At 42.5% G+C, this 71014-nt stretch overlaps 4 protein-coding genes across 12 annotated transcripts in view; 1 reads left to right on the forward strand and 3 right to left on the reverse strand.

Moving 5' to 3' along the window:
• Positions 1-9781: 9781 nt before the first annotated feature.
• Positions 9782-18745, reverse strand: REPIN1 (replication initiator 1). 4 transcript variants are annotated; one of them, XM_072652314.1, is made up of 4 exons: positions 17898-18745; positions 16274-16379; positions 15884-15961; positions 9782-15168 (listed from the first exon to the last, which is right to left on the reverse strand). In XM_072652314.1, the coding sequence occupies exons 1-4, from the start codon at positions 18000-18002 to the stop codon at positions 13358-13360; spliced, it is 2100 nt and encodes a 699-aa protein (XP_072508415.1). In that variant the 5' UTR covers positions 18003-18745; the 3' UTR covers positions 9782-13357. The 4 variants fall into 4 exon arrangements, with proteins under 4 accessions (XP_072508415.1, XP_072508414.1, XP_072508417.1 ...); XM_072652313.1 differs by having other exon boundaries at positions 9782-15171; XM_072652316.1 differs by lacking the exon at positions 17898-18745 and adding an exon at positions 17482-17771 and having other exon boundaries at positions 9782-15171.
• A 15023-nt stretch (positions 18746-33768) lies between these two features.
• RARRES2 (retinoic acid receptor responder 2) lies at positions 33769-39483 on the forward strand. The gene is made up of 6 exons (XM_072652329.1): positions 33769-33866; positions 35559-35784; positions 36925-37029; positions 38564-38662; positions 38951-39078; positions 39302-39483. The coding sequence occupies exons 2-5, from the start codon at positions 35587-35589 to the stop codon at positions 39065-39067; spliced, it is 519 nt and encodes a 172-aa protein (XP_072508430.1). The 5' UTR covers positions 33769-33866; positions 35559-35586; the 3' UTR covers positions 39068-39078; positions 39302-39483.
• Positions 39484-41429: 1946 nt separating this feature from the next.
• Positions 41430-56955, reverse strand: LRRC61 (leucine rich repeat containing 61). 5 transcript variants are annotated; one of them, XM_072652322.1, is made up of 3 exons: positions 56643-56955; positions 55235-55312; positions 41430-42883 (listed from the first exon to the last, which is right to left on the reverse strand). In XM_072652322.1, exon 3 carries the CDS (start codon positions 42664-42666, stop codon positions 41878-41880), a length of 789 nt encoding a protein of 262 aa, XP_072508423.1. In that variant the 5' UTR covers positions 42667-42883; positions 55235-55312; positions 56643-56955; the 3' UTR covers positions 41430-41877. The 5 variants fall into 5 exon arrangements, with proteins under 5 accessions (XP_072508423.1, XP_072508424.1, XP_072508427.1 ...); XM_072652323.1 differs by lacking the exon at positions 55235-55312 and having other exon boundaries at positions 56643-56933; XM_072652326.1 differs by lacking the exons at positions 55235-55312; positions 56643-56955 and adding an exon at positions 43543-45464.
• A 6170-nt stretch (positions 56956-63125) lies between these two features.
• Positions 63126-71014, reverse strand: part of LOC140533030 (stonustoxin subunit alpha-like) — a 19029-nt gene continuing 11140 nt past the window's right edge. For both annotated transcript variants that reach the window (XM_072652311.1, XM_072652310.1), the window contains one exon: positions 63126-64471. In XM_072652311.1, the coding sequence (XP_072508412.1) occupies positions 63654-64471 (818 nt within the window). In that variant the 3' untranslated portion in view covers positions 63126-63653. The remainder of the gene's footprint in view (positions 64472-71014) is intronic.

Genomic DNA, 71014 nt, shown 5'->3' on the forward strand with positions numbered 1-71014 from the left:
ACACACACACACACACACACACACACACGCACACGCACACACGCGCACACGCATACACACACGTGCACACGCATACACACACATACACACACACCCCCCACCATGACTTGTACTTCCAACATCTGCTATTACTCACCTAAGAGACAGGCTGAGGACTAAATAGTTTCTTCATTTAACAGATAAGGAAACTGAGGCCCAGAGAGATTAAGTAATTTGCATAGGATCATATAGAATTTTAAAACACAGGTCTCCTAACAGCCAGAGCTGACTGGGCCCCAAGAGTCTTCTGAATCTTTGACCCAAATCCTCACCTGGATAAACAAAGGTAGAATTCCTCCCACTCCCATATTAACAAGAAGCTTACAATCTAATGACAGAATATAACTTACATAAATACAATATATAGTAGAATATGGTTGGAGCATACAACAGTCTCTGACACATGCTACAAGAAATTTGAGGTGAGACAGATTACCTTCAACTTGGGGGCATCAGAATGTAGATGTCAGGAACATCAAAGATTTAAGCTTAGATCAGTTATTAACAGCCTACTAATATCCCTTCCACCTCTAAATCTAAGATCCTATGGCCTCTCTGACAATTGTCTGTCAGACAGCTCTGCCTCATTGTACTCCTTCCAGTGGTTGCTCACATTTGTCCCTTCCTCTCAGTTCCCAAAGGCACCCCCTAACTCGTCTTTACCAACTCATATCTGGTTTTCTATAATTGTTTCCTGGCCTTTCAACTCTTCTCCCTCAAATCCATTCAGCACACTATGCTCAGCATTTTCTTCCTCAAATATCATTCTCATCACCTTCAAAAAGCTCCTGTTTGCTGACAGTTTAAAATCCAAATTCAGCCATGCTTTCAAGGCCCTGTACAATCTGGAATTAGCACACCATTCCACCCTTTTCTCATTCCTCTTCTTCAAGTACAGTACAATCTAATGATATTGGTCTTCCTTGCCATGCCCCAAAACACAAGTGGAGTTTTTCCTGCCTCCAAGACCTTATTCCCCTAAACCGGAATACCACCCAAGCCTTAGCCATCTTTCAAGGTCTGTAGCGTCAAGCACCCGGGCATACGCTGGAGGGCCTGATGTACAGTTTCTTAGATCTGCTTTTCTGAAAGGAAAGCAACTTTTGAGGGGTCAACAATCTACTTTAATTACATTCACCAACAGAGAAAATACAAGCAGAGAAAAACACCAAGAGACAGGGATTCTGTCTGACTATAAGCAATACATACATCATAGATCAACAGACAGTCTGGCCATTACACACATACGTACCAGAGAGAAAAGCACCAGTGTCTGGGTTTTCAAAGCTGGGGGGCTTCTTAACAGCTACCCAGAGTCTCATCTGGCACACAAACATTGTTCCAAAGAGTAAGACCCAAAGTAAAACTTCACCTCAGAGTATATATACACTTTTCAGAGCAGGAGGGCACCACTCTCAAGACTCTTGATTAACAAAAGGTGTGGGCCTACCCACAAAACAAGCCTCCCCTAATCAAGCTCCCCTTAATGGGCTCCATATGAGGCCTATTAATGGGGGGTTAGGAAGATTTTTAACTCTCGTTAACATTACAAGGTGCAGCACAAAAGCCATGTCACTTCTGTAGCCTTTTGCTTCAGCCAATACCAAGTTCTTCCTCTAACACTGATTGTTTCTACCACTCATTCAACAAGTGCTTCTGTTCTACTGCCTTCAGTTTTTCTTATATTTCCATCTTCTCTTCCAACTTCTTAGGTCCTCACAGCCAGGTATGTCTTACTCCTCTTCATAAAACGCATAGGCCCCAAATTCTCAAGAACTATTTTTATTTGAGGGTTTCTAGGAACTCTACCCAGAACACCCAGATTCATCTGCCAGGCATGAAGATCTAGCTTACTGTCCTGTCAGTGACTAAAGAGAATAGTGTTCATAGGATCTTAAATTTTAGAGCTGGAAAGGACTGAAGCTATTGCACTCATTTTAAAGAAGGCAAAAACTACGGTCTTTGGGATTATTTTTTTTTTTAAAGACCTGTTATTTTTAGCAGGGGAGGGAGTTAGTTACTGGGACTTAGTCTAGTCTTAGACAATTGCCAAGGGCAGAAGAGATAATATAACTTGCCCAGGGTTACACAAGAAGGCGTGTGCCAGAAGCAGCACTGGAAGTCATCCTGCCTTCCAGTATATATGGTGTCTCTCCCCAGGGATTCTTTTAATCAACCTGAGTACAGAGGCAGGGGACAAGCTAGACCCCAGTATCTTAATCCACATAACCACATCCTATCCCCTGGGAGTTTGCACAAAAATATTTTTACTTTCATAAAGAATTATGGCCCCCAACCCTTTCCAAAGATAAGAATGTGGTGCCAGAAGCATCGCATTCCTTCTAAGAAGACCTGAGTTTCGCTCCTGCTGTGGGGGTAAATCACTGAACACTAGAAAGACAGGAATTTCAGAATACATCAAAGGACTACACTGCACCAATTGATGCAATGCATTTTTTTTTTTATATTCAAGGCAAAGAAAAGAGATAGGATGAAAACTTTTATTTCAAAGCAAAGTTACAATAAATTTTTTGCATCAACTGCCATTTGGTTTTTCTAAAGGCTCTCCAAGTCTCTGTTTCCTCATCTGTAAGATAGAAATCAGATTGTCAGAATTGGAAGGGTCCTCAGAAATCACCTCTACCTAGAGGTGATGATGAAGGGTGCAGAATGAGACATATTTTTTGAACTAGGCAATGTTAGAATTTGTTTTGATCGACTGAGTACTTGTTAGAAAGGTTTTGTGTGTTTTCCTTTTTTTTTCCAATGGGGAAGAGGAAGTGGGAGGAAAAGAAATTATATTTTTCCTAATTAAAAAAAATTAAAATTTGATTTTTAAAAGTCTGGTCCAGCCTCAACTTTACCAGATAATAAATCTAAGTTCTGAGGTAGCTTGCTCCAAGTCATACAGGTTTTTGAGGACAAAGCCAGAAGGCAGGGAAGATCTAGAAGGGACATCAGACTCATCTACTCATCTCGGCCTACCACCTCCTCCTTACAGTGGAGAAATGACTTGTTCAAGGTCTCACAGGCAGTGAGAAGCAGAACTGAGAATCAAACTGATCCTCTTACTCCAAGTAACCTCTTTCCACTCTCCCAGTTCCTAAGCCCTGGGGTCGTAAACACCCTAAGGTCCTGATAGATTCAGATGTACAAAACGTACCCCTCCCAAATAAAGCCAGGAGAGTGCAGCCTCCAGAAATCAGCTCCCCGGCCGTTCTCCTCCCCATAGTCTCTAGGTCTATCTCCCCTGCTGCTGCTCCAGCCCGCCCTTCCCCCGGGTCCCTGCGGAGCCCGAGTCTCCTCCAGCCCGATCATTTCCCCGGGCCGGCTCCTCCTCCAGGGAGGCCCTCCAGAACCACTCCCACCACCCCATCCCCAAAGCCCTCCAAGGGGCTCCTGGGTCTTCCCCATCCCGCGAGCCCCAAAGGAGAGGGGCCCCAGGGCGGAGGGAGGAAGCGCAGGGAGCTGGCACTGCCGGTCACCTGCCCTCGTACTACCGTGGGCAGGAAGGGCAGGGCGCCCGGCCCCCCGACAGCCTCCCGCGGGTCCTTGCTGGTGTCCCCCACAGAAGTGTCATTGGCGGTGGAAGCACCGACTGAGAAACAAGGAAACAAAACACCTTTCCCTCGGTAGCTAACATTAATCCTGAAGGAACTGCTGATTGGCTGGGGGCGGGGCGGCCCTAGGCTCCCGCGCTGCTATTGGTGATCCCTCTCAGGTGGCCAGAACAGCCCTATGGGAGGAGACCAGAGAGGCGGGCCCTCTTTGTTCTCACACACCAATGGCCCGTGGTGAGCTGGAGGGGCGGGGTGCGAACAGGCGGCCCAGGCATTAACCCCCTAGATGCCGCGGGAAAAGAGAAAACCAAGTCACTGTAAAAGATGGAGTGACGGAAGTGAAGGTGAGCGGAAAGGAAGTCCCCGGAGCCCGCAGAGGCCTTCAGCCAGACGTTCTCACCCCTCACTGCCGGCTCCATTCCTGCCGTCTCTGCCTGACCAGCACGCGGTCACCCCCAGACTAGACTCTTGTCCCAGACCCGCACCACTGTCAGGTGCACCGTCTCACTTCATCTCTCGGCTCGGGCAGACCCCGCCCCGGCCCTCCGGCCACGCACCTTCCTACAGGCGCCCTCCCGCCTCCAGAGCACCACAGCAAAGGCTCGCCTGGGACCCGAGGTCCCCGGAGGAGGCCTCCGACCCAGCGTGGCCCGCCAGTCTCCGACGGCTGCCCCGCGCACCCACCCCCTCTTCAGGTGCCGCCTCTAGTTTACTTTTATAGTAAGTAGGTGGTTCGGGCCACCAGTCCTTTCCAACTCTGAGCACCTCCTAATCCCCCAACACCTCCCCTCCCCCACCCGTGAAGAGGCGAAGGTATTTGCACCTTTTCACTGGTCAGCACAGTAGACAACCAATACAGGTGTCAACAAAACATCCCCAGAATTCCAAATGTCTCTGCGGTTAGGGTTGTTCAGGTAGGATCAGGGAGCTTTGGGCTAACAGAGGAGCTATGGGTCCATAAAAAATCAGGAGAAAATGGCAGCAGGAATAGTGAGGGTAGAGCGACAGCAAGGGGCCTTACTCATCCAGTCAGCCCTGTGGTCATTTTATAAATGAGAAAACTGAGCCATATCTGCCTTCTGATCCTCTCAAGCAGCAGCATAAAGATTTACAGCAGATCTGTTGGCTCCTGGGAAGAAATATGGCATAGCAGTCTACTAGACTTTGCCATTAACTAGTTCTGTCACTTGGGGTGGATCATTCCCCTTATGCCTGTTTCCTTATCTGCAATCTGAGGGTTGGATCTCCTATTCAGTTCTAACATTCTAGAATCTTTAAGACTCCATCCTAACTCCACCCAGCCCTTCCACTGTGCCCTCTGGAATGCCCATTCCATAGGCCACACACTTCTCTTCATCTACAATCTTTTCCTCTCTCACTCCTTCCATCTACTAGCTCTTACAGAAACCTGGCTTTCCTCTGATGGCAGCTTCCCTGGCCACTCTTTCCAGTACTAGTTGCACTTTCAATTATTCTTGGCTCACTAATTGAGGCAGGGGAGTTGGAATATTCCCTTGCTTCTCACTGATACTTTTAGATTCTCCTTCCTTCATCAGTCAGCAACCTCTCTTCCTCTGAGCTTCATGCTATTCATATCTACTATCCAATCAAAATGCTGGTAGCTTATGTCTATAGACCCTGTCATTCTCCTTCCTTCTTCAGTAAGATACCTTACAATTTTTCTTATCTTCCTCAACTCCTGTCCTCATACTAGAGGGTTTCAATATATATATTATCCCTTAAATATCCTAACCACTAAACTTCTCAACCTACTCACTTCCTACGAGCTACTCCTCTACCTTAGGGGCCATCTCCAGTAGTCCTGATCTATATCTTGCCATTGGACCCAACTGGCTCTAGAAGTGAAATTGAGTCTGGTGACTTTGCACATCTCTCCCTCACTTAAATCCAATTCACTTGCAAGTCATGGCATCACCTTCTTGATGCAATGGTCCAAGAACCAAGGACAAACAGCAACCACCTCTACCCTACTCAGCCATACACAAAGATTATTTATACCCTTGTTCTTGCCATCACTTAAAAAAAGGACTGCCTCCACATTCACGATTTCAGAAATCCCCTTTTCCAACCTTAATCTATTGGCTTTTTATCTCTCCCTCTGCATTCCCTTACATGACCCTACCTACCCTTCATCCACTTTGTGACTTCCAATCCCTTGACCTCTTACTTTTCTCCCAGGCCATCTCTCTTGACTTGCCACTGTCTCCTCTTCTCCTCTTCTTGACTTCTTGGTGAAGCAATTCATTTTTACATTGAATCCTGAACCCCTTATCATATCACTGATTACAACCCACCCAGCCTCAGTTTTGGTTCATTCCCACCATTTGCTGCTCTTGCTTCTAAACGTGTTGCTAAATGAAGGTGGGGAAAATCATGCAACCATTCTGACTGGGTCCACTACAAATTTATGTAAAATAACTTCAACTGGATCCTCACTGCTGCTAGGCAATCTTACTTAATGATTCCCTTATCAACTCACTACTCTATTCTCCACAACAGCTCTTCCACAATTTTTCATCCCTCTTCAAACCTCTCATGGGTCCCCCTCCCCTTAACTCTCTCAACTGAGAATCTTGTCTCATATTTTACCAAAAAAGTTGAGGCCATTTACTACCTCATCTCTTGAGACTGAGATATATTCTGACTCTCTCTCCTCCTTCACCCCTCTCACATGATAAAGTGGGTTTACCCCTTATCAAGGCTAACCTTTCTACTTGTTCAGGTGATGCCATTCCATATCATCTCCTCTTAACAGATTTCCCCCTCTGTCACCCTCACTCTTCCACTTATTTTAAATCTGTCTCTACTGGCTTATTTCCTACGGCCTACAAGTATGCCCATATCTCCCCTAACCTAACAATCCCTTACTTGACCCTTCCACCCCTGATTAACTATTGTCCTATATCTTTTCTGCCCTTTGTAGCTAAACACTATTAAAAGTTTGCCTACATTATTTGCCTCCACTTTGCTCTCATTATCTTAACCCCTTACAATCTGGCTTCCAACTTTTATTATTCCATAAAACTGCTCTCTTCAAAATTATCAATGATCTCTTAATTGTCTATTCTCAATCTTCTTTCTCCCTGACCTCTGCAGCTTTTGACACAGCTGACTCCTCTCCTCTCCCAGAGGTTCTTTTCTCTTGATAATATTTAATGTAAATTTTGAAATAATCTCTTTGTTCTCTCTGAAGCAAACTCAGAAAATGCCTCTTCCTATGTCAACAAAAGCCAGGTAGGGCTGACTTAACATTCCTTAAGAGACCTTTAACCTGACAGTTTTTCTGAATAATGTTTTACATATCTTAATATTTTGTGGACATATACTATGTTATGTCATGTTAATGGTGGAAAAAACATAGACATCTTGGGTTGTAATTTCTATTTGAAACTTTGTCAAACTGTTATCTTATTGTATTTACAACCTATGCAATTAAGAAATTTCTTTCTAATGATCTAGTTAATCACTCATGGAGACCATTAACTATGAAGGACACGGAACACCCTGGATTGTCCTAAAACAGATTTAAGCCCGGCCAATTTTTGTATCAGCAGTCAGATAATATCTGGCTCTGTAGTACTTTGTAACTGTTACTTTAAGCGGAAATAATAATAAAGGTATGCATTTAGCCTGTTGCCTTTTCTTTAACCAGACTTTCAGGTCAACATTCTCCATGTTTCCTAGATATCACTCCCTCCAGGCTTTCCCCATGTGACTACCCCCTTTGTCTCCTTTGAAGGATCCTCCTTTAGTGCAAGCCCTTTAGCCATACCCTCAGGGTTCTATCCTGAGTCCTCCTCTTCTACTTCCTTTATACTACCTCAAATGATGATCTCAACAACTCCCAAGGATTTAATTACCATTTCTATATTGATAATTATCAAATTTACCTTTCCTGCCCCAATCTCTTTACTGACTTCAAACTGCACATCTCCAACTTCCTTTCAAACATCTCAAAATGGATGTCCAGCAGAAATCTTAAACTCAGTACATCCAAAATGGAACTCAGTATCTTTCACCCTAAATTCACTCCCACTTTCCCTATTATTGTATAGAGCAATGCCATCTATCCAGTTCATCCCTCAGGGTTACAGCCTAGGAGTCACCCTAGATCCCTATCTCTTAGCCCCTACATCCAAGCTGTGGCCAACACCTGTTGATTTCATCTTTGTGCTCTCTCCTCTGATAACTGCCACCATTCTGGTGCAGGCCCTCATAGCCTCACCCTCACAGCCTCACCTTGATTATTGCAAACAGACTACTGGTGGGTCAGCTTGCCTCAAGTCTCTACTCACTCCAATCCAGTCTCCATCAGGCCACTAAAATGATCTTTCTAAAGGACAGGTCCTATCATGCCACAGGCATTCATCCCCGGCCCCCCACCCCCTCCTCTCCCACACAATAAACCCCAGAGGCCTTCTATTGCCTCTAGGAGCAAATATAAAATGCTCTGTTTGGCATTCAAAGTCCTTCCAAACCCAGTCCACTCCTACCTTTCCAGTCTTCTTACACCCTACTGCCCAGTACATTTTTCTTCAATCTGGCAACACTGGCCTCCTGGCTGTTTCCTTAACCCCCTTTATTTCTAATGGCTTCTCTCTTTATTTCTTATTTATCCTGTCTATAGCATGCTTTGTGTTTGTCTGCTGTTTCCTCTATTAGATTATAAGCTCCTACGAGACAGAAGTATCTTTTGCTTCTTTTTGTACTCCTGGGGCTTAGCACAGTGCCTGGCACATAGTTGGTGTTTAAAAAATGTTAACCGAGGGAATAAGAGTGGGTACCCTGCATAATCTCACAAGTCATACTATTATGCCTGATTCCTCCTCTATACACATACAGGTAAGAGTAGTCTCCAATCTTTCTATGAATCTCTGAAACTTCCTTATCCATCCCTGGCCTGCTTTCCTCCCTCATGCCCCCTGGCACACGGTAAACACTTAAGTGTTTGTTGACTGACTCCAAGTATATGCTTCACAAAACCATTGGAGGTCATTCTGAGACTATTCTCAAAGCTCTATTTCAGATAAAAAGAATCTATAGGACAGAATAAGACCACAACCCAGGGACCTAAAAAAACTGAGTCACCCTACTCATGGTGTTCCCACCAAGAACATAATGCTTCCATGCAAAATCTGGCTGCCCAAAATACAGCACTGCATCACCCACTAGATTTTGCCTCCACCAAGCAGACCCTTATTCCCTACTGCTCTGATTAAAATCTATGCCCCTTTTCTTCCAGCCCTTCAGGGCCCTATTCTCTGTTTAGACCATATGCTATTCTAATTAATTCATTGTCACAGAGTCAGGCAGTGTTCAGGTAGCAGTGGGAGTTCTCCCCACAGCATTGTCAATGGACCAAACAGGTTTCCTTGACCTTCTTACAAATGTATAAACGAATACAAGTTTATTGTTAAGAATGCACCTGTTACTCAACTTCTACCTGAATGTAATATTTCCCAAACCTTTGGTGTACTTTGTGCCTAAGTCTTCAGAAAATTTAAACACAGATTCCAACCAAACGCAGTACATGAAGCATGGGGAACACAAAACAAAGACACCCAGGAAAAACCACTCACCCTTTAGTTTACCAAGATGAGGTCATACTTCTTGTTCTCCCACTGAGCAATACATTGAGCCTTGTAACCCCAGTATAAAGGCCAGTGTAATATCATCAGAGAGCTTCAGATTCATCCTTTCATATTCTGTCCATAGGCAGCTTCATTGGGAGAAAGGTTGGTACCCTGTGTTTGACCATTAGCAACAGCTGCCAATTTTAGACAATTGATCTACTCTTCACGACTGTGGTAACATCATGGGGGAAGCACTGGAAAACAGCTGGAGGGTAGACAGGATATGGGACTTCAGATGTATGTCATCATCTTAGGAAATAGTATGATATAGTCAAAAGAACACAGAACTGAGAATAACAGAACTGGGGGCTAGTACACACTATTAGCTGTGCGTACCACAGGCAAGTCACTTCATTGTCTATTTCCTCTTTTGCAAAATAGGTATGATAAAATTCCCACTATCTACCTCACAAGGTTGTAGAAAAAAGTCTAAAACTTGAAAAGCTACAGAACTGAGCTGTCAATACCAATTCTCAAAGGAAACATTTCCATTTGAACAGGATGTCTTAACTCAAAGAAGTCACTTCATTCATTGATCCAACACATTTATTATGTTTTACTTGCTGAGGGGGGATACAGTTATCAGACAGTCTCTGCCCTTCAGGACTTCACAATCTAGCAGATAAGTGGTAGTGCGGGGAAGCAGAACTAGCTTTAATCTGGGTCCTAGTCCAGGCTGTGCCACAAACTAGCTGTGTAATGCTGGACAAGACCTCCCACTTCTCTGAACCTCAGCATCCTCATCTGCAAAATGAGGGGGTTGAACTAGTTAATTCAATTGAACAAACATTTATTAAACACCTCCTATGTGAACTATTCTAGGTTTCAGGAATACAAAGAGACACAACACAGACCCTGCTCTTAAGGAGCATACAATCTAATGGGAATAGACAGGTACAGAAACAACAATGATACAAGGGGAAAGTGAGATTAAATGTAAAGTCCTGAAAAAATGGAAGGAAAAGTCACATTCACTGAGGGGGTGGTGGGAGAGAGTGGTTAGGGAAGTTTTGTGGACATGAAACCTGATTGAGTGTTGAAGGAATGGACTCTGCAACAGACAGAGACAGGGAGTGGATGGGAAGCATAAGGTCTAATACAAAAATGGAAAACAGCAATGAGGAACAGAGATGGGTGGGGGCAAGGTGAAAATGAGGATAGCAAAACTTAGCTTAGTTCAAAAAAAGGAATATAAAGGGAAATATAATGCTAGGAAGATAAGGTAGAAATAGATTAAGGAAAACCTTGAATGCCAGGATCAAGAGTTTACACTTTCCTTGGTAAGTAATAGGGAACAAATGATGAATTTTCATTAGTGACATGGTCAAAGCAGTGCATTAAAAAATTTGCTCAACTAGCAAGGAGGAGATAGCTTGGAAGCATGAAGATCAGTTAGATGAATATTATAATAGCCTAGATAAAGACAGATGAGGCCCTAAACTACAAAGGGGGACAACATGCAGGTAGAATTGTTAGGACTAGATAACTGAGTAGATATGGGGGTGGAAGGTAGAAAGAGAAATTTAAGAAAAAAAGATAAGTTATATGCATCCATAACTGAAAGGATGGTGGTCACATCATGGAGGATGTGAGAAAAGCAGATTTTGTAGATTACAGAATGAACTCAGTTTTGGGCAGAACAATTCTGATGTACCAGTGTAACACAGAGGAGATTCACAGTGGGCAGTTTTGAGTTATGATACTGGAGCTCGAGGGAAGAGTCTATTTCCCATGAAGAAAGGAAAGGAAAGGCTATGAACAGGAGAGAACAGGATATTAATAGGGAGAAGTTAGCCAATTTGACCAGAAAAGATGTGGGCAGTTACCTGCATAGCCATGATAAATGAAGCCATGGGACCAGAAAATATTGTCAAAACAAAGTAGAGAGAAGAGGGCTAATCAAATGCACAGGAGAACTACAGTATCAAATACTAGTTATCTAAAATCCCTTCTTCCAGTTCTAATATTCTCTAAGTTCATGAATCTGAAACATATACACAAATAACTAAATACAAAGTAGTATGATTTGTAATAATGGAAGTTAAAGGTTCCCTGGAAGGCAAGAAGAAACATTTATAGAGGTCCTGTCCACCTGGCCCAACCTCATTTACATATATATGTGTGTATTTAAGTGTAATATGAATTGACACCAAAGTAAAATTAGCCCAGTCCTGCCAAGTGTGCAATAACTGATATTACCCTAGAACCACTTTACCTACTAAAATCACATCTTGATTACCCACTAGGCGGGCACAGGCTTCAACAGAGCAAAATCTGAGTCTAACAAAAGCCTACAAAACCTTAATATCTTAATCACATTGTTCATGCTGGTAGTGTTTAGACAAAACTGAATTTAGAGAACTCAAATTTAGGTTGTCACTTTTCACCTATGTAATGGGTCTCAGGGGCCTCATTTTCTTACATATACAATTCTAGGATTAGACTAGATAACCTCTATTCTGTTCTCTCTTCCAGCTCTAAATCTTTGATCCTACAATAATGGTAAAGTCAAGCATGGTTCTGCCTCCCCTAGTTAAGCTTATTGTTTGTCCTTTGTTCTCAAAGAGAACCATGACATTAGGGAGGCGATGCCATGACTTGCATATGAACTGGATTTAAGTGAGAAAGGGCTGTGCAGTCACCAGTCTCACCTTCTCCTCTGGAGCCATCTGGGTCCAGTGGCAAGATATAGATCAGGACTACTGGAAATCACCCACAGCCAAAGAATAGGAAAATAAAGCTCCCTGGACACCTGGGTTTCCATCCCAGTTCTACCTGCTTGCCAGAGAGCCCTGGAATGTCTTCATTTTGCTCTCCTAGAAAATTATCACACCCCTCAGGGCTGAAGTCACTCTTGAGATTTCCAGCTGTAAGAAACTTGTCTATGGCACTCTGGAATCTCTACAGTAAGGGACCTAACTTAATCTTTAAAACCATTCTCCTTCATCCACCACCCCAAGTCCCACAGAAGTTTATTTTATTGTCTGAGTTTCTACCTCTGCACACGTTTCCCTTGGAAAACAGCTTTCTCAGGCCTCATACCTTTGCAACTCAACACAAGGAGAGAACACATTTCAGCTATAGCTGGAAATCAGTTTTATTCACTGGGACTTGAAGGAAATAGATTTGCTATGTATGGCTTGGCTCCACAAGACAGAACTAGAACCAACAGGTAGAAAGTACAGGAAAATACACTTTCACTTAATGTATAAAGAAAAATCTAACTAGATATTTAGTAAGAGAATGAACTACCTTCAAAGGTTTCTCAATTCCCACTGTTGGAAGTATTCAAGCAGAGGCTGGTCTGTTAAGAGATGAGGTAAGAAATTCCTGAATTAGCTGACAACTAGTTGAACTCTAATGTCCACTCCAACAGGCTCTTGAGATGCCTGTCCCATACCTGGCCTAATCCCCAGGGCTTTTCCACTTGCCCTTTTGAGATTCATTATTAGAAACCAAGCATCTCCCTTTCTATCCAGTATAGTAATGAGAGCTAAAGGAACTAAATGAAAAAGGGACTCTACTTCAGGGATTTAGTCTTGATCTGGGAAATGAAGGAGGAGGAAAGGGAGAAAACATGTTGAGACAATCCAAAGCTGAAATCAGTTGTGAGCAGAGAGAAGGCTACATAAACATAAAGGAAAGATGAAGACAGCGGGGATAGGATGGGGGTGGGGTGAAGCAACTAGGAGAGAAGAACATGAAGGGGATGGGTGAAGTCAGGTGCTACCAAAAACTAACACCATTAGGACATTTCCTTTCCTGGAGATAGCTGAATAAATCTAGATGTTGCCTAACATATTAGACATCTTTGCAAGTGTCCAGACGTTTTCCTCATTCTCTCCAGACACTGATACATCTTCTTTTCTAATACTTCTTCCCCAGGAGTGAAGAAGGACTTCCAGTGAGGTGGGAAGAGCTTGCAGCACCTGGAAACCTCTAACAGGCCTGCTGGGGTAGAGGTACCCAGTCCTCTCTCCAGGGTCCTGGCCAGCTTCCACTAGCAGCCTCCCATCCCTTATCTTATCACTACAGCTTCCATCCCTTCTTTGCCTACCCCCCCAAAGTTTATCTCCCTCCCTCTGCTCATCCACTCCCACCAGCTCAGGCCACATGCTTCCTCTGATGGGTCAGGAGCTTTTGCTCATGACTGAAGCTCTCGCCACAGGTGGCACAGATGAATGGCCCCTCTCGACCATGGCTCTTGCGGTGTGTGATGAGGTTGGATTTCTGACTGAAACGCCTTTCACAATCAGGGCAAGCATAAGGCCGCTCACCCGTATGGATGCGCCGATGGGACACAAGGTTGGATTTCTGGCTGAAGGCCTTGCCACAGTCAGGACAGGCATAGGGCCTCTCACCTGTGTGGATACGGCGGTGGGCCGCTAGGTAGGGCTTGTGTCTAAAGGACTTGCCACAGTCGGGGCAAATGAAGGGTCGCTCTGGAGCATGATCACGACGGTGGGCTGCCAGGTGACTTCCTTGTGAGAAACGGCGCCCACATTCCAGGCAGGCAAAGGGCCGCTCACCTGAGTGGATACGGATGTGGGCTACCAAGTGGGTCTTCTTACTGAAGTTCTTTCCACACTCACTGCAAATGAAAGGACGTTCCCCAGGATGTAGTTGCTGCTGACCCCGCAAAGACCTTCGGTTCCGGAAGGTGCGGCCATGCTCATCATAACGATAAGAGACAGCAGGATCTACTTCCCGATCTTGCTGAGGATCCAAGACCTGATCCTGCTGAGAGTCCACCAGATCTTGCCGAAGATCTGTGGACTGATCCTGCTGGGAGCCTATGGCCTGGTCCTGCTGAAGGTTCATGAGCTGGTCCTGTTGAGGATCCATGGCCTGATCCTGCTGTGGGTCTGGGGCTTGGTCTTGCTGAGTTTCCAACAGGTGAGATGGAAGCTGGAAACTCCCTTGGCTACTAGTGGCTTCTGCAGAGCCCTGAGGGCGCCGGTGAATCTTGCCATGGGACAAAAGGTTAGGTTTGTGACGGAAGCGGCGCCCACATTCAGTGCATGGATAAGGCTTCTCACCAGTATGAATTCGCCGGTGGGAGGTCAGGTAGGGCTTATTAGTGAACCGTTTCCCACACTCAGGGCACTGGTGAGGACGTTCACCAGTATGCACACGGCGATGAGCAATTAGGTTGGGCTTGTGACGGAAACATTTGCCACACCAGGCACACTGGAAGGGTCGGTCAGCAGCATCACCACCTGGCTGTGCAGCAGTAAGTGCTGGACGGCCCCGGGGCCGAGGTGCAAGGACTTTTTCTGATGCTTGTGCTTCAGCCACATGAATCTGTTTGTGGGCAACTAGCTCAGCCCATTGTGCAAAGCTCTGACCACAGCCACTGCAGATGAAACGGCGAGGTGGTGGGGCAGGTGGGTGGTTCTGTTGCAGGTGAGCCCGCAACTGGGAGGCCCGGCTGAAGTGTTTCTCACACTTGGGACAGGCTACTGCCCGGGCAGATGAGGCATGAGCCTGGCCATGCAGCGCAAGAGCTGCCCAACTCCTGAAATTCTGCCCACAGACTTGGCAGAGGAAACCTGTGGCAGGCGGTATGGCTGTGGCAGCAGAGTGGGCCAGGCGGTGTAAGGCCAAGAAAGGAGCATGGTGAAATCGACGCCCACACTCAGGGCAGGGCAAAGGTGGACGGCTATGGTGCCGACGAGTATGATGACGTAAGGCTGCCCATCCAGGGAAGTGCCTCCCACAGCGGGCACAGCGGTAGGCACCACCCTGGAAGAGGCCCCCCTGACTAGCTGCTATAGTCCCTTCTAATTTAATCCCATGAGTATCCTGCTCTGACCCTTGGAGAGACTCCTGAAGGGGTCCAGAGAAGAGCCGAGTCCGGGATGGACCCATAGCAGGGGGTCTCCGGCAGCGACGCTCCAACAGAGGTCCTTGCCCTGCTGGGGATAAAGAATCAGAGTCATTTTAGAAGGGCTACTATGTGACCTGGAGAAACTCTTAAATGACCTCTCTGCAACTCCATTTCGTTATCTATAAATTGAGAGGGTTGGACCACTCTTAGGATGCTATCTAGCTCTAAATATCCAGCCTCAGAGTTAGGAAAACCTGGGTTCAGTTCCAGCCTCTGACATAAAGGTGGTTTGACCCTGGACAAGGCACTTAAATCTTTCAGTTCCCCTGCCAACTCACAAAAACCATAAGCAGGAGATGATGAATTCCCTGCACCAACATAACCGCAGGTCCAGTCTAAAAACAAATTAAATCATTTCATGCCTCCCCTATTCCATGAAGTCTGTCCTGAACACTCCAAGTTACAATGCTCTCCCCAAGACTTTAACCTCAGTCAGCAATGACTGTCTACTCTGATCCTCTAAGTAGCACAAGGAAAAAGTCAACATCCCTACTGCCCTACAGAACAATGATCCAATTGCACAACTAGGCACCCTTGAAGGTAGTCCTTGAAGTCCTGGGCAAGGAATAAGTCATCCTTCAGGGAGGCTCAGGCCTATGAGGCCTACTACTCCCATTTCTTCTTTAACCTGAAGGAGGAACAGGACAGCAGTCTTCACCTTCAAGGCCACAGCAGGGTAGAATAGAAGGAGGCTGTTCAAGACTTGGAGGACCAAGAGGACTGAGCAAAGGGATGCTTACCTGTAGTGTTTCGGAGCACCCTGCCCCCACCAGAAGGGAGCTGCCCCCCACTGCCACATGGCTCCTCCCCAGGAGACCCTATAAGAAGAAACAGCCATATTGAGCAGGGAAGAGGAGGTGGCAGGGACCCTTGATTCTCCACAAAGCTTTCCTCCCTAGGGTTCCTCCAGCTTCCTGCCTTGCCACATACTCAAGAGACCTCCCCGTCTCCCACTGCTCCCACAATTTTCTTCTATCTAGAGAGTCGGAGAATCAGCTCTTTCCCATGGGCTAAGCAGTTGAGTACAAGATCAAATTCAGCCCAACTGTAGCCCTCACTTGAAATGCGATCCCCTACATATTTAACCCTCACCAAACCTAGAAGGGATCAAGAAGAAGCCCAGCTCCTACCCTGGGAACGCAGGAACAGGCGATTCTCCTTCCAGCCTCGTTTACGAATGAACCTACTTCTCCCAGGAGACAGATATCTCCGATCCTTTCCAGAATGTAGGGATGCCTGCAACAATAAAGACTTTACCTACACCACTCTGGACAAGACTTACTTTAACCACAGTGGGGTCAGTCCTCCCAGAGACAGACAGGAAGAAACCAGTATTTGAGGTGAAACCGCTAGTTTCCTCATCAGTGTTTTACAGCAGTGTAATTTTCACAAGTATAAGATGGGGAGGCACCTGGGGGTTTTCCTGGACTCCACCTCAATATGAATTCAGTTTGACATAGCAGCCAAAACAAGTTATAGCGATCTTAAGTGGAATTATGGGAGACACACAGCATCTGGTAGCAAGGAAGAGATAGCCCCTTTTCCCCTGGTCAAACCACACCTGGAGAACTGTGTACAGGTCTGAGCACTTTCTTTTTTGAAGGATACCAACAAGCTTCAGAGCATACATTCACAAGTACAACCAGGATGGTTCTAGGATTCAAGACCATGTCTTTACAAGGACTAGGGATGTTTAAAGCCTGAAGAAGACTTAGGGAGAGGCTAGATACATCAACTCTTTTAACACATGACAGGATATAGAAACTATATATACATATATATTACACATATAAATGTATAATATACATATATATACATGACATATGCACACATATTTCATTCCACTTTTTAATGACTCAAATTGTTAGTTATTTTTCCACATCCATCTGAAATCTGCCTCCCTGCAGTTTTCAGTCCTTTCTGGCTCTGACGACTCTTGGGTCAATCAAAATAAGTCTATTCCTTCCTTCATATCATACGTGGCCCACAGGTTAATTAAGACTTGTTCTGCTTGTCCCAAAAGGTCAGCAGTCACATGGGCTAAAAGTTGCAGGGAGGCAGATTTCAGATGATACAAATGAAGAAACTCCCTATACTCTGAGTGCTGCATGAGAGGGAAAGCCTGGATATCACTTTCTGGGCGGGGATCTCGGTCAGGTGGAGGCTGGCTTCGATGGCCTCAGGGGTCCTACAGTTCTGCCTTCACTCCCGGAGGAGGTGCCGCCCCTGCTCCGATCCAGGGATCCTTTACCCCCTGAAGGGCTTCTCCCTTCCGGGCCCTGCCATTACTTGGTCCCATCTCCCTAGAAGGCCGGAAGGCCTGGAGGGCCACACTCACCCCGAAGCGGGCGGGGGTGGAGAACAAAGGCAGGGCGGAGAAGCCCGCAGCGCACCCAAGCCTGCGCCGACAAGCACACCTCTCCCACGCAGGGCCGTGCATTCACCTTCAGGTGTACGTGCGCAGCCACACATCCTCCCTCGGCACATGCGCACAGAGACGTGCACATACACCCTGGCACCCAGGCGCATCCGGGCCTCCGAGAGGCGCAGGAGTCCTCCCGGCCCCCCCAACACCCACACCCCAGCCTCCAGTGCGAAACACCCCGCTCCGCAGCGCCCCAGGCAGGCGCTCTCCCGCCCCTCCCCCTCCTCCCGCGCATGCGTCCTCCGCGGCCTCGCACCCGCAGGCGTCGGTAGGCGCCATTCCCCCCCTTCAAATCCCTCCCCGCTCACTCTGTCCCGGCAGGGTCGTACCTCCCGGTCCGTGTGTTTGTACGCACGCCTCCCATCCATGTACGGGGAAACTGGTGCCGCTTCCCCGCCCAGCAGCAGGCCCAGCCTCACCGCCGCCAGGCCCATCCCCTCCCCGCCACCTCCTGGCCTCCCTGGAGCTCTCCTTCCTCCCCCTGTCCGCGCTCCGACCCTCTGTGCCTCCCTCCTTCCCTGGCAGAGCCCAGCACCATGTGACTACCGGAGCTGCCGAGGGTCAGTCCCCGCGCTCGGGCGCAGGGCGGGGAGGGGCGGGGCTGCCAAGGCCGCGGCGGGGGGGCGGGCGCGGGGCGGGGGCGGTGTCCTCTGGAGCCCTGGACCGCGGGCCTCGGCCCGGCCTCGGGGCCGTCGGACTCCGATGGAGTCGGGGTGAGGAGCCGACATTCCACCCGGGGGATTACGAGGACCCCGCCTCCGTCTTATACCCCGGAAAACTGAGGGGCTTCTCCGAGGTCACGCGGTTGGCCGTAACGTGGGCATCCTCCAGGGATGCAGACGTGCCCCCAGGAGCCGTAGATCAGTCGTGTGGCTGGCAAAAGGCGCCCCGCGCTCAGCCAGCTGGGGGAGGGGAGCGACTACCCGGACAAGCCCCTTTCTGGGCCTCGGCTTTCCCCGAGCCGATCCTCCTCTCTGCCCCACCCCCACCCCGTACCCCGTATTTAACGACTTCGTGGCTGTTTATCGGGGCGCCCCACGCCCCGTCGGGGCAGCCTCCTGCGACTCTTCGTGACCCATTTGGGGGTTGGTTGGCAAGGGTTCTAGCATGATCTGCCGTTTCCTTCTCCAGATTATTTTACTGATGAGGAACCGAATGGGATCGGTAGATAAAGCTAGATAGATCTCCTATTAGCACGCAAGCTCCTTTTGTTTAGGGGAAGGTAGTAGGCACTTAATAAATACTTATTGATTAATGGAGTGATTGGTTAAGGCTAATAAAAAACAGAAAACTACAGACGTAAGGGACTACATCCTCTTCATCGAACAGGAATCAATACTTGGGTTGCTGTCGTGGAATCAGGGAAACTTGACCAAATGACTTCTTAACGCCCTCTTAGGTCCTAGGATCTGTTTTTTCATCTACCTCTGAACCCTCCTCAGATCTATCTTTCTGCCTGTACCCCTTGCTCAGCCTGTAACCCTAAAGAGGTCCCCGCTTTTTAAAAGCCCATCTTTGTGGATCAAGTTCCTCCATTCCCTTGGGAAAGGATCATGGTGCTCTGAGCTGACTGAGGGGATAGTATCCTGGCTAAGGATATGTGTGCACTATTAAGAGGAAGAGGAAGAGGAGGAGGAGGAGGAGGAAGGGCATTGGTGACCTGACTGGCATTAGAAGGGACTTTGGAGAGCATCTGGTCTAAGGCCTTTGTTTTCCAGATGAAACCAGGACCCAGAGAAATGTGCTCAGGGTTATAAAGCTACTTAATGACAGAACTGAGACTTAGGTGGAGTAGAAGGTATATATGTGGTGTGATTGAAGACATTTCAAGGCCCTGCCTCTCCTTCAAAGAGCTACCTCCCCTGCCTGCTTATCGTGGACTCCTTTTCTCATTCCTCACCTGAAAGTCATACTTTCAAATTCGCTCCATTAAAATCAGTCTTCACAGGAGGATTGAAGTAGGAACAACTGCTTGACTTACTCAACAATTCACCCCAAGCCATAAATACCTCTAGACAACCCCATCTAACTGACCAGAACCTCTTACCTTTCTCAAGACAGGACAATGTCATCTACCTAGACTTGTCCCTGAGCCCCAGAGCTTTACCATTATCTTATTTATCCTCTTACCTCTAGGTAACATAGTGTGTGAGATGGCTACATAAATCAATTACTCAGAGGCCTCTCAAAGTGATGACAGAAAGTTTATTTGCTAGGTTCTCGAGAATTGGGACAGTCCTACAACCAGTTCATCTGGAGTAGGAAAGACAAAGACAAAGAAAAGGCAATGATTTATATAGACCCTAACGCAAGTCCCTCCTCCCCTACTGACCATTATCCTCATTAGCTGAGAATATGATCTTACATTCTAGACATGAAATCTAACCAATCCCTTTTGAAATGAAGACATCGAGGAATTATGTTTTATCCAATCATTGAGACCCTAATACACTACACAGTTTTATATCCTTATATGGAACTATTCTATTCTAAAAATATTGTAACCTTGAGCCTCTAGGTCTTACCTCACCCCTGGGAGAAGAATTACAATCTGAGAAGTCTTCACTAAACCTATCCCACTCAATCCCTCCTCTTATTTATTAACCTGAAGACTTCTCACGGATATTTCAACCACAGTTCTGTAACATGATCTCACACTGTCTATTAATCTCCTCATCCCAATCAGGATCATTCCTGTCTTTTGTCTCCACAGGTGCCCATCCTTCCTTCTTTAGTATCATCAACTGAATGGCTCCTTCGGTCCTCTCTTCTACTCTAGCAAGTTTTAGTAGAGAATTTCTAACTATTTTAGTAATAAGTGAAATCAAACAAGGTAAACAAATAGGAAGTAATATAATACCACTAATTGCTATGATGCCAAACCACAGTAATCTCTTCCACCAGCTCCCTTCAAAACAGGACCACCAAGATGTATTGAAAAGGGAGTTCCAAATTTGTATAGGAACATGAGCAACCTTCCTGATATTTTTGGTGATCTCTTTCACTATTCTCCCATTATCATCAAGTTTTCAAGCAACATGTGGATAAATTGAGCTTTCCACAAACTCCCCCTTCCTCTGCAAGTAAAGATCAACCTACGTTGCAGTACTGCTTCCCTAGTTTGTGTGGCTTGATTGGCCAATAAGTCCAAAGCCTTTGCTGTTTGGTTATAATTTCAACTACTGCTTGGAGTCTGATTAGTCTATTTAATAGATATATAGGGGTTCTATAACCCCAACTCCCATCTTGAGCCCAAGTTGCAGGCCCATACTCTCTGATTATCCTCTCAGGAGGCCAAGTGTCACCCCACCCATTTGCATTTCCAAGCTGAGTGAGGGAGGTGTCAATGTTCCTCTTCCTTTTGGCTAGATCATCATATAGAGGGACCCCTAGATGCTGTCTCCCTGATTCAGGCAAGAAAAATAATTTAGGTCTCACCAATCCAATGTAACAAACACCTCTTCAGTTTAGCGGAAGGTGAGTATAAGCTGTCTGTCCACATATCCAATAATGTCCTCTCAAAGCAGGATTTTCCTCTAGAAACAGTCTTACTCTGTAATCCACAGCCAGAAAGTACTTCACATCGTCCGGGCCTAATGGTCCCCCTTTCAGGATCTCTGACTTGTACTTCCATAGTTGTTGTTTCCTCTTCCATATATAATGTTGATAATTCTCCCCAGTTCTATTGATTACACTCCAGAAAGTATCAAACATCATCCTATGTGTTCCATTCTCCCACTTCCATACCCATTCTTTATATTCTGTGTTATTCTTAGTACTATTCATATATATGCAATTCCACAAATAGTCATAGCTGTGACCCCCTTCACATGGTTTTCTGGGATCAGAGGGGTTGTAAAACTTATACCCGAAACTCCTGTGATATTCCCCTTTTGTTCTCTCCTCATATGAAGAGGATGGGGAAAATAAATGGGTACAGGGAATCACCCTACCATCTGAGCAGGTAATACTGTTCTGATCCCATCTGTTTGCATACTGGGCACAATCAATACAAGCCAGGGTTTCTGGTCTTCGTGTGAATGTCCACTTACAATTACTTTCTCCCAACCATGTCTCCTGCAATTCGGGTCCTGTTTAATTTAAACAATGTTCTCCTGGAACTGATTCAGACAAAGACCATTGGTGTTTCTCTTGGCTTGTCCAGAATCTTGTTCCGTCATGTACTACAGATCTATTACTTAAAATCCAGACTGAACTCAGTGGTACTGCTACCCATGGCCATTGACTTAACCGCTGAGGTCCCCCACAAATCCAATAATCGGATTCCTCAAAGGTATCCGCAATGGTCTGAATTAGGTCCAGGAAACTATTTTCAAGAGGTGGGGTTGATAACTGGGGCCTGGTGTCCCAGCAGTGGGAGCAGGATCATGCCTTAAAGGGACATTCCCAAGGTATTACATTTTGGTTGCATTGTTCACAAGGTTTGTCAAGTCCACACAATCTTAATAGAAGAGTCCTGCTTAGATATTGTGGTAAATGGCTTAGGACAATTGCTGAACAGAGAATCTTGTTAAGAACAAACAATAATAATCCTAGTATACTTCCCCAAATAACAAAACTTATAATGAATTTGTATATATGCCTCATTGGCTATCCCTTTCCAATTTCTGTATGTTCTCACACACGCTTCAAACGGAGCTTTTAATACTGACAAAGTGTGTCTCCCAAGCACGAAGCTTGAGAGTTTAATAACTAATAGTAATAATTATAAATGACAGTAAACAACTTTAAAATTTTTAAATGCAATAACCTTCCATAACTTTGTCTACTGGTTTCCCAATCATGCTAAACATTTTCTGAATTGGGATGGGGGAATAGATAGTTCAAGGTTCAGTCTTACCCATATTCCTCCCCTCCTCTTATTTATTCCTGTTTCCACACCTAAATCTAATCAATAAATACCTCTTCACATTCTTTCCCTTATGAATCCTTCCCTTCATCTATCTCCCTTTTATATGAATATGGGAAGGAAACAAAGTTGAATGACACATTAGCAAATTACAGGGGGCAGTCCCCTTGTTATAAGTACAGATACAGAGATTTAAATTAATGAACTGTCCATTTAGAGGTTCCATCTCATACAGCAGTCTGGGGAGAAATATCATCTTATGCAATTTTCTGATCTGGATGCTCCTTCAAACAGTCGTCAGCATAGCATCTCAGCATCTTCTTTTCTTTATCTTCTTGCAGAGATCCAGATGTCCACTCTCCTACAGAACTGAACTTAATACCATCTTAGATTACCATTCCTATCATTCTTACAAAAATCAAAATTGAAACTTTGACAAATTGTCATTTAAAAAAAAAAAGAAAGAAAATTCACATTAAAATGCAGCGTCTACATTTCACAGTAAGTCATTATTCATTCCCTCATTAGGAAGATGAGATTTCACTAAGGAGTCAATACCAGGCTCCAGTACTTATATAAATACAATAACCATTTTAACACAGTGCATATCACATCATAAAACAATTCCAACTTCTGATCATGTGATGCTTCTTTTAAAGCATTTACAATATAGTCCACAAACCATTTTTCATTTAGCATTAACCAACTAGGACAAAATAATAACTATGCATGCTAGCCTCACAAGCCCTTGACCTGATTGTCTTCACACTATTACTAAGAATTAGAGGACCCTAACTTATTGTTGTTGGTCTAAAGTCCTAAACCTGTTAGCTCAGTTTTAGACTTAACCTCAGATGTTCCCCTACCAACAATCTATTATTCAACAGATCTGGTATTATTACTTACAAAACTTCTGATTTTAGGAATTTGCCACTAAGAGTAGGGACATTGCAGGGAAACAACATCTCCCTCACTTCATGTCAATTCTAGGCAGGAGTAGATTGTCAACTGGCGTTCAGCCAGGCTTCAAGTCTGCCAGGTGTCAGTGGGGAAATTGAGTCAGGAGAATCCTACCTCAGCTCAGGCTGAACAGCCGCTCTCCTGACCTTCCCATGAGATCACCCTTTTGCAGTTCATACCAGCCATCTCACAGGCTTACTGGCATCATGGATCAGTGGCTCAGACCGCCTCTCTTGCTATCCACACCTGGAGTTAGACTCAGAAGAACAGTCAGTTAATAGTCCCACAAAAATCTTAAAATAGCAAGCTCCAATAATCAGTTTCAAACATGACTAATTTCACATTGGCCAAGGAACATCTTTTGAAGCAAGTCTTAAGTAGCTTACATGCCTTTCTGTACATGTTCTAGCTCCTGATTGAATAACAATCATAAGTCATTGCTCTAATGGATTTATATCTGTTTCCCAAACTACGTTATCCCTTTCTCACCCTGCTCAATCTAAAAGAATGAGCTACACATGTGATAAGTTCAAACACTAACTTGAATTTTTATGTTCGTGTAATGAATTCAAATCAAAACTATCATTTAACTTTCAATGCCAAATATTACCAGAGGCTACCTACCTCTAAGAAAATTAGACTGAAATTCTTTTCCCCAAACTGAGGATGTCTCTGATTTAGTCTCAGTAATTAATTCAGTTAATTGTTTTAATACTAATTGCTTTTACATCATTTTGTAACATGTAAAGATCTCATTCCAGGTTGGGACCTTTGTCCATTACCCCAAAAGAGTTTTAGTCTCATTTGTCTAAAGGCCCTGGAAAACCTCACCTTGAAAACTCCTTGGTTTTTTCCATGTGAACCGGCTCTCCTAAGGTCCACTCTATCACTATGCCCAAGTCTATTCTACTTCCCACTCTTAATTCTATCAGTCCAAATCTCCAGTTTATTGGCCACTCCCATCAAGGCCATTCCTGGAGCTCCCAGACCACCTGGGCTCCCCCCCCCTTTTTTTGTAAGGGATTCCTTTCCCTGAATCCCCCTGTAAATAAAATACAATTACAGTTAACTTTAAATCCCAATTTTGTTCTATGTACCAATGATACAACACCTATTTATTCCCATTAAATTTTAGAAAGAATGTTCCCAGGGATTTTATTTACATCTTAGATCTTAAATTTGCCCAAAAAAGCCAATCACTGAAGATCATTTCTTATACATTTTCAAATTCTCACCAAAGCAAGTTCTATATACAATCTCCTCAGCTGTTGGGGCTGTACTTGTTACTAGCCTGAGGACTGCTTCTTTCCCCCACATGTACACACAGTGTACCAGCTTTAGGTTTTAGCATTAGAATTACAAATGGCAAACATAATTTCCATAAGTGATAACAAATTGTTTTACCTATGAACCCGAACAATAAATTTCAGATGACATCAATTGCATTTTCATATCCTATTAGAGAAACTAAATTCTTTCCACTTTTGTAACTTACAAATACAAACTGGATAGGTAGGCCTTCCAAAAACCCATACAAAAGATTTTACAAAGTATTTCTTAATACAACAAATATTTCCTCTCACGAACAGTTTACAATTTATCACAATCCCCTTGAAACTAATTGACAGAAATCACAAGAAAAGACCTAAACCCAAAGCCTTTTCACATTTGCCCATAAACTTTCTTTTACAAACATAACTTTAGAGTAAATGCTTGATTCATGGCAAAAACAATTTTAGCTAAAATTTCCTTTTCAACAGCAGAAAAAAACTTTTAACATAATACATCCTCAGATGGAACAGGCTTGAAAATCACACACATGTATATATACATGCACATTTTTAAAGCGTTCTCCTTTTCTTAATAAGAATGCTACAACAAGGAAACTGTTGCAAAAAAATTCATAACAGCTCTTTTTAACGAATTCATTAATTAACTGAACAATGCAATTTCTAATACAATATTTAGATGAATTACCTAAAAGTTTAAACTTATTTAAGTTTACTTAAAACTTAAAATAAGCCATTAACCTATTCAACTCCTTTTTTGTATAACAAATATAAGTTTCAAATTATCAAATTTCTGTCACATCTTTTTAAAACCCCAATCTATATGTAATAAATTACAAAATTTAAACTCATGTAACAGTTACATTAGATTAATGTTGCATATAACAAATACCTATCCTTTTGTTACTGATCTAACATTTTTGGCAGAAATGCTACTGGGTGTCTCTGCCCTCCTCTTATTTGTGCCAGGATTCCCAAGGTCACCCCTTTCTGGCCTTCCCACTCTGCAAAGAAAAAGAAAAACCTAAACTTATTATCTTTTTACTTTAAATACATTGTCTGGCATCAAATATGTTGATCTAATTAAACCTCAATTCAAAACTCTCAGCTCTAAGTGCTTACTTGAGATTTTCTTTTACTTTCTAATCTTCTGCTTACTTCCACCAAACTTTAATAAATTCTAACCTATCTGAAACATTATATTAAGAATGACACATTTCACCTATTCACAATTCCAAATACAATGAGAATGAATTCAATTAACTTTCTGTTATTTCCCATCACACTAAAATTTCTTTGGGTGAGGCAGGAAATGGTTAAATGCCTGTTAGCATGCCTCTTTGGTCTGGGGGACAAAGATAAATTCCCTCCCTCCCTTTTGTATTTCTTTCAAGTCTTCTGATTACACAGTACCCGTGCTCCTCTCATCATCTCTACCTGCTTAAATTCTCTTTCCTTTCCCTCAAGCCACTTTGAAACTGCACATAATTTATTTCTTTCTACTCCTAACCTGACACTTCTCCTACATTCTTTTACTTGCTGTTACCAACCATATAAGCTGAACAGTAAAAATTTGTTTTTTTTTTTCCTTTCTCTCCCTCCTTTTCCCTCTGCCCCTCTGAAACTAGTGTGGAGGGGTTGAAGAAAGGGAGTAACAGGAATTTCAAGGACAGTTCAGCTCAGCCTTTCTGCTCCTGCTGGCTGGCTGGCTAAATTTACAACCTTATCAGATAAAAAACAGAGACACACAGACTTTCATTCAGACAGAAATACCAACACAACATATACAGACAAAACATTTAACAGAATAGAATAGTACATATAGGTTTAAATTTTTGGCAAACCCAGTCCTCGGAGGAACCATATTTGGGCCAAATTGTGCCTCCTCCTCTGATGTCTTTTCACCCCATATGAAACAACAATACTTAATCATCTTCTTCTACATTCTTTTCTCTATAATTTGGTAATTCATGCCAATTTTGTAATCAGTTTCCCAAGGGACTGTTTACCAGTATTTCTTCCTGACTCCACTCCGAAGCTTGATTCTTGGACTGCTTCTGTCTCATTTTGGATGAGGGTTGTCACCAACACCTCTGAGTCTAAGACTCAGTGAATTATGCTAGCTCCCCTGCTAGCTCTCCTGCTAGCTCCCTTGCCAGCTCTCAGGTGGGGGTCACTCCCCACCAGCAGTCACCCGGCAAGCGTTTTTGGGGGGGGCCCTTCACCCTGGGGTCCCACAGTCCACTAATTTGGTTGGGAGATGTCACCTTCTCCCCGAGTCTATCTAAGACTCAACGAATTGACCCCCAGACCCCCCCCCCTCCGCCCCCCGCGCTTACTGCCGGGTCGTATATGCGTACAAGTTGCCTGACTGCAAACTTCAACACCAACTGGTTGGCATTTTTACACACTTCACAGCTTCAGAGTCTTTGGAGTCCTTATCTCTATTCTTTTCTGTCCTCACCAAGTTCCTCTGCTTCTGGTTGTTACTTTGCAGAGAGGGAGGCCCAGAAGCCCTTTTCAAGGACCATGGGGGAAATCTCCCCACGGGCACCCAGTCTTTGAACTGAGCTGCCAGCCGTCTCTCAGAAAGGTCACAGATCCCAGGTGAATGCCCCCAAACTGTGTGGGATGGCTCAGGTCCCTACATAAATCAATTACTCAGAGGCCTCTCAAAGTGATGACAGAAAGTTTATTTACTAGATTCTCGAGAATTGGGACAGTCCTACACCAGTTCATCTGGAATAGGAAAGACAAAGACAAAGAAAAGGCAGTGATTTATATAGACCCTAACGCAAGTCCCTCCTCCCCTACTGACCATTATCCTCATTAGCTGAGAATATGATCTTACATTCTAGACATGAAATCTAACCAATCCCTTTTGAAATGAAGACATCGAGGAATTATGTAAGTTTTATCCAGACATTGAGACCCTAATACACTACACAGTTTTATATCCTTATATGGAACTATTCTATTCTAAAAATATTGTAACCTTGAGCCTCTAGGTCTTACCTCACCCCTGGGAGAAGAATTACAATCTGAGAAGTCTTTACTAAACCTATCCCACTCAATAGCTTCTTATCCCCAAGAGGAATCTTCTTTTGGTTTTCATCCCAGTCCCAGCCAGGGTCTCCCTGCCCTTGGGAAGTGATGACCTACAACAAAGGCATGATTAAGTTTCAGAAGAAGAGGTCAGTGTGACCTGTGATTCTCAAGTCCAAAAAACTTTAATTTTCAACTCTTCCCCTCAAGACTGCTTGAAAATACAGATAACCATTGTGAATCAACAGTACCCAAGTCAGGAAGGAGACCTTCATTTACTCCTTCATTTAACAAATATTCACTATATGCTAACTAAATATTAGGAACTATACTAGGTGCTAGAGATAAAAGGAGGCATAGAATACAGAACAGGGATCTTTTTTGGGTCATGGAACCCTTTGGCAATCTGGTGAAGCCCATGGAAACCTTCTCAGAATAAGAGTTTTAAATGCCTAAAATATGTAGAATTACAAAGGAAACCACTTCGTGAAAATAAAGATAGATGTGTGTGTGTGTGTGTGTATACATATTTTTCCCTATCCACATTTACATACATCCTGAAATCCCTCAATCCTTTGGGAGTCAGTGGATCCCAGATTAAGAACCACTGACGTAAACCCTGCCTTTACAGAGGTCAGGGAAAACAGGTACACAAAGAAATATGACACACAAGTGTGAAGTAAATGCAAAGGAGAAGTCCAAGAAGTTATGAAAAATATAATTAGCAAGAGATCACTCATCTTCAGTCTGAAGGAGTGGGAAATCAAAGAGAGTGAGACTTCATGAGAAGGTAGTACCCCAGTGAAGAGGAAGTCAACAGATGAAAGTAGAAGGTAAAGGAATTCTTTCTTGGTACTGGGGACAGAGATAATACATGAGGACAGGGGAAGGAGAAGTGTCCAACTTAACTGAAGAAAAGGATTATGTCATAAAACTAAAGTAGGCCACAGTCAGATAATGTCTGACTATACTTTCTGGGGTAGGTAATGTGGAAGAACTGAAATTTTTTGAGTAGAGGTGTGATGACATGACGAGAACAGTGCATTAGGACTATTACAAGTCAAGTGAATGATGAACACTTGGAAAGCAAATAAGCCAGGTGGATTCAATCCCATCTGGAGTTTTCTTCCTTTTCTCTGCTGGTCAGTGCTGGTGGCCAGCATCCTTGAGCTACTGGGATAGAATCCCTTTCTGTATTTCTCATTTCTATTGCTACCAGTCCAGGAAGTTTCAATTCCCCTAAATTCTTCTGCCCTAAAGTATGAATACTCCATCTCCCCATTTCCTTTCTCTCCATCACCTAGAACAGAGAATGGTTCTTTAAAAAAAAAAAAAACTGCTTTAATAACTTGCCTGCTAGAAGGAACCTTAGATCTAGTCTATCTAATCCAACCTCATTATTTTACAGATGAAGAATTTAAGGCCCAGAAAAAGTATGAGTAACTTGCCCAAAATCACAGAGGTAGTTTTTATCAGAGCTGAGATTTGAACTCAGGTCTTCAGATTCCATGGCATGTGTTCTTTCCATGATGAGAATCTGCCCCTAATGGAAAAAGGATACAATAAAAACAAACATCAGAATCATCAAGCTACAGGCAATGAAGAGCTATTCTAGCCATGGGGAATGATTAAAAAAAGAGATCTGTGAGGCCAGCTACTCACTGCTCTGCCTCAGAAGAAAGGCCCTGAGCTCACCTAATTCCCTATCACATATAATATAAAACCCCATCCTCATCTCTGCAGCTTTGGGTTTTGCTGATTACTCTCATTTCTTGCACATTCTTTCCCCTGGGCTTTCATGACATAGTTCTTTCCTTGTTCTCCCCTTGCCTGTCTCCCTGGTCTCCTTAGCTATCATCATCCAGATCTCACTCAGTAATTGTGGGTTTTCTCGAGGCTTCACCTTGGAGCCACCTTCTCTATATACTCTTTTGATGATCTCATCCATTCTCAAGGATTCAATTATCATTGCTATGCAAGTGACTACCAAATCTATACCAACAAGAAGGAAAACTAGGGTAAGGTTTGCCGGAACTTTGCCGCAGGGCACTGAATTTCAAGGTCACTGATAATGTTGACATTTCTTCCACTTTGGGGTGAGTTCCTTCCTTATCCTACCCTGCTTCCTACTCCCTTTCTATCTTGGGCATTCCACTTGTCACTTCTTCGATCTCTGTTCCCTTCCCACTCTAGCCCCAAAATGAGAGTGTTTTTCCTGCTACTTGTTGTAAGCATGTACTAGATACAGCTCTAACTCCTGCCTTTATCTCTCTTCTGAGTTCTGGTCCTGCCCAGTTTCCTGCTGACTGGAAGTCAACTTACTGTTGACTGGACTTGTCTTGAAAGCATCTCAAGCTGAATATATCTAGAACAAAATTTATTTTCTCCCTTCCTTAAACTTCCTTATTTCTGCTGAGGGTGTCACAATTCTAGTTAACCAGATGCACAATCTCAAAGTCATATTTTACTTTTTCTTGTCCTTGACCTCTCATATCCAAACAGCCACCAACTTTTGTGAATCATACTTCCGCAGCATCTTTTGCATCCATAACCTTCTCCCTCACACTATTCCCTACCTTAATTCAGGCCTCATCACTTCTCCCATTGGTCTCCAAGTTTCTGTTCTGTCTCTATCCAATCTACTCCCCCATAATTTTTAAAATAACCTTTCTAAATAAAACATACATCTGTTGTTCAACAACCTTCAGTCTCAAAGATTAAATATTAATTTTGAAGCTTAGTATTAAAGTCTTTCACATCCTGACTCAAGCCTACCTTTTCAGACTCATTCATATGACTCCCTTACTAGAAGCCATCTCACAAGTGTTCTGCATGTTCAGAATGCGTTTGTCCTCACATCCATGTCTTAAATGTCTTAGTTACTTCAGGACTCATGGCCTATGGAACTTCCAGAACACCCTGGTTATTAATGCATTGCCATCCTCCAAATTACACTATATTTACTGTCACCACTAGGTTGTACTATTGGAGTGTACAACTGCCTGGCCAGTCCTTTAAATTTTAGTCTACAGTCATCAGCAGGAGCCAATGCCATTCTTGTCAGTTACTCAAAAGCTCTGCCTCCTGGACTCTTAAACCATCTAAAGCAGGGTTCTTAACTCTTTTATGAGTGTCATGGACCCTTTTGCCAAGTTGGATAAATCCATGGACCACTTCTCAGAACAATGTTTTTAAATGCATAGAATAAAACACATAGGATTACGAAGGAAACCAATATATTAAAATACATTCTGTAGACAGCAAAACTGCAATCACCTGCCATGTAATGGTGGGGCTAATAACTATAGTCATTTCAAAGCAGTGATGAGCATAAATGATATTTCAAGATATCTGCAACAACTGTAATATGATGTGAAAATGTCTGTGATTTTTATTGGTATTAGTACTTTGTCACAATACTATCATGGTCATTTGCCTATATTCATAACTGGAGGAAAAGATTTCACTTAGAAGTTAGTGAAATTTAAAAATACAAATTTTCCTCATCCAAGTTCATGGGAGCCCTCAGGTCTACGTGTACATGGACCCTAGGTTTAAAAACCCTGATCAAGAGATATGTATGCAAATTACTCTGTTAGCTTGTACACCCACTAGATTCTTTCACAAGTCAATCAAAAGCTTCTGCCCTGTTAAAGATCATTCTCTTAGTAAGCAGTTTATTTATATTAAATAAATGGGTGGCAAAATGGTGCTTGAATGTAACACAGATAACCAGTTTCATTCACTGCCAGATTCAATTCTCCTGGCATTTCTTTCCACTCCCCACCCCTACCCCCCCACCAAAGGAAAATATTCACTTGGGGCAGCCTTTCTTTTCCCATCTATGGCAGCATCCCTAGTCAGGGAGGGTCTAGATCATAGGACCATAGGAAGTGAGTATCAGATCACAAACACTCCAGCTCTCATGCTACAGCTTGGGACACAACGAAAAACAGTCTAATCTCAAAATCAGGGCAGCAGCTTGAAGTCTGGTAATCCCCTTTCAACTCTGTGATTTCATCTGCTGCTTCCTTCCCAGGGGCAACCTGAAATATCTTTTCACTCTTTCTGTGGTCGTTTTAGTTACTGCCCTCTACTGCCAGACAACTTGTCCATTCTAGAAACCTAGCCCTCCTTGGGAAGTGTAAATGTTTATATTTTCCTGAGGCAGCGTGGTGGCAGGGAGGCCAATGTGGCTGCTGCCTTTTGTCCCCCACTTCCACCCTCAAAAATTTTAGGGCAGTCCTTTGTCTGACCTCTCACCACCCCTTATTCTATCTGTTATCCACATCAACCTCTGAATCCAGAGGGCCAATGAAACTATATCTGTGTCAGAGAGGCTGACACAGCCTTCTGCCTTTCTTTGTATCCCCAAAGTTTAGCACAGTACTTGGCACAAAGGAGGAGCTTAATAAATGCTTACTGACTATTGAATAATTATTGTGGTTGTTCAGTGGAGTCCAATTCTTTGTGACCCCATTTGGTGTTTTCTTGGCAAAGACCCTGGAGTTGTCTGCCATTTCCTTCTCCAGATCATTTTACAGATGAGGAAACTGAAATAAACATGGTTAAGTGATTTGTCCATGATCACACAGCTAGTAAGTGTCTGAGGTCAGTTTTGAACTCAGGTCTTCTTGACTCCAGGCCCAGCTCTCTGTCAGCCTTGCCATCTAGCTGCCCATAAACCAATTAGGACATAAGTAAACTAGTCAACAACCTGTGCTCAGAAAAGGGAATAGGAAGGCAGAAGTCATCTAGAATTGAGACTCTCAGTTTGCCATGGTGCTTCTACCAATAATTTCCATTGCTGCTCCTGGTGGGATTGAGAGGGAAAGAAAAATCCCCTTTCCCACTCCCCTTCTTTGCTGCATTCTTCCTTCACCGTGTGCTGGGGAATCAAAAGAGAGAGCTTGCTCTTACTAACTACACTATTCTCTGTCAAGAATCTGTCCTTCTCCCTTTCTCCTTCCCTCTCTGCAAGTGGCATAGAAGTGCCCCCTTCTGACAAGAGTCCAGTCTAGGAGAGTGATGGTAAATGCTTAGCACAGGGCCCTTCAAAAGTATACTTGACACATTTTAAAGTTTAATCAGCATCATTTTCTTAAGTCTAGAGAAGACAATCAATTAAACAATAAAACAAGTCCTGATTTGTAGTGCTTGCCAGTTTCTGAAGTGTGAATACTCACTAAAAATTTAGCAGCTCCTTTTCATAAACTGGTAAGAGTTGGCTTCAGTACACTCCTGGTGTAGGCCCTATAATCTCATCAAGTTGATTGAGGGGTTCATGAGCGGAAGTTCTTCTGATCAATCTCCCATTATAGCAAGATGTCACTGTATTAGCAAGGAGACTAATGTGTCTCTTCTATATCCTTTATTTGTATAAATGTATCCTTATTACCCACATAGAATGTAAGTTGTTTGACGGCAGGGATTGTTTTCTATCCCCAGTGCTAGCACAGAGCACATAATAAGGGTTCAGTAAATGTTTATTTTATTGTCAAATCAAGGGATCCATGGCTCTAGAATGAACTTTCTGACTAGATATGTGTGAGACCCAGCACTGGCAATTGAAAGAGGCAAGAGATGTTTAAAGGCAGCCCTGTCTAGAAGCAAGGGGAGAGACCATATGGTCTTTGGAGGGTCAAGGTCTGGACTACGCAAGGCTGAGGGGTGGCAGCATTTACCCCAAAGGTAGGTCCTTTGGACAGGATACCCTACTTTGATGGCTCAGTCTGGTGGAAGAGCTCAGCTAACTGCCTTGACTGAGGTCAGGCCAGCTGGCCAACTTCCCTGGACTTGGATGGGGGAGGGTGTCAGGGAGAATGGAAGAAGAGGAGGTTTGAGGGGTGGGGTAGAGGCCTGGGACTGCTGCATGGGAGACCATTCTGGATCCTTCAGGGTTAGGGCAGAAAGGCACCCTAGAAATTGTGGGAGTAGGGACCTAGAAGGATTGGATGGTGGTAATGGGGGGGGGGGGGAGAGTCATGGAGCCAGAGGTGGGAGGAGATGGGGGCAGAGACCAGATGCAGGGGAGGAGCTGGGGAGGCGGAGGTTGGGGGGGGTAAGGGGGAGGAGAGGCAGACTGCTACCGGGAGCTTAAGAGGAGAGGTCCAGAATTCCCAGCTAAGAAGAAGGTGAAATGGGAGAGCGGTGGAGGGGAGGGAAATGGGAGATGGACAGGAGGGTGAGGAGATAGAGGTGGGTCAGAGGTAAAGGGAAAAGCAGATGCCAAAGTTCAGTTTTCTGTTCCTCTTAGCCTGGGGGTTATACCAAGCTTTGGAACTGTTAAAGGGTTTGCCACAGTGGAGCTAGTAGGTGACCAGAGAGCAGGGGAAGTCTGACTCCCAAAGGTCAGAAACTGGGAGGAAGAAGAAAGAAACAGAAGTGATTTGGCCTCAGAAAAAAGAGGGGGAAAAGGAGGCCTTTAGGGGAAGGAGTTAAACTAGAAAAGAGCCAGTGTCGGTTAGGAACCAGGAGGCTCTGCAAGGGGAAGACGAGCTGGAATCTTGAGATCCAGATTTCTTGGGTTGGACAGCCCAGCAACAGGCCCCAGCATGCTGAGGGTTAAGCTCCAGCTCAGCCCCTCTTCAGGATGTTTACGTCCTCCTCAAAATATTCATCTTCGGTGTGAGCCTCACCTCCGGTCCCTCGATTCTCCTCCCTCCCCCACAGGCCTTTTCAGTGCCAGGGGCCAGGGGGGTGGAGCAAGGACCTCCCGAGCGCTGGGAAAGTCCAGGGCACTGACCTGACCCCAGAGGAGGGAGGGAGAGAAGGGGAAGGGGGAGGATACTGGGTGGAAGGGGTTGGGGAGGGAGACTGAGCTGAGAAGAGGGGAGGCATGGGAGGAGCACAGAAGGCAGAATGGGAGAGTGGGTGGAGGGAAGATGGAGTCTGCTTCCCGGCCTCAGGAACTTGGCCCTGGCTCTGACGTCATTTCCAATTTCTGGGAAACTTCAGAGAGTAGCTCTTCCCAATATGTTCTGCTGGGGAAGGGAGCTACAAAAGAGAAAACTAGGAAGGGAAGGAAAGAGAGCCAGCTAGACAGCACCCACTGCAATGACACTTTCAGGAAGGACTCATAGGAGGTAGCTCTCCCTTTTCAGTTCCCACCCTAACCCTACCCCCAGGCTTTGATGGACCCAGAACTGGGAGAGGCTGCAGTTAACCTAGAGAAGCAAGCTGATGAGGAGGGACATCCCAGGCTGGTGCTAAACAAATCTAACTAAATGTCCTATACTATCTGCCCCTCTCTTCTTCTATAAACCACTCCCATTACCCTGATGTGGCTCAGGTGGTCCTAGGAAATGAGCTACAAAAGGGCTCGGAGATCAATCACCCCTCTTCATTTTATTAATTAGGAATCTAAGATCCAAGTGAAAGGACTGGCCAAGCTTATCCAATTAGCGGTGCTGAGCTTCAAACCCAAGTCCTCTGCCTACAAATCCAGGACTCTTCCCACTGTGCCACATTTCTCTTTGTTCTGTTAAAGGTTCCCTGGTTGTTCATTTTATTCTGATTTCACTTTCTTTTTCATTTAGGGTAGAGTATATTTGTCTCCTGCTCCCCAATTCCCTAGGGATGGCCCCATCTAAGGCCACATCGACCCCTACCCTCCCAATCCAGTTATTCCTTCACTTCCTGAGCCCTGCTTCTCCCATACAACTAAAGGATGAGCCCAAGGGCAAACCAGGACCAGCAGTAAACCATGACATTGAGTCTGAGTGACAGAAGAGACAAAGATGGAGTAGGGGGTGGAGGGAGGGTAGAGAGTATGGGATTTGGCTGGTGGAATCTAGCTCTCACGGACACAACTTCATTCCATGCAGGTGCCTGTCCTGAGTCCAGTTGACTGTGATGTGCAGAAAAGAAATGAGGCAGTTGCTGTTGCCCTTGGCCCTGTGGCTTAGTGCCCTGGGGCCCACTGGAACCAGGGCAGATGAGCTCTCAGTGCCACAACAACGGGGCTTGCAGGTGGCTTTGGAGAAGTTCCACAATCACCCACCTGTGCAGTGGGCATTCAAGGAGATTGGTGTGAACAATGCCAGTGACATGGTGGGTGGGAGGGACCCCTTTGACTGCAATGAGGGTGGGGGGATATATTGCAAGAATTCTCTACTTTGCTCTAGGAGGGGTGCATCTGGGGTTCCACCCCAGAGATGTCAGTATTTCTCTAATAGGCAAGGATTTCTTTTGGTTTGGTTTGGTTTTTATTCAAAGGCATTTAATGAAATAACATAGTAAAAAAATAGTCACAACAGAACCTTATCTCACCCAAAGCTGGAGCACACTTTCTCATAGAGACACAGACTCTCCATGGAAATAGTGAGCACACATGTGGAGGACATATGGCCAGGGCACATGTATGGAGAAACAGCTCATATCTGCTATTGCTGTAGGACCACTGACAGCTGGTGATAGCATCAGATGCTCAGGAGGCAAGTTGGGAAGTTATTTGGAATTTATAAGCCTCCAGATGTCAAGAAAAGATTATAGGATCACAGATTAAAGCTTAAGGAGCCTTAGAAGTAATTTAGTCCAGTGGCCTCATTTTATAGATGAGAAAATCAAAGCCTACAGAGATATTGTGTTGTCCAAAATCATAGATAATATGTGGCAGAGCCAGGATTTGAACCCAGGTTCTCTGGTTACAAATCCAATATTCTTTCCATTGTACCATACTTGGATGTCATCTTCTTATAGCCAGCTCACTTGAGGGATAGCAATGCAATATAGTTGGGTAGGAAGGTGGTGTAGTGGACAAAATACCAGGCTGGAGTTAGAAGACCTAAGTTCAGATCTGGCCTCAGATACTTCCTAGCTGTGTGACCCTGAGCAAATCACTTAACCCTGTTTGCCTCAGTTTCCTCATTTGTTAAATGAACTGGAGAAGGAAATGGCAAACCACTCCAGCATCTTTGCCAAGAAAACCCCCAAAAAGGTCACGAAGAGTTGGACATAACTGAAAAACAGCAAAACAACACTGATGATTCAATGTAGTGCCATATAAAGCAGTACAATGCAACCAGCATTTATTAAATGCCTACTGTTTACAGAACAATGTGCTAGGCATGGGGAGGTGGGGGAAAGAATTGGGTGGAAGTAAGATAATGCCCTTAACCTCAATGAAGCCTACAAGGTACAAGATAAAGGAGGGGAGCTGGTCACTGGTTCACCTTTGTGTCTTATCCTTAGTCATTCCCTGGAGGAACATTTGTTCGACTGGAGTTTGGACTCCAGCAGACCAGCTGCCGAAAGAAGGACTGGAAGAATGCTGAGTGCAAGGTTAAGCCTAATGGGGTGAGTGAAAATCATTTCCCCTCTGCTGTGTGTGTGTATTTGTGTGGTTTTGGGAACATAGATCTGAGTCTCCATGTCCTTATAATGAAACATGTCTGGGACAGAGGGATGAATGAATGCCTGCATATATAATGGATCCCTATGTCAAAATGTGAGTACATATGATATGAATCTGTGTCTGTATATTGGTATATGCCTTTAGTGTATTGTGTATACACAGTGGAACATATGTCTTTTGTGTATACCTAGAAGGGTAACAGGACTTGCACTGTATGTGTATGAGAAATGTATGAGAAATGGAGGGGGGTGGTCTGGATAATAGAACAGGTGCCTCTTTTGTGTGTCAGAGAGACAGAGCATGAGATGGGGAGCTATGGGAACATGTGAATCTTTGTGTGGCTCAAGGGAGAGGAAAAATAATGAGAAGGTTTGAGAACAGAGATGTCATCTGGGAAGGCAGGGCATTGGGAGTCAGTGGGGAGGGGTACACAGACAGCTTTCTGGAGCTTGAGTCAATTTCACATGAGTCCCTTGGATGAGTGTGGGTAGGAATGAGCTTAATCTTCAAGAGTAAAGGTGAGGAAATAGGAAGGGAGCAGATTGGGTAGTATCAAACAGGTCCTGGGTAAAGTCTTGCTTTGAGGTCCCCAGATATCAAGGTTGATTCTACCTCCTGCTTCTAGAATTCAAGACATTAGAGAGACCCAAAGGAGAGGATTTGGTTTGGGATCTCCCAGGACTACGGAATATCCTAGGATTCCCTTATTTTTTAAAATGACGGTGCCCCAGATCTAGCCCACTGGATGAATCCAAGACCGAACTAATACAGACCTAAATACCAGAGCTTAATCAGAACCAATCCAGTTTAGGGGAAACTATGTGATGTAGTGGAAGGAACATTGGATCAGACATCTATAGACTTCAATTCTAGGTCTAGTCTGCTACTGACTCACTCAGTAATCACAGGCAAATCACTTAACCTGTCTAGGCCTCAATTTCTTCCTCTAAAATGAAGGAGTTGGATTAAATGATTTCTAAGATCCCAAAGTCCTAGATGGAGGAGTTTCTGGGCACCAGCTTCTGCATTCCACTTATTCTAGACCAACCTGTCATTAGTAACCCCACCTTCCCCTCAATCTCTGGTCCCCTTTAGCCAAGAAATGAGCCTGTTGCCTCTAGTGCTTTCCATTTCAGTACAGCTGACCCCATATCCCCTACCCCACCCCATAGTCAACTGTCTCTTCCCACAACAGCTCTAACCTTCCATGTCCCCAGTGTATCCCATTCCCTGATACAAATTCATCTATTATATGACCAATGTGGCATAGGACAAAGAGTGCTGGATTGGAAGTCAGAGGACTTGGGTTTGTCACCCACCTCTGCCACTTATTACTTGAGTGACCTTGAGCAAGTCATTTCTTTTTTGGGCCTCAGTTTCCTCATCTGTAAAATGAAGAGGTGGGACTAGCTGACCCCTAAGATGCTTTCCAGCTCTAGATCTATCATCCTTTGACCTATGCCCCTATGATCTCAGCGGAAGAGGAGCTGTTTGGCTTGCATCAAGTTTGATTCCAAGGACCGGATCCTGAAACAGATGATTCACTGCCCCATTGGGCCCCCGGGGAGTCAAAGGGTAAACCTTGATGCTTTGTTTCTAAGGTAGAGGGAAGGGGGAGAGTGGAGGAAGAAAGAACAGAGAAGGGAACCATGGTGTCTGAATAGCCCAGAAGAAGGTAACTGGGTGAAGAGGGATCTTGGACAGGAACCATCTGTTCCCTGAGATGAAATGGTTCAGGTATGTGGAAGGGGAGAAGGGAGGAGGGAGAGTGAGACAAGGTCAAGTCAAGGACTTGGCAGAGTAGAAGAAAGTGGTTTCCTTTTTTGACCCTGTGGCCAAGACCAAGCCTAAATGTATCTCTAGGATCCTGATGGGCAGCAGGAAAGCCAATGCACTCAAGTGGAAAAAGCTGGTGAGGAGCCCCATAGCTATTACTTCCCTGGCACATATGCCTTTTCTAGGAGTCACAACTCTGGCTGAATCCTAAGCAGGTAAGAATCTCTGGGAGGAAAGGAAAAAAAAAACTGCACATGGGTAGGAATAGCCTGGGAGGATGGGTTTAAGAACTGAGAATAAGGCTAGGATTTAGATCCAGGACTGAGTGAGGTCAAGATAGAGAACAGAGTTAGGCATTGGGAAAGTCAGTAGAAGAGATGGGAATGGAGTTAAGAATTTCTTTTTCATCCTTAACTCAACAATTTCTCTTCTCTTCAGGGTGCAACCTTGCTTTCAATCCCTTTGAAAACCAGTGAATAGTGTGAAGGCTTTCAACATCCCTCCTACCCATCAGGGCAAACACCCCCTATCCCACCTTACCTGGGAGAAGAGGCCAGACCCTGCCAACCCTGTACACAGCACTCTTGTTTCTTCCTGTCTCAAATAAAACGTGCTTCCGACTTCATGCGTTCACTTCCTTACACAGTGCCTTAGAACTAAATGGGCATCATGAGAAGGGGTCAAGGCTTAGATGAATGGCAATGACCAATCTCCATTCCTTGGGACAGATGATAAAACGTACCTTCTTTTTCTCACTAGTGAGATGGTGGACTATGGGGGGAGGAATGTGGCAGATGCTGTCAGATGGCTTAATTTGTCAGTTGGTTTTGATGAATTGTCTTTCTTTGTTACAAGGGAAGATTCTCAAGGGGGTGGGAATAATATACTGGGAAGTAACTGCACTTAAAAAAAGCATCAGTAAACTTTTAAAAGGGGCTCAAGCCTGGTTGCTGCCACTATGGTTACTTCCTTGATTTACCCCTATCCCTACCCCAATCCCACCCACAAATAGAGCAAAGATCAGACCAGAGCTCAAGGAAAGAGCACTGGAATTTCCAGCACAAGGGTGGTGATAATATTGTGGTCACACCACATCTGGAGTTGTGTCTTCAGATTTGAGCATTCTGTCTTAAGAGGGACACTGACAAGATGGAGTGTGCTCTAAGGAAGACAACCAGGATGGTGAAGAGGCACAGAATTATTCCATATGAAAGTGTTTAGCCTACAAAAGTGAAGCCCTGAGATAGAACATAACTGTCTTCAAACACTTCAAGGGTTGTCATGTGGAATGAATAGTAGATTCTGCTCTCCCATAGAAGCAAAGTCAGGGAGTTCCAGGGAGATAGATTTAAGTTCAATGTGAGGAAAAATTTTCTCAGAGTTGTTCGACTTTTAGCCAAGATTCAGGTACCTATCCCTACAACTCTACCATAGCTACTCCAAAAAAGTCTGAAATTTACACCAGATTGAATGATCATGAAATTCAATAATTCAATAAGAAACTATAGTAAGTGAATTCTTCCACTTGACTCTGAGGGAAAAAATTCATCAGAAACCTGAAGTCAATAGGAAAGAAGGCAGATAGGAAAGTGAGTGGAGAGCTCTTCCCTAGAAAACCCCAAGGTGGTTAGAAAGTCCCAGAGTAGGGACCTTGGAATCCCTGGAGAATGGCAGGGAACAGAACACAGCAGCTGCACTTGGACCTGGATACCCTAGGTGCAGGGTATCTGTGATGCCTAACACTGTCCTGAGATGTCAGAAAGGGAAGATTCAGTGATCTGAGCCTCAAATATATAAGGTCGGGGGAGGGAAGCTAACTCCAGATTGTAGAGGTCAGCACAGGAACACTAGGGATGCAAGGGTGAGACCAAGTAGGGCCAACCACTCCACCTAAATGTGTAGCAGGGGCCACAGCCTGGCTCTAGCTTAAAACCTCAATTCAGGAACTAAAGCTGGAGATGAGTAAATATAAGAAAACATACACCAGTATCAAAAATCATTATAGATATAGAGATCTCCCAAAAGAAGGAGTAATTCCAAAAAACAACAAGTAGTAATTTAAAGACAGAACTATACAAAATAGTAGATAATTATGCTCTCTGCTCTCCAGGTTACCTAAGTTTTAGCAGAATTTCAGAGAAGGTGAGCAGTAAGAGATTTCACTGGTTTCAGAAGAGTTCGAGGAGCTGTGGCTTAAGCTGAGCTTTAAAGGATGACTTTGGATAGGTAATTCTAAGGGGCAGCTAGGTGGTGCAGTGGATAGAGCACCAACCCTGGAGTCACAATTCAAATCCAGCCTCAGACATTAGCTATGCGACCCTGAGCAAATCACTTAACCCCAACTGCCTAAAAAAAGAAAAAAAATAAAGATAGGTAATTCTTCGAAAATCTTGGAAACTGAAGGCTCTCTCCATCACCTCCATCCCTTAACCTCTCTCTCCCAAGATGTGTAACCCTCTGTCTCAGAAACTTTAGAAGGTACAGTCAACTCCCTTCTTCCCCTCAGGTCTGTGTTATAAGCAGGCAAGCAGATAGGTATAAGGTACCAAGAAGACAGAGGAACTTCTTACCAGGACAGCATATTTTATTTTTCAAGAAGCCTTTACATATGCAGCCAGTACCCCATCACAACCCTCTATCTGGGGCCATGGGAGTGGGGAGGACAGAGAATCAGCTTAGGTGCAAGCACTTGCTCTTTTGGTATCAGTCTTGTGAGAGTGGGGTTGGGGAGGGGAGGCATAGGACACTCAGGAAGAGGCCTGGAATGCTTGGTTTCTCTATATAAACAGAAAGCAAGAGGATTCAAGTATAACATCTCCATAAGAATGAGGATCTAGATTTAATTTACCTTGAGAGAGTGTAGGAAACATAAATAAGGGGGACAAAACTAACTGGATATGATCCTGGGGGGCCAGTAATGAGGTTTGTGATCATATACATTCTTCAAAGCCTGGTGCACCTGGGAGACTCTCTTCTCCAGCCACTCCCCTCCCAACATAGGGGAATGGCTGGGCTTAGAAGACAAAGGAAGTTGTGTCCCCACTGGCAGGTCTAAGGGCCTCCTCTGCTTGGGCCAGACTATCATCGGCTTTCTGGCTCAGCTCCTGGCATTCTTGTACCGTGTCCTGGAACTGGCGGCATGCATCTTCCAGGATTGAGCTGCCCTGGACCTGTGGTGGCTTCCAGTAGCTGGGTTCCACCCATGGCTTGGCCTCACAGTGAGGAAGCAGAGAGACAGGCTCTGGGCTCCGGTGCAAGGATTTGTCAAGGTCTCGACACAGCTGGTAGAATTCACTGCCCTGACCCGATACTCGCTCCCCATCAATGACCTTTAGTCCAGGCAACAGCTCCCCCACTGCAGCCCTGTAGGAAGGGCTGTTGCAGAGTGGGTTGCTAAGCCGAGCCAAGGGGTCCTGAAGTCTCAGGTATTCCAGCCGCTGCAGTCCAGCCAGGCATTGCAGTTGGTCCACTCCAGCCAATAAGTTCCCAGCTACATTGAGACTCTGCAGGCTCTCACAAGAAGCCAGGGGTTCTAGCCCTGTCAGACGGTTGGCAGAGACATTAAGTACAGCTAGCTGCCGAAGGGAGGCCAGGGGTCCCAGGTGGGTGAGGGTATTACCGGATAAGTCCAACCACTCCAGCCCCAAACATTCACCTAGGCAGCCCAGGTCCACCAGCCCTAAACCACAAAGTTTCAGCAACAAGATGGACTCCAGAGAAAATTCACCTGACCAGGCTTTAAGCATCTGGGCTGTAATACGCACCCTATCACCTTCTCCAGCTCTCTCCCCATGGGGCTCCATGAGGGGTAGGTAGCAATGACCTGAAGCCTAAGAAGACTTCAGTTGTCTGGGGTCTGGTTATCCAGCGATGGGTGGGTGAACGGGGGAAAGTGTTAGTCAGTGGAGATCTGGCTTCATCCAAGGGTCAGCTCAGATAGTCGCTCCTCATGTACACTGTCCCTTGCATCAATAATCAACTTGATGTAGGCCAACTCCCAGGTAGTCTGTTTCCGGGTCCCTGGGGTAAGAAGACAATCAACATGTTATTGAAACCTACTACGGAAGCAACTTGGTGCGACAGAAAGAGCATTAGATGTGGTCAGAAGTTTCAAAACTCAACTCTGATGCTCGCTTGGACAAACCACATCCTCTCTGGGCTTTGGTTCTTATCTGCAAAATGGGAAAGAAAACTCTGCCACCTCACAGTTAGGATATGTTATGCAGGCTCTAAGTGCTACATGTGATTTTAGAAAATGGAGATCAATATGGGCTGAAATAGCTGATGTCTTGGGGGGAAGGGTACCTGGGGAAGAATATTTCAGGCTGGGAATAGAAAGAGCTAAAGGCAGGAGGAAAGAATAAATCATAGTATGAAAGGGAGAGATAAAAAAGAAGCTGACCTGGCTGGAGGGAAAAATATTCACTAAGGGTTGGATAAATTCAAATAGCTCTACTAAAAGAGACAAGTCCCAAACTGTTCCTTCAGTGCTGACTTATGGGCCACATTCCCTGCACATTGGGCCACACTCGGACTGAGCCCAAATAGGAATCCTCGGTTCAGCAGCGACCCCCTTATCCTGGTGACTTCATTAACCTTGGCAAGCCAGATGGGCCTCAAAGGCAGGTCAAAGAATCAGGAATGTCTTCAGAGGATGCTGGCTGGGAAGAGCCACTCACCCCAGGCGTTTTGGAATCTGCTGATCTTCAACTGCAGCCGCTTTGCAAGATGTGCTGCTATTAATTACAACAGTCACCACCTTGTGAGCCATACCAATCTCCATGGAAACCAGGCCCTCTGTCAAGGCAACCAGCTCCTCCCATACCAGCAAGGAACACATAAAGGGCTAGACACACCCAAATAACAGTATAGAATCTCAGAGGCAAAGGGCTGATAGGGATGTTAATGAAGATCTATAACTCTCTTTCCCTCACTGACAACACCACTGGCCTTAGTACACATGCTTACTCTATGAGTTCTTCAGCAAGACTCCACTAGCTGACCTACTCCCCTTACTTAAATCACCTTATAGCCCATGACAACAACACAACTCATACTAAACAGATTTAATCACTCTCTTGTGCACATGTTTCTCTCTCCATTCCTACATCTAATCTAAACAAACATTTGAGTTTGGTCTTTCTAAAGGGTCACCTCTTCCATGGAGTCTTTCCAGATTCATTCTACTAGCTCTCAATATCCTTAAAGGTAGTCTAATATTATTCGCCAACACTGTGAGGAAAAAGTCAGTTATACTTTAAAAGAAAGCTAAAACATAAAATAAGTGATTTCTTTTAACTGAAGACACAAGCCATACGAAACCATGTTACCACTCTTCAGTTTTTCCCTCACTCTCTATACATTTTTGGTTTATTGTGCCCTTGGAGTCATAAAAGTATTCGCCCTGGAAGGGATTTGAGAGATCACCCATCTCTATCTTTCATTTTACAGATGAGGAAGCTGAGGCACAGGGAGATGAGGTGATACATCCATGGTAATACAGCAAGTTAGTGTCAGGGGCAGACCTAGTCCAAAGCTCACTTCTCCTCCTTCAGGTCTGACCTGGCTAGTAGTTTATTTTCCTGAAAAAAATAATTGCTTCTCAGGAGGGTTTAACTAAGGAGCTTCAAGTCCTGTTGAAGGAGGTAAACTCCGTTACTGTCTTTAGGCCAGAAATGGAGTAGCTAAATTTGAATCTTAAGTAACTCCATCTTGGTTTTAAGTAAGTACAAAGTAAAAGGTTACAGTTTGCCAAGGAAGTACAAATACTGAACAGCGTTACAATAGGAGCAATATGCTCTCACTCCATGAAAGGCAAGACAGTTTTTTTTTTCTTAAAAGATATTGAGTTTGGATTGGCTCAGGATGTTGACATCACTGCATGGTCAGCTAAATACAAAGTCCGGAGGCTCTCCAGGGGCATTCTGCTGCTTAACTGGCAGATCCAGATGGGCAGCCTAGACAAGAGTTTCATTCATATGAGTCAACTTGAGGTTGCCTACCTTTGTTGAATATCTTTCTTTTGCAATGGCTAAATAAATCTCCTTTTTTAACTGCTGAATGACCAATGAGAGCTCGATTTTGCTCCAGATTTAAACCTAAAGTACCTGGGGACTGTCCTGAGTCCAGAACAGATGTGCATCTGCTAAAACATCCTGAACCTTTTATCTTGTTTTACTATTTCTTTGATATTTCTTTGTAGCAGTTAATTCTCTGAACTATATGTCACCTATATTGTTTATGCAGATATCTTGTGAGCTGCAGTTGTCTCTACCATATATTATTTATTTTAAAGTAGATGTTTCTTAACTGAGTTTGCTTTTTCTGCATTCTCATATATACCTATAGCTTGTTAGAGTAGTCCATCAGAAAAAAACAATGCTCAAAATGTGGTTGACTCTTGGGAATCCCTGATACCCTTTCAGGGAGTTCATAAGATCAAGAGTATTTTCATAATAATACTAAGATGTTTAAATTTCTGAATATTAATAGATGTAATTCACATAAACAAAAGCTCTTGGGGGTGTCCTCAATAATTTTAAGGAGTATAGTGGAGTACTAAGACAAAAAAGTTGAAAACCACCACAACAAACATTTCCTTTGATTGTTGTTTTTCCATACAAAAGAAGTCATATAGTAAAAATGTGTTTAAAAAATTTTTGCATACAAATTCATAAATATTGTTGTTATTACTGTTATTGTATTATTATTAAACATAATAATATAAAATATTATCATTACTATATTAATATTATTGTAACAGAGGGTTTCAGCAATCAACAAACCCTGGTTATTATTCCCATATTAGCTAAATGGTTAGTTCATGGTGCTATTAGGGCAGACAGAGCCATAGACTCAATTCTTGAATGGGCAAATTAGTTTTTGCACAGTCAAAGACTGGTAGCCCCAATTGTACCTAGATAGATTGGTACAAACCCATCTACCCCTAAAAAGCAACTTAAAAATACACATGCATTGATGGTTAAACAATAGTGCATCTCTGTATACAAAGAACAGTATTCTAGAAGGATCTAGGTAGCTGTATGACAAGGGGTAGAAGACTTTCCTTTTTGGAGCCTGTTTTATTTTCTGTAACAACTAAATAGTAATTGTTTCTCTTTTACCCAGGAACCCTGAGGGTCTTCCCCTCCCAGTTTGATTTTTTTTTTTTATTAAAGGGGCCATCCCTTTAGAAACTACCTAAAGAAACCTATTCATGGAATGGCACTCAAAGTGCGAATGTGATAAGACATTAGCCTGAAAGGGCCATCTTCAGTCATCTTGATGAATATCAGGCCACTGGACCCAGATGGCTCAAGAGAAGAAAGTGAGGCTGGTGATCTTGCACAGCCCTCCTTCACTCAAATCAAAGTCAGCTGCAAGTCAAGCCATCATCTTGATGTGATGGTCCTCCTTGAGAACAAAGGACAAACACAATAACAACTTTCTGTACAATGGAGACAATGATCAATGCAGAGATTACTTATTTCACACAAGATAATCCAAGGAAAAACAGTATGATGAAAAGTAAAAGTCTTCAAAACCTCTTGCTTCCTCATGTACAAAGTGAATGGATTGTCCCTTAAATCCCTTCTATTAGGGAACTTATACTTGGAGAACTGGTCTAGTTCCTTCACTAAGTCTCAGTTTTCCTACCTGAAGTACAGAGCCCACAATGGTATTTTTGTTCTGCCAGCAAGGGGAACAACTAACATCTGGAAGAATGAGCTATCTCATAACCACCTGAGATAAAGGCAGATACTCTGCAGAGCCATGGGTGGGTGGGTGTCCCTCATATTCCTAGGAAACCCTTCAGCCCCTTTCTTTTGACAGGATTTCCTTCCTGAATAGCCATCCATAGGAGAGGCAAGTCAGCCTAGCTGAAACAGCAATGAACCCTGAGTGAGAGAAAGGAGGAGACATGTTCCAGGCCAGGGATGGGGAACCTACAGCCTCAAGGTCACATGGGGCCCTCTAGGTCCTCAAGTGTGGCCCTTTGACTAAATCCAAACTTCACAGAACAATTCCCCTTAATAAAAGGATTTGTTCTGTAAAAATTGGACTTAGTCAAAAGGCCTCATCCAAGACCTAGAAGGCCATAAGTGGCCTTGAGGTCACAGGTGCCCCAACCCTTTTCTAGGCAATCAAGCCATCATCACTACCTTAACCATCATCTCCACTCAAACCCTGATGAAAACAGCCAAGATGCTAAACCCAAAAGCACTGGGAATAGCAGTGTTCCCCATGCCACCAGAACTGCTTCCTAACTAACCCCTCCAGCCACTATTGAGGGGAAAAGAGGCCCACCCAAAGAGAGGACAAGTGCAGGAGTCCTGGGTGTGGAGACTACCCTTAAACAACTGTGGGCTCTGCTTCGGGCCCAGCCACCACAGCCACTGTGGGAGGCAAGGCCTACCATCCCCAAATGCTAAAACAATCTCCCTCAGAACCTGATGGACATCAAGAGGCTTTGTAATAGAAATGCTTCCGGTCCATAAGTGAATATGATTTTATCAGAGGAAATGACATCAAAGAAGAGGCATTAATTACCAGTTGCTTAGCTGTGGCCTTGAAACCATGGGACCTTTTCCAACTGATTTGCAAATGAAATGTTCCATATGTGTTGTCTCCCCCTTACAATGTGAGCTCCTGGAGAGCAGTGTCTGACTTTTTTTATATGTGTCCCTAGAGTTCAGGACAGTACTTTGCAGAAAGGAAGAGAGGGTATGAGAAAGGGAGGGAGGCAGGGAAGGAGAGAAGGGGTGAGGGAAGGAGAGAAGGAGGGGAGGGAGGGAGGGAGGAAGGAAAGAAGGAAGGAAGGAAGGAAGGAAGGAAGGAAGGAAGTCATAGTGCCCTTGGGGAAAGGGCACTAAGAAAATGACATACGTATGATTATTGGTTTTAGAGTTGCAATGAGTTTTCGATATCATCTATCCTAGAGGTTCTCAGTGTTTTTTGGGGACTCCTGGGGGTTCCTAAAACCCTCCCAGGGGATCATCTGGGTCAAAACTATTTGCTGAATAATACAAAGGCCTTTTTTTCTAATATAAATATTGATAAATACAACCCACAAAATAAAAGCTCCTTGGGCAATTCTTCAATAATTTTTAAGTGTGAAGGCATCCAGAGACCAAAAAGCTTAAGAACTGTTGATCTAGAACAACCCCCTAATTACAGAAGAGATGCACTCATGAGGAAACTGGCCCAAGATCACATAGTAAGTAGTAAAGAGCAAAGCAGGTATTCAAACCCAGGTCTTCTGGTTCCAAATCCTATGTTCTTTCACTATGTCATGCTGTTGGTCACAGGCATTGAACATGGGTATACACACATGAATAAAAGCATAGACACACACCGCTTTCTATAAACTAAGTATCTGAGTAATTCTTAGGCCAATATTCAAAATATAAAATGAATCTGGCTCTATAATGAAAAAATAATACATGGCTTTGAGAAGACAGATACTGTGGGAATAGAATGGGTTGAAGGACTTGAAAGGTAGAGTCTGGCCCTATCAGCCCATTAGAACTCATTTAGTGTAGTGAGAAGAGCTCTGATTTGAGTGTGTCTAGTAGTGTTAAACCAACTCTGCCTTGAGTTCACTGTGACAACTAGAGGAAATCACTCCATCTTTCTCAGCTTTAGCTCTGTTTCTTCACATGTAAAATGAGGGAACTGACTGGATGATCCTTCAAACACATTTTAGCTCAGACAATCTATGAAAGAGGAAAGGGACATGCAACCCCAAGGCTATTTTTCTTAAGCTCTTAGTTAAATTGGGCAAGGATCAAGCTGTGAAGGCCTTTGGACCACCACCCCATCTCATTTTTCACCCCTTCTTTCCCCCTTTGTCTCCTACACCAGATGCCCCAAATCTCAGCATGCTATTCAGAGCTCCATACTTTGGCAGCCCATCTGGACTGATCTTCCTGAGAAATCTCCAACTTTCTGTCTTTCCTTAATTCACTCATCAAAATTTACCTGTCTAGTGATCCATCATTTTAGGGCTTCTCTCAGTTGAGTAATATAATTCACATTAACATGTGAATATTTTTTTCTGTTACTTCTTCCAGTTGAGGTCTTTCCAATTTAACAGGCCTCATAAAACACTAGTATCTTAACCTGTTGTCTTATTTCACTCTATTAGATGCTTTCCTTTCAGGCTGCACTGTGGGGTAGCAAAAAAAGCACTTGATTTGGAACTGACCCTTGAGTTTAAATACTGGGTCCCTCTCCACGAGTTGGGGAGCAAGTCTTTTTTCTTAACTCCAGTATTCTCATCAGTAAAGACAGGGATAGCCCTTGTCCTTCCTGCTTCTCGTGGTCGTTTTGGCGGGAGTGCTCTATGATCTTCTCTGTCTATTTTGCTAATTTCATTTATATTTGTCATATTCTGTCCCTCCTCATTAAGCTACAAGCTCCCTGATATCAAGAACTACATTTCATTCATTTGTGTAGTTCCTTGTACACAGTAGGAAACAGTAAAAACTCTTTAGATTCAATTGACCATGATGGAATGAATCTTATGGGGCAGGTTGATGGAGGAGATACTGTGGGAATGAGGGTAGCCCCCAATGCATACTACTTAGCTACACTCAACAATCTGAGCATAATCCTTTGCAACTCTGTGGGTCCATGAAGACAGTAATGGGTAAATATAGCCTTAAAGATTTTTAGGTCAGGGTTACATATTTTCCCTTCCCTTTTAAACTGGTACATTTTAGCATCCTTTCTAGAAGACTTGAAAGTAATTTTGAGAAATGTTTTGTTGGCCTGCACCTATTTTTCTTATCATGCAAAGGACCTTCCTTCTCTATAAAACACCTCTTATACGATGTTGAAATGGCTTGGTAGGTATATGCTTGAAAAAAAGCATAATGTAAGATGTCGACTCTGATCCTATGAAATAATAATAATCACACAAGAATGAACAAACATTTTTACTCACATATGGAAAATGAAATTGTAATTTTTAAATGACTGAAAAGAAAACTGACAGTTTTCTGATTGAGCATGGAGATCTTCCAGGGGTCTGAAAGCCGTCCCAAATTTTCATCAAATGGGCATAAAATTCTAGCTGTGTCCCCACCAGAGGGCACGACTCTCAGAGACTTCAGGTCTCAGAGGGTGTAGAAATGGGTGTGTGTGTGAGTGGAATGGGACTAGAATGGTGAATGCTCTGAGCTCTCTGGATTAGCAGGAGTAGATGAACAGTTTCCACATCCTCTAGTCTCTCCAGGCCCTAAACACTTAGGCTAGCTAAAGAAAACAGGGCTAGCAAAGACCTTCTTTTCCAATTGACTACTGCCATCCCCAGGGTCATGGTCAAAGCAAAAAGATCAAGGATGGTGGGCCACTGTTGGAAAAGTTCTCTAGCTTGTTCTTTGAAAAGCTTAATGCTCTCCATCTTCAGGGAAAGTCACTGGTCTAGGATGACAGGGTTGTTTTGGAAGTCAAATATGTATTCAGTCAAATAGGCTCTAGAGCAAGGGTGGGGAACCTGTGGCCTTGAGGCCACATGTGGCCCTCTAGGTCCTCAAGTGCAGCCCTTTGACTGAAACCAAAGGCATCAGGCTGCAGGTTCTCCACCCCTATTCTAGAGGGTGGGTAAGGCAAGCAAATGATGGCTAGCTGGGCCAGGGTTGGTTAGACACTACACTTTTCCTAGTAGTATGGAAAGCTAATGGAAGTGGTGGTAGAGAGCTGCAGGGCTAAGCTCTCTGAGAAAAGCACAGCAGAAAGGATCTCCCCATTTTCCTGAGCCTCAAAATGCAAAAAGATCTTCAGGAAGATGTACAGATAGCACATTTGTGGCAGCACCTGGCTCACAGCCCTGGGCTGAGTGCTACCATCTTACAGGGCCAGAGGAGCCTCACTAGGCTTTCTGTAAGGCTCCAAAATCCTGGTGACAGGTCCCCCAGATTCTTCAAGCTGATGCTTTTTGTCATAGTTACAGGGATAGTGCTTCTGTTCTACAAGTCATTCTAATATGAGAAAGGTGGAGTCCTAGGGGGCTGTGTCTCTCAGCCATGGGTGTCAGGGTGGGAGGCTACACTGATCTTATATTTAGGACAACAGCCTCTGGGCTTCTTTTGAGTCACAAAAATGACCTGGGTTAAACCAATGACAATCTGGATACTGTGTTGGTTATGGAGAAAACTTCCCAATAACGTATTGAAGCAATTGCTTTAACTGAGTCTAATACTCTCTGCTTCTTATAGAATTCATTTCTTTCTTTGACATCTTGACTCTAAAAAAGATGGTTGAATAGTAGAGAAGGGGCCCAGAAAGCAGAAAAATTTTGAAGAAAAGACTCTCTCTGATATCTGCTCAAATTTGTCCCAACTGGGATTATACTTGAGAATAGAGAAAATAGGCCAATGATGATACGAAGGATTCAGAAGACCAAAAAGCAGAAAATATGTGGAAGAAAAGAGGTAACTACAGGAGAGCCAGCAGATATGCCATGCTCAAGACAAAACCTCGAAGATGAGGAACCAAAACTTTCCCATGGCAAAAGCCCTAGTAATATTATACACTATTCTTTTCTGCACAAAACAAACTGGTTGAGAGCAAAAAGTAGTGACTCCTCAACTCCAAAGCCTCCTCTGCCCTCAACCCAGTCCGGGTGGTTTTTATGGGTTTGGTTTTATTTTTTGGCCTAACAGGAGCTGCTGGAGATGAACTATTCTACTCAGCATTCTGATCTTCCATACTGCTTCCTGCAATTGTTCTTATAACTGATCTCAGGCCTAAAGGATAATCAGGTCATCAAGGGTAGGTGATCTTCCAAGAATCCTCCTCAAGGTAGAACAGAACCAGAAGAGAAGCAGACAAAAAGGGCCTCTAGTGGAAGCCAGCACAATCGCTCAAATGCCAAAGGACTAGAAGGTGCAAACTGGAACAAGTGGACCTATGGTGTAAGATGGTAAGATGAAAATTCCAACAGGCTTTCCCTGATTCTGAATCTTCTGGAGCTGGATCAGACAAGTGTCTGCATAAAAATATAGTCAATTCAAAGTTTGTCATGCTAGTTGGGAAGTCATATGATGAAGTTAATCCAAAATCATTGCTATTCAGTAACATAATTCACCATGTGACTTCTTTACTGCTAATCTGCCTGTTTAGTTACATCAGTCTTTGGTTAATGATAAAATAAGTTTGCATTTCAAGGAGAGACTACAGCAGTGCAAGAAGAAAGCCCACAATTAAAAATACGATCCATAAAATGCATTTTTAAAACCCCTAAAGTTTTTTTTTAGGACTGATATAGAGTCCTAACTAAGCTACTGACTCAAGTTCAGGGCTCTACACAATAAGAAGAATTAGGATAATTTGAGAAAGAAATGAGATGAGAGAAACAAATATAACAAAAGGATATATAAATAGCAAAGAAACTGGTATTATTTGACTTGTAAAAGAGAAGATCTCAGATCAATTACGTGAAAAGAAGACAAAATTGTACAGTGGAAAGAACATGATGTATGAGTCAGAAGACCTTAGCTCAAATCCTAACACTACTATTTACTACCTGAGTGACTTTGAACAAGTTACTTGATACCTCCAGGTTTCAGTTTCCTCAATCTATCAAAAGGTGCTTGACACGATTCTTTCTTGAATCACTTTCAATTCTGAACTTTACAAGCCTAACTCTCATTTCAGGGAAGATGATAATCGGCTATTCTCCATCTCCTTTGAAATGGAAAAAAAAATGTATTGAAGTTGTAGCAAGAGTGATTGAAGTAAAATATAATGAAGTACTTCCCAACATGGGAAACTGCCAAAAATTGAAATACATTACTACTTCAGCAGGTGTCCGAATCATCCTCTATGGATGTCTACATGGTTAAGATGGCTGCTGTGCAATGTATTTCTATCAGTAGGAAAGAGGATGGACTAGATGATCTTTATTTTGAGGGTCTTGGAAGGGAAAGATCCAGTAAAATACTTTCAAGTCTGTCCCTATCCCTAGCCAATACCTATCAAGTCTTTGAGGTTCTCATTAAAATAATAAGTGTTTGTTTAAATGCCTGTTCCTCAGTGAATCTTTTTCTATTCCCCTGTAGTGTGGTGTATCAGAAAGAACAATGAAATTACAGTCAGAGAATTAAGGTTCAAATCTCAATTCTGCTGCTTTCAATCTGTGACCATGAACAAACTGTAAAATAAAGACTGAACTAAAAGGCCTTAAGTTCCCTAAATTTAAATTGTGATCCCATGAATTTTATATTTGTGAGCCCATGAATCAGTAGTGATCTCTTTATGCTACTGGCATTTATAACACTCTGGTAATATGTATCAAACATTGTTTCTCTTCTATTTTATACTACAATTACTTGACTTATCTCCCCTCCTAATAGTTCACATTTATATAGAGGCTCTACACTTCACAAATCATTTTCCTCATATCCTATGAGGTAAGTTGTTTAAATATTATTATTACTATTGATGAGTAACAGGCTCAAAAAGGTGAACTGGTCACAAAGTCAGGGACATGGTCACAGAGTTAGGAGTCTCTAAGTTCCCTGAGAACAGAGAGTAAGTCAGTTACTTCAGAATCATGACCAATACCTAGCATGGTCCCCTGCATGCAATATACACTTGACTATTTGTTGAACTCAAGTGTATAATGTAATAAAAGCATTAATCTCTGTGTTTGCAGGAGGTGGGATACAAAAAACCCAGTGTAATAAAAAGTATTTTCCTCTGGGTTCATAGGAGGTGGGATACCAAAAAAACCCTACAAAAAGCCTTGTTCCTACTCAAGAGGGATGCCAGAATATAAGAGCTGGAAAGGATTTTAGGAGTTATCTAGTCTAGACTCTTCATTTTACAGATGAGAAAACTGAGGCCAGGAGAGATTAGTCAAATTACTCAAGGTCACACAGTAGGTAACAGAGCTAGGACTAGAATCCAATCCTCTAGACTTCAAGTCCAGTGCTTTCCCTCCTATATCATTACCAAATACAACCTAAAGGAAGTTTTTGATTTAAATTAAAAACTACCGGTCAACTACTGAGACTTTCTCACTTAGCACAGAGGAATAGGAGAGGATCCTTTTAGGCTGGGTTAGGGTCTCGGTTACCATCCCAAACCTGTATTCTAGGACCATGTTATGTTCATTTGCCACAGTCAGGCCCCTTTTTGTGAATTCTCCTGTTTAAACTCCTCCATCAGCAGTCATGTGAAATGTAAATATGTTTCTCCTATGTAAGCTGTATTTCAGTATTTACATATTCTGTTTGCACCATATTTATTAGTGGTTCATTTGTAATTGTTTTATGCTTAGTATCCCTTTCTACATGAGTGAGCATGGAATAAATGTTGGCCTCTTTGACTTTTGTCTCAGCTCTCCCTACTTAGTAACTGCTTGTTGTCACACTCCCAAACTTTCAAGACCCCAGTGCTAGTTTCCAACAGAAAAAAAGGGAATCTAGACTAAACAATTAGAGCATCCCATCTGAGGCATAAAGCCCCCCTTTAATGTTTGACAAATGGTCTTACAGCATCCACCTGAAGACATCTTTAGTGCACAGGGCATTTGGGAGACAGATTGTATGTTTTGTGACATCTTGGTTTGCATCTCTCTTTGGCCAATTTTTATAGAAAGCTTTCAACTCTACAAAGCAACTTTCCTGGAGTCATAATTTTATGAAGTAGATAGTATGAGTATTTTTGTTCCATTTTGCAAATAAGGAAACTGAGGTCAGGTAACTTGTCCACGGACAAACTGCTAGTATGAGAGATAGGATTCAAACCCACGTCTCCAAAATCCAAATTCACAGCTATATAAGAGTGAGTCCTACCCACAAAGGGAAGAGCTTATGGAGAAAAGAAGAGGAAAGATGACTGGAGTATTAAGTGCATTCACATACACATGTATAACAGGATGAGGTAAAAATAACTACAGTTAATATTTTCCCCATATGAGAAGTTGCCTTTTATAAGGGAAAAATAAGCAAGGGAAAATGGCTAAAATCACAAAAATCATGTATAACTTGTTGTTGTATTAAAACTTTATTTTACTTTCAAATATGAACCAACTACATCACGCTGTTTTTTAACCACATCCTGATATTTACATAACAAAGAATATGTGCAATATATGTGTACATATATGTCTGTGTGTATATATCTTTAACAATTGTTTAACTAGAGTTTAGTATAGTACCTGGCACATAAGCGAGTGTTTAATAAATATTTATGGACTGACAACAGATGTCAAACATTCAAAACCTTCTCAGAGTTTATTGAGTTTTGTTCATTCATATCTTTCTCTGAAGAAACATGCTTTCATCACATTAGTCCTACCAATATTGTACTTGGGCTCTTCATCTGAGGCCTCTAGCTCCCTCAACATTCCTGGCTTACCTGGTTTTCTGCAAAATTCACTCTTCACCCACTTTGTCTTTCCAGTACTAACAGCTTAATAGGATATCTTTCATGTAACTGTTATAAGGAATGAGGGAAAAGAAAAAACAATCGCTTTAGAGTCAGATAACAAATAACATCCTGATTCAACTACTTATTAGCTATGTAACCTCAGATAAATCTCCTCACTAAATTTCCTAATCTGTAAAATAAGGAAGCTGTACTAGATAAACTAGTATCTATTCAAACTTAAAATCTCATGAATTGTAAGCCTTACAGTGTTCAAGGGCTCAACATAGACAAGAGCGTTTATAGATATCCCACTTACACGTGATATGTTTTGTTATTTAAGTACATATTCTTGATGTGTAGTTCATGGAAGCACTATAGCAGTGGGAAAAGACATTAAACCAGCAATGCAGAGTTTTTGTTTTCACGCTAGAAAATGCTTTGTAAACTCAAGAACCTCTACAAATGTGAGCTATTAGCAGGGGAGATATGTAATTGTAGTATAAAAACTTGTTTTTGTCCTACCTCTGCCACACCCTTCCTGTGTGATCCTGAGCAAGTCATACAGTATTAAGAATCAGAGAGACCTTGGGACCAGGGGTGGAGAATCTGCAGCCTTAGGGCCACATGTGGCTGCCTAGGTCCTTAAGTGCAGCCTTAAGACTGAATCCAAATAAAACTGTAATATTTGGATTCAGTCAAAAGGCTGCATTTAAGGACCTAGAAGGTCACAGGTTCCCCACCCCTGTGTCCAGACCAACCTCTTAGAACAATCAGGAATCCACCACTATAATCCTGGTTATCCACCCTTTCCTTGAATAGTTCCAGTGAGGCATCCCTACACTTCAAAGGTAGATGCGGAATCTCCTAGATACATGAGTGTGTTCGTCTGTGTATATATGGACAGCATTCTGCAATCCTTAAGGTGCTACATAAAAAGTAGCACTTACGTAGTTATTTTACTTATGTAGCAAATAACATTATATATTATTCATTATTGTTACCATTATATATTACCTGGAAGGCACTCCAAACCCCACTGAAAATAACCCCTTTGTTTTACAGATTAGGAAACCAAGTCCCTGAGAGGTTGCCCAAGGTCACCCGGGTGGCCTTCACTTACCCACAGCTGGGCGGGGTGGGGATGGTGCTGGCCTGCACCGTGACAATGTTTCCCCCGGCCTAAGAAGCTCGTGTAAAGCTAAGGCTCTGCCTGGATGGGCAGGGCACACCCCATTTGGGCAACCCGGCTTTAAACCACCTCCCCGGTCCCTCACCCCGGGCAGCGAAAGGGAGTCGAGAAGAAATGATGCACAAGCGCCCGCCCCGCTTCCCCTGACCGTGACCCAGACCCTGACCCTGACTCTAAACTAAGCCCTGCCTCTCCAGAGGCCCTTACCCGGCTCCCTGGAAAAAGGAAACGAACAACCTCCAACGCAGTCGGTCCCAGAGGCCCGCCAAACCTGGGCCGCAGCTCACGGCCCACTTTCCCGTCCGGATGCGCTCCAGGGACTCAGCCTCCGGGACGAGCCAATGGCGAGGCTCGGAGGGAGCCGTAGAACTGGACCGGCTCATCGGGATGTGACTGAGGGGGAGCCCAGTCACCACTCAGAGATGCGGGCAGGGTTGTCAAGTAGAATGATATCCTGCAGAGGGCGGAAAATCGTGCGTCCACGACTTCTCCTCCGCCGAAAAAATAAACAGGATGATACAGTCCAAGGGAAGATTCCCCCCCGCCCCATCCCGTTATCTTGCTGTGCTCCTGTAGCACATGCTCTTATTCTCCTGTTTCCCCCAGCCATAGGTCTTAAGCATCTCCCATGTGAGTGAGGCTATTTTAGGTAGTCTGGGCATGCACCAAAGCCCAGTTTGACAAGACGCATTTGAAAGTGGACTATAAAAAGTTCTATGATTTCCATTTCATACAGCTTACTTTTCTTTTAAAAAACGTATATAATAAATATTACACATTGTTTTCAAAACCACTCTGCTTATCTGTGCTTCCTTCTGTGAATTTTTGACTGTCTTAATGACCCTCCATCTTGTATCAAACATATAGAATATGTTTGTTAGCCTCCCCTAATATCCCCTAATGTATCAATATTAGGATAGTTTTCTTAATATTGAACCAGCCCTGCATTCCTGGTATAAATCCTACCTGATCATAATGTATTATTCCCGTGATAAATTGCTGTATTCTATTTGCTAATGTCTTATTTAAAATTTTTGCATCTATATTCATGAGAGAAATTGGTCTATAATTTTCTTTCTCTGTTTTGGCTCTTCCTTGTTTAGATGTCAGAACCATATTTGTATCATAAAAAGAATTTGGTAGGACTCCACCAATTCTCCCAGATAGTCTATATAGTAGTGGAATTAACTGTTGTTTAAATGTTTGATAGAATTCACTTGTAAATCCATCAGACCCTGAAGATTTTTTCCTAGGGAGTTCATTGATGGATTGTTCAATTTCTTTTTCTGAGATGGAGTTACATCAACTTCCTCTTCTGTTAATCTGGGGAATTTATATTTTTTAAAATAATCATCCATCTCATTTAGATTGTCAGATTTATGGGCATACAATTGGGCAAAGTAACTTCTAATTATTGTTTTAATTTCCTCCTCACTGGAGGTGAGTTCACCCTTTTCATTTTTGATATTGGTAATTTGATTTTATTCTTTCTTTTAAATCAAATTAACCAAAGGTTTATCAATTTTGTTGGTTTTTTCATAAAGCTAACTATTAGTTTTATTTATTAGTTCAATAGTTTTCTTAATTTCAATTTTATTAATCTATCCTTTGGTTTTCAGTATTTCTAATTTGGTATTTACTTGGGAGTTTTCAATTTGTTCTTTTTTCTAGCTTTTTCAGCTGCATGCCCGATTCATTGATCTCTTCTTTCTCTATTTTATTCATGTAGGCATTCAAAAATATAAAACTTCCCCTAAGAACGGCTTTTGCAGTATTCCATAAGATTTAGTAGTTTGTCTCATTGTTGTCATTCTCTTGAATGAAGTTGTTGATTGTTCCTATGATTTGTTGTTTAACCCACTCTTTCTTTAGGATTAGATTATTTAGTTTTTGGTTTATCTTTCAATGGTCTTTTACTACATATAATTTTTATTGCATTATAATCTGAGAAGGATGTATTGACTATCTCTCCTTTCTACACTGGATTGTGAGGTTATTATGCCCTAGTACATGGTCAATTTTTATACATGTGTCATGCACTGCTGAGAAAAAGGCATATTCCTTTCTATGCTCATTCAATTTTCTCCAGAGATCTGTCATATCTACCTTATCTACAATTTTATTCACCTCCTTCCCTTCTTTCTTGTTTATTTTGAGGTTAGATTTATTAAGTTCAGAGAGGAGGAGGTTAAGGTCCCCTACTAGTATAGTTTTGCTTTCTATTTCTTCCTGTAACTCCCTTAACTTCTCCTCTAAGAATTTGGATGCTGTATCACTTGGAGCATATATGTTTGGTAATGATATTGCTTCATTGTCTATGGTGCCTTTTAGCAGGATATAGTTTCCTTCCTTATATCTTTTGATTAGATCTACTTTTGCTTTTGCTTTGTCTGACTTTAGGATTGCTACCCCTGCTTTTTTTTTAGATCAGTTGAAGCACAATATATTCTGCTCCAACCTTTTACTTTTACCCTGTGTGTATCCCCCCCCACTTCAAATATGTTTCTTGTAAACAACATATTGTTGGATTATGTTTTTCAATCCATTCTGCTATCCATATCCATTTTATGGGAGAGTTCATCCCATTCACATTCACAGTTATGATTACCATCTGTGTCTTTCCCTACATCCTCTTTCTCCCTATTTATGCTTTTAGTTCTCCCTTCTCCCTTCCCTTTCACAATAGAGTTTTAATTTTTGACCACCACCTCCTGCAGTCTTCCATCCCTTTGTTCAGCCCCCCTCCCTTTTACTCCCCTTTTCCTTTGCTACTTCTTCCCTTCCTTTTAGCCTCCCCTCCCTTTTCTTTCCCCTTTCCCCTTCTACTACCTATAGAGCTAGTTAGATTTCTATATTTAACTGAGTTTGTTGTTCCCTCCTTAAACCAAATCAGATCTCAAACAATGTTCATCTCCCTCCCCTCTTTCCCTCTACTATAATATGTTTTTGTGCCTCTTCCTGTGATGTAATTTACCTTTTTCTGACTCCTCCTTTTCACATCTCTTGTTACAATCCCTTCTTACCCTTAAATCACATTTTTGTCATCACATCATTCACTTTATACCCACTCCCTCTGTCTATGTATATCCCTTTTATATATCATAATAAATATACAATTCTCAAGATTATCAAGTATCATCTTCCCTTATAGAGATGTAAACAGTTTGCCCATATTGAGTAACAAGATTTTCCCTCCATTTACCTTTTTATGTCTCTCTTGAGACTTATGTTTGAAGATCAAATTTTTTATTGAGCTCTGGCCTTTGCATCAAGTAGGTCTGAAAATCCCTTATTTCATTGAATGTCCATCTCCTTGCCTGAAATATTATGTTCAACTTTGCTCGGTAATTGATCCTTGGTGGTAGACCCAGTTCTTTGCCTTACAGAATATCATATTTCAATTCCTTCAATCTTTTCATGTAGAAGTTGCAAGGTCCTGTGTGATCCTGACTGTAGCTCCTCGATATTTGAATTGTTTCTTTCTGGCTGCCTGCAATATTTTCTCCTTCACTTGATAGTTCCGTAATTTGGCAACAATATTCCTTGGTGTTTTTAGTTTGGGATCCCTTTCAGGAGATAAACAGTGGGTTCTTTCAATGACTTTTTTGTCCTCTGGATCTAGGACTTCTGGGCAGTTTTTCTTGATGATTTCTTGGAAGATATTGTCCAGGGTCTTTTCTTTTCATCATGGCTTTCTGGTCGACCAATAATTTTTAGATTTTTCTGTCCTGAATCTATTTTCCAGATCAGTTGTTTTTCCTATTAGATGTTTTACATTTTTTCTATCTTTTCATTCTTTAAATTCTGCTTGACTGATTCTTGATGTCTCATAGAGTCATTAGCTTCTACTTGTCCAATTTTAACTTTTATCAAATTGTTTTCTTCAGTTAACTTTTGCATCTCCTTTTCCATCTGTCCAATTGTTCCTTTAAATTCTCCAGTTAGGTTTTGTACTTCCTTTTCCATTTGTCCAATTTTCCTTTTTAAGGAACTGTTCTCTTCAGTGAATTCTTTTCTCATATTTTTAAAATCATTGGCCAGTTTTTCTTCTATTTTAAAATCCTTTTTCATCTCTTTGAAGAATGTTCTTTGCACTTGAGACCAGTTCATTTTTACTTCTGAAGTTTCAGATGGTAGTACAGTCTCAATGCTGACCTCTTTGGTCCTTTTTGGAACTTGTTTTGGTCCTTGTCCCCATAGAAAGATTCTAAGGTCTTTTCTTTCTAGGTTTGCTACTTACTCATGATGATCACCCTTTTCCTGGCTTTTAAAGTAGATCTCTGTTTCTGGGGAACAAGGGGCTCTGTCCCACAGTTCTTATGCCTAGAACTTAAGGCTTTTTGTGTTGTGGCCTCTGGTTCTTTCTGCTAGATTCTAAAATGCTGCCGCTTGCCTGCTACTGAGCTGCTCATGTTTGAAAGCAGAGGCCACGTGAAGTCTTTCTGGGCTTCCCTGGAGTTACCCTGAAGCTAGCTGCATTAAGTGTGGCAGAGGGGTGGTCTGGCCACAAGAGGTCTCCTCTGCTGAGCTACAGCATAGTCAATCTCAGTGGTTGATGATTCTGTCTGTGGTAGTGTCTTTCCAATTCCCCTGGGGTGCTGAGGCATGTCTGTGGTCCTGGTGGTGGTTCTTGCAGGCTCTACCCACCTGGGGCTCAGGATCTCCTCCTGATTTGCTGAGAACTGCACTGGTCCCCTTCAGCCACAGTAAAAGGGACCCCCCTTTGTGATTTTCCTATCCTCACAGACTAAGAGATAGTTTGCCCCTTCCGCTGATCCCACTGTTCCAAGATTTTTCCTGAGGAAATATATTATGGGTTTTTCAAAATAAACAAGGGGAGGGGTATAGCATTTACTGATCACTCCACCATCTTGGCTCCCAGAAGTACTACATGTATGCTTTTCACCAGTAAATATGGGCAGAATTGTTTCTATTGGAAAGTAGCTGTCATGCTGAGATTGTACATCCTGAGTACTCAGCCAGTGAGGAAATGGATAAGGAGGTGGGGGGTGAGGGACTTGCTTAGAGCTATAAAAATCTACTACTTGTGGCTAGCTAGCACACTTCCCAGACTACTGCTACTTGAGAGGCCAGGTACTGTACCCTTTTTCCAGAAAAAAGAATTAAAAAGCCCTTGCTGTACTCAAAAACTAACTCCAGCATTATTTGGGTGGTCATCTGTCCCACACAGGGATAATAACAGTCCTATCTAATAGTCACTATCTTTTAGTGAGAATTGAGATAATATTTGTAAAGTTTTATAAATCTTGAATCTAGCTTAAGTGCTAGCTAATGTTATTGTTATTTGTAATATCTTGCTTCATTTCTTCTAGGTATTCACATAGTTCTTGCAGAAAATTCTTTTTTTAAAAAAATTTGATTCTCTGTTTGCAGTATTATAAGGTTACTTGCTCATACTTCCAGAGGATCTCTAGATCTACAGTAATTTTTTATACTGATCAGTGTCTTCTTTGATTTACTCAACTCCAACTTTAGTTCCTGAAATGAGAATTTGTGCTATGTCCAGGCTAACCCTGCTACCGCACTGTTGGGTCAAGCAGATTAGTCTTATCCTAGTTCCCTTGAGTTTTTGTACTGACCTCCATTTCCCATGATGAGCCCCACACCCTGGATTTTTTAGCCCCATCTGGAATCTCAACACCTGTATAGAGCATTAGGGATCTCAAAGCCCCTAGATCTGGGTTGTCCATGTTTGAGCACTGAAACAGTATGATCACTGCTGCCCACTGCTGCTCCCTAGGACTTCCAAGATTCCTTTCCTGGAGTTTTTTGACAAACTTGAAGTTTTATGAACAACCTTTGTTGTTGTGTTTGTCCTTCATTCTCAAAAAGGACCATGGCGTCAAGATAATGACATGGCATGCAGTTGACTTTGTTTTAAATGAGGGAGGGCTGTGCAAGGTCACCAACCTCACTCTCTTCTCCTGAGCCATCTAGGTTCGGTGGCCTAATATTCATCAGGATGACTGGACATGTCCAGAATGCAATGTGAGACCCTGGCCCTTTCAGGCTAAAGTCTTGTCACATTCTCATTTTAAGTGAGATACACTCATTCCATGAATAGGCTTTTTTAAGTAATTTATCAAGGGATGGCCCTTTAAATAAAAAAAAAAATCAAACTGGGAGGGGAAGTCCCTCAGGGTACCTGGGTAAAGGAGAAATAATTACTATTTAACACTTACATTCACTCTGTGCTATGTAGGTGGGGGCTTGTTGTCCAGTCTATGAGCTCCAGAGTGAATTGTATTTAAAGCTTGATCCTTGGAGGCAAAAATGTAGCCAGTAAACTCAGAAGAAAAAGGCAGCTTTTGAGCATGGTGTGTACCTTCCCTGGGAGGAGCAGAAGAGGAGGAGGAGGAAGAGAAGGAGGAGTTGGAGGAGAAGGAGGAGGAGGAGGAGGAGGATGATGAGGAGGAGAGGAACACCTTGGTAATTCTCAGATGAAAGATCTCTCATGCTCCCAATGCCTTGCCCCACTACCTGTGTCCCTTGAGTATCTCTGGTCATGCTCAGAGCCTGATTTGTAGACACACATTTCTACATTTCCTAATGTGGTACATCATCCTAACATGGAGATGACCTAAGTTCTCCAAAGCATTGAGGTTTGGGGTGCTTGGAACCCCAAAATACTGACACACCAGGTCCTGCCAAATGAATTTGACTCAAGCCTTCTTCCAGCCAAAGTAAAACAAAGTTTATTAAAGGTTCGCAGTATTGGGTTGACACTTAGGGAACATAAGCAATTGTGATACTTTTATTAACAAGTAAGCCAGATAGAATCTCAGCTAGACTGAGTCAGAACTGGAATGAATCTGAGTGCCTTCATGGAGGTGAGATGGAACTTATATACAGAAAGTCCATGAGAAAAATCTAGAGGTGGTCTAGTAGTCTGGGAGGAGGGTCTGAGGAGGATCTTATTGAGACTTGGGTAACTAGTAATTTAATCAAGGGTGGGAAATAGCTGGAGGCAATTGGGATGTATGAGACTCTGCAGGGCTTAGGTGGGAAGCAAGTGGGGCAATCCAGAGGTGACAGACAACAGAGGGCCAGGCTAGTCTAAGGGTAACATATTTGAGAAAGACCAGATTAAGTGGGAAGATTCAAGGGGAACTCTGGACCAGAGTCTGAACCCCATCAGTTTTTGGTTTCAGAAAATATTTATTATTCAGTGTTTTTGTCACTGGCAAAACTGCTATTCTAAGAAGAACTAAGAGTCTTAGCAACTTCACAAATCTGATCTCGATTCTCCTGGATGAAAGCACGAATTTTTTCCCAAAACCATCTCAAAATATCCCTAACTCGCTGAATCACTCTGTTTAAGAAATCGTCCTCATTTTTGCTTCTCTGTTCCGACTTTTCTTTTTCTTCTTGGATAATTTTTTCAACCTCAGAATAGATGTCATTGCTGTAGTAGGAGTCTCCATTCATCCTTATCATATTGTTGGCCATGTCTATGAACTTCCTGACCTGGACTTCCTTCTCTTCTCCTATTGCATCATTGTTGAAAGCACAGTACCGTCTCCCACAGCTTTTTATTAGGTTCACAAACTGCTGATCATGACATTTCGCTATGAAATCATCTATGCTCTCCCCCTTTAGCCTTTCTTTTCCAGTGAATAATAAGATAGTGTGTTTTAGTGCATCATTTCCAAAAAGTTTTTGAATGAGTTGAATGGTTTCTTTCTCTATTTTAGTGAAGCAACCTAAAGATATTACAAGAACAAACACATGAGGCCCTGGGGAGGAGAGCACCAGGCACTTAGCAAGTTCTTGAAGAGTTTCTTCAATGTCATTGTCTGTATCAAAGATGCCAGGTGTGTCAATCACTGAAAATATCCTGTTATCCCTCATGTTACTTGCTTTTTCACATTTCTTGGTTACTGAAGTTGGGGATAAACAAGATTTAAATGCATTCCAGCCAAGGATAGTGTTTCCTGTTGCACTTTTTCCAGATCCAGTCTTCCCCAAAAGGACAATTCTTGTCTCATCAGAGTAACTGTCAGGTCCAGGCCCTCCTGGGAAGAAGAAAGATATATTCATCACCTCCTTTCACAGACGAAATTGATGTTAGAAGTGAGGTAACTATTAAAAGGATCACTTTATTCTACAAGTGAGTGCCAAAGTGTGGGCCCCTAGCTTAACTTTGTTACCTGTTGCCTCTCAAGAACCCTGCCTTAGGGTCTGAAGACATTTTCTTTCTTTTTTTCTAAATATTCTATTTATATTTCTAAAATTTCTAAATAGATAAATACAATTTTATTGATATCTTCTGAGTGTTTTTTTTAATGTTACCACAATTTCTGCCATTATCTCCTTTTCTTTTCCTTTACCCTTCCTGGAGGGCCATCCCACTTAATATTTTTAAGGGAAAAACAAAATGAAAATCAGTATATCTGATCAATACATTCTTTACTTTAGTACTTTCTGTTAGCAGGAGCCCCTAAAACAACTTTTCTCTATTCTCTCTAATCCTGAATCTTTCTTCATCTTCCTTCCTACCTCTGCTGATATTGTACCTTACTTCATTTTGAACCATGCCAACAGCAATATGCCTCAGTTCGGGTTTTGCCAGAACTCTACCTAGCCCTGGGTGAGCAGGGCTTTGCCCCAGGGTATCAATACTGGGGAAGGGAGTAGCCTTCTTTCCCAAGGCTATAGTCCCAGGGTCTCAAGGTCCTTGTCCCTTCCTCCTCTCTGATTTTTACCCCCTACTATCACCAACAGAGTGAGGAACAGAAGGGTAGGCCTCTCATCCCCTAGCTGCTATACCTGTACCTATAATTAGACTATTCTCTGCTTTATTTTCAACTCTATCCCCAGTCAGGGGTGTATTGGAGCCAACTTGTACTGCTTCCCATGAACTGGATGTTACATTTTAATTAATTAATTAAATTTTCAGTTTGACCCTTTACACCTCAGAAATCATCAAAAGCTACAGCTCAGGATTTGAGTTATTATTTTCTTGGGTGTCTAGAATATGGAGAAAATGTTAATATGCAGATTAGACTTTCAAATATGTCTTGCACTTTGGAGGAGCCAGTTACTAAGCATTTACTAGCACAGCACTGACCCCAACAGATCTGTACTTCTTCCTCACTCTAGTTATCTTCCTTTGCATTTGTTCCAGAGAGTCAATGCCTTTCCTAAAATGTGGTGGCCAGAACTAGACATAGTTCTGCTGATGTGGCCTTACCTGGAAAGTGTCCAGTGGAAGTATGACCTCCTTCCTTCTTTATGGGCACTAACCCTCTCAAACACAGTTTACAATGACTCTTCCTTGTTTTGTCAGCTAGATTACACAGTGGATAGAGCATTGGTCTTGGATTCAGGAAGACCTCAATTCAAATGTGATCATAGATATTTACTAGCTATGTGACTCTGGACAAGTCACTTAAAACTTCTCTGAGGCTGTTTCCTTATCTAGAAACAATGGAGATGAAAATTAACAACTACCTCTTCAGGCAGTTTGTAAGGATCAAATGAGATAACAGATGTAAGGTGCTCTGCAAATCTTAAAGTGCCATCAAATATCAATTATTATTATTGTTGTTGTTGTAGATGTTGCTGCTCTTACTATTGCCATCCTGTTACCACAAAGGGAGTTTATAATCTCCTGACATCTGTAGGTCCTGTTTACATTGACTGCTCCTAACCAAACTTTCCACATCCTGTACTTGTGCTGTTGAGTTTTTGACCCTAGAGGGGTTATGACAGTACAGAACTTCTTTTTAAGGAAGGCTCTCAGTACATCCTTTCTGAAATTTCAGAAAAACCCTACTATTACCAGCAACACATCTGTAAACCATCTTGAGGGCGGGTTATTTCAACTGGTGGCTAACATCTTCCATTTTTGTGCTCTTCCTTATTCCTTTCATTTTCTGAGTGTGACTTTGTGAAGGTCTAGCGAATAAGGTGTGTGCTAATTTGTTGTGCTTAACTCTGCAAGGGAGGATTCTGAAAGAAGAGAGGGAGGGAACAAGTATTTATTAAGTACCTACTTTGTGCCTAGCATTGTGCTAATCACTTTACAAATGTTATCTCATTTGGTCCTCACAACAGCCTTGGATGGTAGGAGCTATTATTATACCCATTTTATAGTTGAGGAAACTGAGGCAGACAGTTTAAGTGACTTGCCCAGAGAGAGGGTAAGAGAGGTCACTGGAAAGTGATGATGACATGAAAAGAGGCAGCATGGATAAAACATGTATTATTTTCTTCAAGTGCAAAAGTTTTGCTCAAGCTGTGTCATGAGGACTTACCATAGACCAGTGATAAAGAATGATGCTATTAAAATTATAATAACACTTCAAAAGGTCAGGGGGGGCGGGGTTTGAGCTAGGTAATGTCTAAGACCCTTCCAGCCCTAATATTGTATAATTCTAGAGGCTGGATTAAGGGGATAATGAGATTCATGGAGCTGGAAACATCCAGACTAAATGAGGGGGTCCCCCCTCTCATAAATGTACTCAGGAAAGAGTCCGATAAAAATCATTAACACTGATGTATAAATGACTGATATTTCTTAGTGTGTTACTGGTCCTAGGGGGAGATAGAGAATGATACCAAAAGAAAATTAACTTTTAAGTGCTTAAAAATTTTAGCTCTCAGGTTGGGGAGATTTTCTTTTTCTGGTAGGATAAAGAGGGAGGCTTTTCTGAAGTCGTAAAATCTGTACATCGATTGAGCTGCCTCTGCAGAAGTCCAATACCCAGGTTAGAAACCTGATGATCTTTCTAGTAGCTCCCCATTTCCTTTGTCTGTTTAGCTGATGAGGGAAACAAAACTGGGTGCTGGCTCTACTGTATGTTCCTGCCTAGGATCTATGAGAAAATATGTGCGGATGGAAGCAAGATGGTGGAGTGAGAGGAAACAATAGAATCTAACCTCTGCCCAACACTTTATGAAAATATGGCCTAAGTTAATTTACTTATTTGGTGTTGTGCCAATCAAGCCACCAGAAAATTACTCCACAGAGCTAGAAAAGGTAATAATAATTCATCTGGAGAAGTAAAAGGCCAAAAATTTCAAGGGAATCAATTAAAAAATGGGGAGTATCAGATTTCAAACTCTACTACAAAGCAGTCATTATCAATGTAATTTGGTAAGAAATAGAGCAGTTTTCAATGGAACGTATTAAATACAAAATATACAGAAGGAAATGAACATAGTGACCTAGTGTTTGATAAACACAAAGGTCCCAAATATTGGGACAAGGACTCATTATTTAGCAAAAACTGTTGGAAATCTTGAAAACAGTCTGACAGAAACTAGATATAGATCAATATCTTATACCACATACCAACCAAAACTCAAAATGGACACATGATTTAGACACAAAATATGACATTATAAGCAAATTAGTGAAATATGAAAGAAATTACCTGTCAGATTTATGGATAAGGAAAGAGTTCATGATCAAATAAGAGACAGAAACATTCATAGGAGGTAAAAGGAACAATTTTGATGACATGAAGTTTTGTACAAGCAAAAGCAAAACATCTAAAATTGGGAGAAAAACAGGAAACTGGGAAAAGATTCTTTGTAGCAAGTTTCTCTGATAAAAGTCTCATTTCTAAGACATGTAGAGAACTAAGTCAAATTTACGAGAATAAATGATTCCCCAATTGATAAATGGTCAAGGGATATGAATAGGCAGTTTTCAAAGGAAGAAATCAAAACTATCAATAGTTACATGAAAAAATGCTCTAAATTAATAATCAGAGCAATGCAAATTAAACCCCTGAGGCATTCATCAGGATGGCTAAAATGACAAAAAAGGAAAATAAAAAGTGCTAGTGGGTCTATAGGTAGCCAGGTACACTAATGCACTGTTGGTGGATCTATGAACTATTTTGGACACTTTGGAAAGCAATTTGAACTATGCTCCCAAAGCTATTCATCTGTATGTGCCTTTGACCCAGAGATACTGCTACTAGACCTGTACACCAAAGAGATCAAAGCAAAGGGAAAAGGACCCAGAGTACAAAAATATTTATAGAAGCTCTTTTTTTTTTTTATTGCAAAGAATTGGAAACTGAGGAGATGTTCATCAGTTGGGGAATAGGTGAACAAATTATGATACAATAATGTGACAGAATATTATTGTACTGTAAGAAAACAAGGGGATGTTTTCTGAAAAACCTGGGAAGACTTGTATGAATTGATGCAATGTGAAATGAGTAGGACTAGAACAATTTATATAATAACAATATTGTAATGATAATGGTTGCTGTGAGACTTAGTAACTCTGATAAACACAATGACAAACTGCAGTTCCAAAGCACTCATGATGAAACATGCTACCCTCCAAATATCCTTTAATGAAAGATTCAGAGTAAAAATTGGATCACATTTTCTTTTCTGTTTTTCTTTTTCTTTTTGGATTTGTACAATGTAGAAATTTGTTTTAGGTGACTATACATATTTGTAATGAGTTTTATTTTTCTTGCTTTCTCAATAGGTGGTAGAAGAGAAGGAGAGACAGAGAGAATTAAGAAATGAAAATTAAATTAAATAAAACCAATCAAGTCAGATTTTTTAAAAAAGAAAATATGCAAATCAGATTTTCTTCTCTTCACTGTTATCTCATGAAGACAAATGAATGCTGTCCTAAAAATGATGTCTATGATATGTGTTTATCAGTCCTGTGGAGGTAGGGGTCCCATAGGAAGGCAACAGGAATGCTGCTGTTTTGTTAAGGAAAAAGACTTTCTCTTTCCACCAAAATCTTGACTGAGGACCTGGTGACCCACTAGGGTTTTCTTTCTCTGGAGATCCCTTAAAAACAGGAAGTTTTTTATCTGTCTTAGCTCTTGGCCAAGGATACAAGACAGACTAGACCCATATAAGACTATGCCTGGGGGAGGGAGTGATAGAAGGGAGGGCAGATTGGGGGAAAGGGTGGTTAGGGTACATGCTGCCCTGGGGTGGGGGAGGGGAGAGATGGGGAAAAAATTTGGAATTCAAAATCTTGTGGAAGTGAACATTGAAAACTGAAAATAAATAAATTATTTAATTATTGGGGAGTGGGGTGGGGAGAAAGACTATGACCAGTCTTATAATTCTGTTATCACAATGACCTCCATTGTTGGGTATATAATTGAAATAATGGTGCTAAAGGAATATTACATAGTAGTGGTTCCTATTTCTGATTATGGGGTATTTTTTTTTTAGACCACAATGCTTTTCTAGTATATATTAAAAAGTATATACCTCAAAGTGTATACTACCATATTCAAGATAACTCAGGATTTTAATAGGAGGGAAAAAGAAACTGATAGGAATCACTGAGACTTGGTGAGATGTGGCTCTTAAATAAAGAACATATTTTGTTCAAAAGTAATAGATTTGATAGAAGGGCAGAGAAGTAGCACTGTTTGTCAAGAAAATAGAAACATACCTGAACCTGAGTAGGGACAGAATAATTGAGAATATTTTAGTAAAGATAAAAAAGTAATTTGGATGAAAACACAGATGGTATGGATATCAAATTAAGGATAGATGTGAAGCTGGGACCCATACCTAATAGACTAGATGGCAAGATAAAGAGGGTTCAAAAGAATAAGGAAAGGCTAAAAAAATAGGCTTATTCTGATGAAACAAACTCTAATAGGGATACATATGAATTCCTCCACTTGGGTTGAGAAATTCAATTTCATTAGTACAGGATGGAAGAGATTTGGCTAGTAGGCAAAAAACAGACCCTGCTCTCAAGGAGCTGACCTTCTAGTAGAGGAGACAATGTATAAATAACTCTGTGCAAGCAAGATATGTACAGGATAAACTAAGGGTAATTTCAGAAGGAAAGCACTAAGATTAAGGAAGACTGGGAAAGGCTTCTTGCAGAAGGTGAAATTTTGGCTGAGATGTGAAGGAAAGTGAGGGAAGCTGGGAAGCAAAGATGAAGAGGGAAAATGTTTGAGGTATTGGGGACAATCAATAAAAATATCTGGAGTAGGTGATGAAATTTCTTTGCAAAGTACAGCAAGGAAGTAGTGTCACTGAACCACAAAAGGCCATAGAAGGAAGTAAAGTAGAACTAAAGATTAGAAAGTGGAACCAGGTTATGATAGGTTTTAAAATCCAGACAGTGGATTTTATATTTGATCCTGGAGGTAATAGGGAGCCACTGGAGTTTACTGAGTAGGAAGATAATATGGATAGATCAGTTAAGAAGGTCAAGAAGAAGTCTTTATTGAAGGTTTTCAGTTAGAGAGTAGATGACCATTTCTCATGGATATTGATGAAGGAATTCATGCTTCAGACAGTGCATGGTTGGACCAAAAGAAATCTGAGGTCCCTTTAAATTATGAGATTCTATTATCCTAAGAGACACTATTATAATACTATCCTATAAATTGTATAGTTTGATAGATGAGACATATGTGTGTATGCATATATGTAGTATATATACATATATGTGTGTTATATGTAATATAAGTTTTTATACACAGCACAGAACTGTCAAGATATGGAAATTATGGGAGTTAGGGTGGGGATCAATTATCTAGGCATCTGCTAGAAGTTTTATTCTGTTAAAGTTAGAGTAAATGATGAAT

Source organism: Notamacropus eugenii, chromosome 3 (assembly GCF_028372415.1).
Source record: "Notamacropus eugenii isolate mMacEug1 chromosome 3, mMacEug1.pri_v2, whole genome shotgun sequence".
NCBI lineage: Eukaryota > Metazoa > Chordata > Mammalia > Diprotodontia > Macropodidae > Notamacropus > Notamacropus eugenii.

Coding starts and splice junctions, on each gene's coding strand:
- REPIN1 (XM_072652313.1), bottom strand. CDS start 18,002: ATGGGCCTGGCGGCGGTGAGGCTGGGCCTGCTGCTGGGCGGGGAAGCG. Junction 15,962..16,273: donor CCTGTTCCTGCGTTCCCAGG/GTAGGAGCTGGG, acceptor TTCTTCTTATAG/GGTCTCCTGGGGAGGAGCCA. Junction 15,172..15,883: donor GGTGCTCCGAAACACTACAG/GTAAGCATCCCT, acceptor CTTTATCCCCAG/CAGGGCAAGGACCTCTGTTG.
- RARRES2 (XM_072652329.1), top strand. CDS start 35,587: ATGTGCAGAAAAGAAATGAGGCAGTTGCTGTTGCCCTTGGCCCTGTGG. Junction 35,785..36,924: donor TGAACAATGCCAGTGACATG/GTGGGTGGGAGG, acceptor TCTTATCCTTAG/TCATTCCCTGGAGGAACATT. Junction 38,663..38,950: donor GGCCCCCGGGGAGTCAAAGG/GTAAACCTTGAT, acceptor ATGTATCTCTAG/GATCCTGATGGGCAGCAGGA.
- LRRC61 (XM_072652322.1), bottom strand. CDS start 42,666: ATGGAGCCCCATGGGGAGAGAGCTGGAGAAGGTGATAGGGTGCGTATT.